The following is a 72089-nucleotide window of genomic DNA, read 5'->3' as shown; positions in this document are numbered from 1 at the left end:
TAGTATCGTATCGTATTGTACTCACCAAGATTCTGTCCGACGCCTGTGTACTTGAACAACCGGAAGGTGCACCACATGACTCACAAATGCAGCATTCACACAATAGATTCATTCATTCATTCATTTTCTACCGCTTATTCGAACTTCTCGGGTTACGGGGAGCCTGTGCCTATCTCAGGCGTCATCGGGCATCGAGGCAGGATACATCCTGGACGGAGTGCCAACCCATCACAGGGCACACACACACTCTCCTTCACTCACACACTACGGACAATTTTCCAGAGATGCCAATCAACCTACCATGCATGTCTTTGGACCGGGGGAGGAAACTGGAGTACCCGGAGGAAACCCCCGAGGCACGGGGACAACGTGCAAGCTCCACACACACAAGGCGGAGGCGGGAATCGAACCCCCAACCCTGGAGGTGTGAGGCGAACGTGCTAACCACTAAGCCACCGTGCCCTCAGCATTCACACAATAAATGTTTCAGAGTTTTCAGTGAAGGCATCAATTCTTCAAGTGTATTGTATCCTACACGATCAGCCATCTTGAAATTTGACATGATTTTTGCCGGCTATCAGTCATGCTAACTCATCTGTTTTGTTTTTATTTGTCAGCTCAAAACGTTGTCCAAATGAGGGACATTTCCTTTGTATCGTAGGTCAAAATCGGACAAGTTCTTTAGCCCTTTGAATAAGTCGCAAACAGGCGGAGGAGGCGGCTTGTATCGTCGATCGTTGTAGATTGTTAAGACTCAACCTGCTTTGCCCTGTTTATTTCAGCTTGTATATGAATATTTATACTTTTGTAATATTATCAGTAATTATAATATCAAGGGAATGCAACATCATTGATGAGACGTAGAGGCTGTAAATGGGTGTAGAAAAAGTTGAATTGCACTCATTTATTGTGTTTCATTAAAATCTCACACACACACCAATCACACACACACACACACACACACGAATACAGTTTCTGCCAGACCCAGCTGGTAAAGAGCTGAAATGTCTTCATTGTTTACTGAATAGTTTCAGCCGAGATCGTTTAATGTGGTTTTCATGGATAATTCATTTGTAGTGCTTTCTTGTTTTTCTCATATTTCTTTTGCAGATATCATGAAACTGTAACCGTCAGCAAATAGCTGGACTATTTAAGAAGCCAACACTTTAGGATGGGAAGAGCTTTGCAATGCGCTGCATCATACCGTCCAAAAGTGGCTTATTTCCTACAGCAGCACACCCAGGTGTTTTATCCCGTACTTATTTCCACTTTCTGACAGCGTTTCTCATGCCTAGTGGTCTGCATAATGACTGCATTATCACTGATTCCATAAACGTGACTCATTTGCAAGGTTTGTTTCCCGCTGATGACATTGACAAATTCAGTTCTCTACATGGAATTCCGATGCCTCACGGATAGAGCGGAAATCCAGATCATATTCCAGGGAAAAGTCATTTTCTGTGTAATGTCAGTGGTTGACCTTCAGAATATCAGCTTTTTTTTTGTGGCCAGGTGATGCTCCACAGGGTCAGATTTTACTTTGAGTTTATCTTACAGTAGCTTCTTGAGCTATCTTCTCCAGTTTACCTCAGAGAATATCAGCACACGCACAGGTCATAGTTAAGCGACCTCACATATATCAGTGTTTACTTTGTTTGATAAAGCTACTACAAAGAGGGACGAGTGCAAACAGAAAGGAAAGAATCAATCCTACACAAGAAGTGATGTGCGAATAGCGGGTTTTGGGTCTAGTCGGTTTTGTCGTGTGCAATTTTTCCCATTATTAATTATTTTAAATAATAATAATAATATTAATAAAAATTGCCTGCCAAAACTATTGGAACAAGGCCTTTTTTTTTTTTTTTTGGGTTGAAAAATACATACAGTACGCTTTAAAATGACTGGAACAGGAAGCACCACTTCCAAAACTATTGGAACTACAACGCTGAGTTTTTGTTGATACCCTCATAATGTGGTTTGAGATCAAAAGATAAATAAGATGATAAATCTTTAGTTTTTATTTCCTGATATTTACAGCTAGATGTGTACAACACCTTAGAACAGCTCGTACTACAGCTTCGGTCAGTTGCTGTTTGTTTTTGGGAGGGTCTTTATTTTTCAGTCTAGTCTTTAGGTGGTCAGTTGAGTTAAATTCTGGTGAATGCCAGTCTCAGAAAATACTTGTTTTTTCCCATGATGGAGTCTGTGGTTGTGTTGACAGCATGTTTTATGTCCTTGTTTTGCCACATGATGAAGTTCCTCCCAATCAGTTTGGATGCATTTCTCTAAAATGTAAATTGACAGACTGAATGTTTTTGTAGGCTCCTGAATTCATTCTGTTGGTCAATATATCATCAATAAAGATTAGTGAGCATGTTCCAGAAGCAGCCATGCAAGCCCAAAGTCATGACACTACAGTACCACCACTGTGCTTGACAGATGAGCTCATATGTACTGTATCATGATCAGATCCTTTCTTTCCCTACACTTTGGCCTTGCTGCCACTTTGGTAGAGGTTAATCTTGGTTTCAGAACTTTTCTAAGTAGCCTTCGTATTCCAGTAGGTCTTCTTACTGCTGATTACAGTATAGTGGGTTGCATCTTGTGCTATGGCGTCTATACAGTATGTCTACACTTGAAGTCTTCTTCAGATGGTTGATCTTGGTCACTATCAGGGCAAACCTGGGACGAATAGCACACCTGTTAGTCACATGTTCCTATATCCGAATGATTTTGAGCATCTATATGTAAATATCAGGAAATGAAAGCTGAAATTCTGATCTATTGAATCATGTTTTTCTTTTGATCGCACACCCTAATGTTTTCAGTGCATAGGAAAAGAAAAAGAACTGATATTGCTATTCATTTACGTTCCTGAAAAAGATTCCAGTTAACCATCTGTCTTCACTGTGCAAAACTGCCTCTAAAGACATATTTGCTTTGACGAGCATGTAGACAATTTTGTATATAAACAAGCATCAAAAGTAAATGTAATGTCTTGCACATACAGGGGGTGTTCAGCCTGGTCCACTACACGCTGATGGAGAAATCAAGTGGAGTAGAAACCCTGCTAGCACAAGCTGCCTGCTGCAGAGCCACACTGCGCCCGGTCTGTTCCACAGCGGATTGCTGGCTCGGCCAGGAACCTGGTTAGAAATATGATTTTTTTTTTTTTTGGCAAAATCTGGTGTGTACATGACGATCTGGATACTCAGTGTCTTAATGTCTGTGTAAAGCTATATTCAAGAGGGATCAAGTCTTTGAGTCTGTTATTGATTCAGATATTTAGAGAAAATCTCCATAATACATAATACTCAGCGTTGTATTATTACACAAGTTCCATGTAAAAGGGCCTTAGCTAGCTTCAAAACCTTGATGAACCTTCTTATAAACTGCCAGTGCTTTATTTGATTGGTCAGAAAGTTCTAATTCAAATTACAGAAATGTTATGAATATGCTAGTTCGAGATCCTTATGGCGGGGGCACGGTGGCTTAGTGGTTAGCACGTTTGCCTCACATCTCCAGGGTTGGGGGTTCGATTCCCGCCTCCGCCTTGTGTGTGAGGAGTTTGCATGTTCTCCCCGTGCCTCGGGGGTTTCATCCGGGTACTCCGGTTTCCTCCCCTGGTCCAAGGACATACATGGTAGGTTGATTGGCATCTCTGGAAAATTGTCCGTAGTGTGTGATTGTGTGAGTGAATGAGAGTGTGTGTGCCCTGCGATGGGTTGGCACTCCGTCCAGTGTGTATCCTGCCTCGATGCCCGATGACGCCTGAGATAGGCACAGGCTCCCCGTGACTTGAAAAAAAAATGTAAAAATTAAAGAGGCTGGTATGGGAAGATCTGTTCATTGTTATTGTAGGATTCCACAATACTAAATGTGAAGATAAATTATTCCTCAATTATGCAGATTTGTTCAGATTACCATCATAACCCCATAACTTGTTTCCTGTTTGACATGGATAGAATATGATTTTCAATCTTGATATCATCCATATCCCACTGAAAATTTGATTTGCAGGATAAAATATCATGAGCGAAAGACTCTGGCTCAACTAAAGCCTATATGAATTCCTGGCCACTTCTTAATTACATTGTGCAGTACAACATGAAAAGGTGTCACATGCCCACAGAAGCGGATCTGCCCTAATGAAGGAAAACAGATGGGTACGACCGAGAGCTACGAAACTGCCAAAAGAGCTGGGAGGCGTAGCGGAGAACGAAAGAGAGAGAAAGAGCTAGAGAGGAATATAGTGTGCTTGGCTGAAGGGGTCTCTAGTGATTAAGGAAAGACTGACAGGTTTCTCTGCCCAAGGCTTTTCTGCTTTATTGAGACACAGCCAGACTCGAGACAGAATCCAGGCCACCGCAAATTACACACACATAGCGTACTGCTGTGATGTTAACGATGTGACGTCTAAACACAATACAATGCAATACAATTATATCGCTGTTTTCTTGACCTGGCTTTATATCTTGTTTTATATTTATGGAATAAGTAAATATCTGCAAGCTAATATTTAATAAGCTTATATTTTTTGCAGGTCTACCGTAATATTGTATTCATGTGCAATACAAACAGAGAGAATGATGTACTGACGAGGAAGGGAAGGGGTGGTGGTGGTGAATGTGAAGGTAAGGGGCGAAGAAAGCTGAAACATGTCATGAACAGAATTAGCTTTAGCTGAGTGAGTGCAGGGATTAGGGTGCCTAGAGAAATGGACTCCTGTTTAGACTAGGATTTATTATTTAAACAGCGTGCTCTTCATTGGTTGCACACACAAACAAAGCTGGTATTGATTCTAGAGATTTGTCCACAGGCTTCGGTTACACGTTTTTGACTTACCCACCACAATCCTGGGATCTGCCTCAGTCTCTCTCAAAAAATATAGAAATGACACGTAGCAGGTGTAACCGAAGGTCATGATGCCTGCTGGATGGGAAGACGGGAAGAAAAAAAATAAGGTGATTTCCAAAGGAAGAGGAAAGGGTTGTAGGGGATGTAGGTGTAGGCAATCAGCTGTTTGTTGTGTTGTGTTTATGAACGAGTAATTGAGACAAGCTTGAGCTAATGTCAGTCTGTTTAAACTGATAGATGGTGAAGCCTCTAGGGCCTGAGTCGAAAACGAGGCTTTGCCAGTCAATATCCATGACAGGAAAGTACAGACTGAAAGACTGAAAGCTTCTTTATGATGCACTGGGTTGATAATAAAAAAACAATACACTATGCATTTCCACTATTTGGCCACATTTGTTTGTTGTGTGCTTTGGGGTTGCAGTTTCCGTTACTACTAAGGAACCTAAACATGTTCCAGCATGACAATGCCCTTGTGCACAAAGCAAGCTCCATGAAGACATCATTCACCAAGGTTGGAGTGGAAGAACTTCAGTAGCCTTCACAGAGACCTGAACACTTTTGGGATGAGCTGGAACACTGACTGCTTTCCAGACCTCCTCACTGGACATCGCAAGCTGACCTCACTAATGTAGCTGAATGAACACAAAGCCCTTCAGCCACGCTCCAGAATTTTTCGGAAAGCCTTCCCAGAAGCGTGGAGCTTATTATAACAGCGATCTGATACGGGATGTCCAAAGAGCACCACATAGGTCCGTATACAGTAGTTTTGACCATATTGTGTATATAAGGGTAGGTACTTTATTGTCATTGTATACAATAGAACAATAGAAATTTAGTTGGCAACTCTCACACAACAACAAGGGCATTTAAACCTAAACCAATAATTAAGAATAAATAGAGTACACTGTATATACATTTCATGTAAGTGTATGTTCATGACTTGCTGATCTGAATGAATTATTGAGCTGTGTATGTTGCACATAGTATATATAATAGATATATAATAATGTGAATGTATTTAAGGATGTATTTTTAAGGATTTCGATACCAAAATGAACTCAAGTCTAACTAGTGCTGAAGTAAATGCATGATTCTCAGATTTTTACCTACTTTTTTTGCAAAATATCAGTTTAAATGAGGAGCAGTACTTAGTTCAGCACAATAGTCTGACAGTTTGATGTAACCGTAACATGTCATACTGACATTTACATTTGGGGCTGTAAACACACACACACACACACACACACACACACACACACACACACACACACACACACACACACACACAGAGAGAGAGAGAGAGAGAGAGAGAGAGAGAGAGAACAGAATATGCTATGATAAAAACTAATAACGATCTTCTCCTTTGAGAGAGTCTATTGAATGAGCAAATTTGAAAACACAAAATGTCAACGCTCAATATAAAAAAATTGCAAAGTTAAATACTAAAATTAGCTGCTGAATAATAAGAGTGGAAGAAGTTTTGCTAAATTATACAGAATTTACCAAAGTTAAGTGGGAGATTATGATTAGTGCTATTCATGCAGCGGTTTATCGTCAGTATCGTAAACTCCCGTTAGATTTATTCCGCTACTTTCTGTCTTGTTTATGTAGTGTTTTTTTCAACCCGCTGTTTTCTGCTGTTACGCCGCATTACAGTTGACAACGAAGATTGAAATATTCTGTTTGCTTCATCTCAATTTTGTTGGCTTAAAGGCAAACGTTTTAAAGGTCGCGTGTCTAGACGCTAAAGAAACTTTGCTGCTTCTGTTTCCAAAAAAATCCGGAGGTGTGAATTACACGGCTGTGATTTGCGTAATAAAATGGCGAGGTCGGGAAGTTGGCGGCACGGAACCCGTCTGTGAATCAACTGATGCCGGTTCTGGTAGAAATACTGGCATAGTGTTATTTACTGATTCTCACAGTACACAGTAGTTGAGAAATTCCCATTTATTTATAGACCTACTCCTGGTTTTGCAGAGTCATTGTAGCATCCATAATGCATACTTACGCTAGCTTCTTGGCAAGTCCAAATACGCCTCTTGGCCAGGGTAAGACTGATTTTTGGTGAAGTTATACTGAAATCTTTACAGAGTCATTTAAGGCGAGCTTTAGACTCACCCAGAGGCATTTTTTTTTTTTAGCAGGAATAATGGAAATGCGAAAGCGAGCATTACTCAGAATGGTGCTGATAACTTTTGTGCCCTTTGGGCTGCAGCAATCAAGCAGCAAGTCACAATAAATCCCATTTTGTGTTTAATTTGTTCAGCTCATTAACTATTGAGCAAGTGGTAGATTTGTGTGATTTCCAGTAAAATGACTTTCTGGAGCCTGTGAAATGCCTGGAAGCAGATGAAATACCACATGCTCTCATACATGCAGTGTCTAATAATCTACTAGTGTGTTTTCCTAATGATTACTTGAGATGTTCTACAATTTAACATCAAATCTGTGCAGCGTTAAGTGTATTCTCCATAGCTAAGAATTAAGATTTGCCCAGATAAGTGTTTTTTGTTTTTTTTTTAGTTTATGAATTTATTTTTCTGGTTTAAAAGGTTTTTGTGTCCAGGTCAATTCGCTAATGATACCAACAATGAAGCATGGACCCTCTAAATAAATAACAAGATAGACATTATGTGTCACAAAGCAGCATTTGTCTTGGGTAAAATGGTAGGACACGAGTGTGTAAACCTAATTTGTGATTACTGGAAATAAACAACAAACATGATATGAACTCAAAGCAAAAATTCTTCGTATGTTTTTACAATAGCGCTTAATCCTGAGTTATCACCGTTTTTGTTATAGCTTCACACTTTGATATGGTAATTTGGAATTTGGAAGCGGAGCACTGAAACGTGTACAGTGTGAAAGGATGCTGTGTTAGAATGTTACGTTTTGGATGCTTAGCAACAGACACGAAAGATGCTTAGCAATAGAAACATCTAACAAAAACAGCTCGGTAGCGTTGGAAGGCAAAACACAGAACATCACTGAAGTGCACTCTGTAGTAAGGGGAAAATATTTCCATCCATCCATCCACCCATCCATTTTCTACCGCTTACCCGGGGCCGGGTTGCGGGGGCAGCAGTCTAAGCAGGGACGACCCAGACTGCCCTTTCCCCAGACACTTCCTCCAGCTCTTCTGGGGGAATACCGTGGCATTCCCAGGCCAGCCGAGAGACATAGTCCCTCCAGCGTGTCCTAGGTCTTCCCCGGGGCCTCCTCCCGGTTGGACATGCCTGGAACACCTCCCCAGGGAGGTGTCCAGGAGGCATCCGGAACAGATGCCCGAGCCACCTCAGCTGACTCCTATCAGGAAAATATTTGACACTGGAAAATGAACAGAAGCCTGGTCATCTACAGGGCAAACTTAAAAAAGGACAAAGAACCTTAGAAAGATAACGATACCTTCAGGAGGTCATGCACTGTATGAATTTGATCATGGCTGTTGATGCTACAAATATGTAGGTGTAGGTAATAATTCAATTCGATTCAATTCAAGTTTATTTGTATAGCGCTTTTTACAATAGACATTGTCTCAAAGCAGCTTTCCAGAATGTAAACATAGAGCAGAAGGTAAACATAAGGAATAATAAAAGAAATAATGAATAATAAAAGAAAAAGAATTAACAGAATAAAAAATTCAAGATTATTATTAGATAATATATAGTTCACAATGTGTATGTATTTATCCCCAATCAGCAAGTCTGAGGTGACTCAGGCAGCAGTGGCAAGGAAAAACTCCCTTAAATTGGTAAAGGAAGAAACCTTGAGAGGAACCGGACTCAAGGGGGAACCCATCCTCATATGGGTGACACTGGGGGTGTGATTGTAATATACAGTCAGATAAATGTTGTATTGGTGTAAGGATCATGGACTTCAGATCTCCTTAGTATCACAGAGTCTAACTGGAGATGTCTCAGGATTGGAGATGTCTCAGGATCAGTAATAGGCTATATATCTGACTGATTGTGAAAATAATTATAGTGCTCAATATTGATAACAGCACATTCATCAGATCTCTATGGAAATGTAAGGAAATGGAAATGTTTGGCATCTGTAGTAATAGAGGCTACACTACAAATCACACTTTTCCTATACTGCGAGACACAACACTACCAATACTGAGAAAATGTGGAGGAAGGAATAACGGTTGAACCTTTTCCCCTGCTGTGTCTTCCAACTTTTCCACTATACACTATGTATGTGGCAAATAAGGTGAAAAAAAGGAAATACTAAAGTGAAGCTTAAAGGGTAGTTTTTCTTTCAGAAGTGATGAATTAGGTGGTTTTAGGTGGTGACGAATCATTGTAAGGTCTTATCTCTATCTCAGTGTGTTTTACCTTTCCAGATATCAATTACCTCTTGTACAAGATCACGCTTACGGCAATGACCGCAGTTAACCCTTCCTTAACCATTAACCAGAGAATCAGAGAATAAGAAATTCTGTCTTCTTTCTTATGGGTTGGATTTAGAGTCGGAAGTTAATTATATGTCATCATTTAAAACACAGCTTTTCTGTTCTGAAGCATAGCGTATTAATCGGCTTTGGCCTTCAATGTATATTTAGCGACTATCTGTTATTTCTATTTCTTGTTTCTGTTTGAAAGCATAAAACATTTTACCACACAATGTGATGCAGATACAAAGTGTGTGATTTAAGTTTAAAGTTACATCAATACGTTATGTGAGGAAGGTTTTCAGTATTCAGACTCAAGCGTTTGAATGAGTACACGGTTCACATGAAAAATGTGAAAGCTGTCATGAGGACAGGAAAGCCATATGGCAGTAGCGTACTTGAGACTACTTGTAGGAGGTGGTGTGAGATCGTCTGTACCCGTGAAACATCGAACACCACCCGTATTCGGTTCCACGCTTGTTCAGGAAGTAAATCAACCTGTGCAGGTCTTTAAGCTGAGGAGAACATCATTTGTTTTCGCAACACACATGTACTATACCATGAGTAGCAAAGGAAGGTTGGGACCAAAAGGAAAAGAAATGGTGCCTGTGGTAGCCTAGTGGTTAAGGTGTTAGGCTACCAGTCGGAAGGTTGTGCGTTCGAGCCCAGGTCCACCAAGCTGCCACTGTTGGACCCCTGAGTAAGGCCCTTAACCCTCAATTGCTCAGCTGTATTAAAAAAAAATGAGATAATGTAAGTCGCTCTGGATAAGGGCATCTGCCAAATGATGTAAATGTAAATGATGAGTGATGTTGTGTTTTTCATGATGATGTAAGATGCGCTGGGGTTCGACGGCGTGAGGGTTGAGTGAGGCTGAAACCAGATCAGTGATACAGGGGACACTCAGGAACAGTCACACTCAGTTTCAGGCCATAACAAGTTTGCTCAGTGTGAAAACAACCAAAAAAGTTTAAGAACAGTTTCTCATGTAACTGACACATACCCCTGTCACCCCTGTATAAGAATATGTCTGCTTAACAATCCAATCAAATCAGTCATTCAGATACGAGTTCACTCCCTCTTTCAGTTACACTCCGCTATCGCTTCTGGTCCACCAGTCTCGGCCTCTCCTAAAGCACCCGGAAGCTTTTTTTTGTGTCCAGATTGTGTGGTTTGTCACTCAACAGAGTGAGAGATAACAAGATATCCTTCCAAGTCCTTCCAAGTGTTGACCTCCTGACTTCACCCTGGTGGCGGATGGAGGGATTTTGACAGCTTGGCTGAGCTCTGAGTAGAATTCTGCAAGTCAGAAATGGAGGATGAGAGCAACGGCAGAATAAAATGTCCCTCTCTGGCATCGTGTACGATTAATCCATACAGTGTGTGTGTGTCCATTCACTTCTAGAATATCTACATCAGGGCCTTTTTAAATGCTTACTTCTAATTGGTCAGAAGGTGTTGATTAATGTTCTATACTAGCTGTAGGTGCAAGCTAATTCATGTTAATTTATACTGTAGGGACCTGACATAGACAGAATACAAAAAATATGTTTTTGGAAGAAGTCTCCATAGTGAGGACTTTGTCTGAGGTTAAAAATTCATTTCAGTTTTTAGACAGTTTATATGTGACTGTTTTTTTGACAGAGGGCTTTGCAACTTCATTCATTCATTCATTTTCTACCGCTTATTCGAACTACTCGGGTCACGGGGAGCCTGTGCCTATCTCAGGCGTCATCGGGCATCGAGGCAGTATACACCCTGGACGGAGTGCCAACCCATCGCAGGGCACACACACACTCACACACACTCACACAATACGGACAATTTTCCAGAGATGCCAACCAACCTACCATGCATGTCTTTGGACCGGGGGAGGAAACCGGAGTACCCGGAGGAAACCCCCGAGGCACGGGGAGAACATGCAAACTCCACACACACAAGGCGGAGGCGGGAATCGAACCCCCAACCCTGGAGGTGTGAGGCGAACGTGCTACCCACTAAGCCAACGCTTTGCAATTTCTCAGACTGAATTTTTTGACAATCTTTTTTGGTTCTGTATTCAAGTCAGGGAACACCTTACTACAGATGACAAAGGTGTGAAAAAACGCCCCAACATTTGCTTGTGAATTTCATACAGACCATCTTACACAGCGTCACAGTATAAGAAAAGAAAAGAGATGAATTCAAGGAGTTTAGGTTTGACAGATGAAGTTAAAGTGTGAGAATTCTGATCTCCGTTGAAGTTTCCAAAGCCCTTTAAAGTGCAGCCTCATTAGAGTGTCTAAAAGCCCAGAGACCTTGTTCAGAGCAGACATGTTTCCAGTCTGTCTGGTTGGCGGATCTAGCGATGCTGTGGAAGAAAAAAAAGTTGGCTGGTGGAGAAAATTGTGTTGTATGTCAGCTCCTTAAATATCAAGCGTGTCATGTGAGCAGAGGGTGGAAACAGCCCAGCCACGTTTGCCCTTTTCATGAAGTCTGCACCACAACTGCTAGATCGCAACAAGAGAGTTGCTAGGTGAGGCCTCTATAAACAGACCAGGGCTGTGGGATCTAAGGTGCAGCAGAATTCTCATTTATTCTGCCCATTGTGAGTAATGTCCTATCACAGTTACACTAATCACGGCATTGACGCATCTAAAATATATGCCGACTTGGTAAATCCAACCAAAGTTGATACACAGCTGTGTGCTTTTAAGGTAGCTGTCTCTTCTATTGGAGTCGACAGTGAGTTTCATCAACTCGGCTGGTGCTGCTACTTAAGCCTTTGGCATCTCCACAGCAAAACTTATAAGCCCGGTCTTCCTCTTGGGTAAATTCTGCTGTCAGTGAGTTTTCAAGAGGCTGACAATCAAAGAAATAATAGAGTCGGATGTGGAGAAAATAAAGGATGGCATTGACATGTCACTTGAAATCCTGAATTTTCATGTCACAATGCTGTGTGGCTTCTTTCGATTTTTAAGAACTCTTTATTTTCCGAGTCCACGGGGAGACAAACTGCCTCAACTGCCTTGTATGAGAAGTATGTCCTGAGTAGCTTGCTCTTTAATGGGAGAGCACAAGTCCTAATGGGACAAGCATCCTTATTGCATACATATTGAAAACACATGGTTCAAGATCGAGAGTGTCTGGTCTTATTCGGAAAAGGACCAGGATGGGTGCAGGTTTTCATTCCAAACAACATAAGCCAAGCCTGAGTCTGTTCAAAGCCTAGATCAACTGATTAAACAGGTGGAATCAGGTGTGGCTCCTGCTTGATTGGAATGTAAACCTGCATCCACATTGGCCTCTTTCCAGGGAAGCTTAGGGCCTTTTTACACCTGGTGACTTTGTGTGTTGTCTCTGATCCGATAGCTATCTGATTTGTTAAAACTGTTCCATTTACATCAGGCCACATAAATGCGTCTCGGCGAATCGGATATCGATCCGATCTTTCTACTCCCGCCCAAAATGCAAATATATTTTACCTCGTTTCCGGGGTAATTGAAATGGAACACGCTTTGGTGTATGCGGTTGCTACAAAAAACAGCATTTACTGTTTGCTGCATTTTCGCTGGCAGCAGCAGTGCATTTTAAGACCAAACAAGACGCCTGGGTGAAAGATCGGAGCAGCGCTGGTGGGAAAACATATTTGTTTCTGGGGCGATGCACGACTCGTGAGTCACCTGCGAGTGACGTATTTCTGTTTGGGAGGAGTATAGCGCTGACGTATGTGACTTGAACAACCACATGCATTTACACCTGTCCAGTTTCATCTGAAATGCGTCCCAGACCACCCCCTGAAGGGGTTTGAACGATCGGATTCACATCCGTCTCGAAACCTTTTCTGAGGGCATTTAGACCTGGTCTTTTTACCATCGGGTACTGTAGCTATCGGATCACAGAAAACGCATGAAGTGACCAGGTGTAAAAAGCCCCTTAGACACCCCTGATCTAGAGGGAGGCCAATAAGTAGAACTTTGAATTGGAATAGCTGTTCTAGCAAAGGAAATACATTTCTTTAATCCAGTAAATCCAGAAAACCAAAGACATTTACCAGGAAATAGTGACAAAAAAGGTAAAACAAGACAAGGACATACACAGAGAATCAACTTTGTTGTGGGTTAGTTTCAACAAGGCCCTGGAGGAAAACCATCCAAAAAAGGTATCACAGTTATAATGTTTCAGTGATGGAAAAGTAGTCGACCATGCATAGCCAAAAGCTCTCTGGTTGATTAAGTGGCACTGGAGGTGGAATTCTCTAAAATGATAGCATAGTGAGAGACCACACTTGGGAAATCCAACGCCAGGCCAAGCATCTAAGCAATCCATCTTACATTGATGGGTCAGTAATAACAGTGCATGGTTCTGTTTAGGATATCAAACCAAACCAGTGCCACTGGTTCACCAGAGGACAGTGGGTGGGCAGTACAATAAGATGACACTTGCATGCATGAGTAGGTTCAAGCAAACAGAAAAAGTTGCATTTATTAAATAGAAGCATACACATTCTTTCCCCAAACTTCCAACACTGCTGGATTTTGTCATACTGTAGTAAACACCCAACTGCAGAGGTCATTTGGAGCATTGAGCCTAACAAAGACTTTCTTGCAAGTTCACTCTTCAATTCCCTCAGCGTCTCCATCCTCCGACATCACTGATCAGTCTATTAATTTTTTATTTTTTTTTAACAGCCTCTCCTTACTGATGCCTGGCGAGGCATGTGAAAGTACAGAACTTTGATATTCTGTTGCTCTGACTAAAGGCAGAATTATTATTTTGTTTTACTCAATATCAGCAGAGAAAATCAGGACAGAAAGAACATATAACATATAAAAAAAAACAAATAATGCATAACAGCAGGGTGATGCGATGTGGTGAAAATATGGCTGTAGATTCAATCACCACATCAGATAACATTGTAAAGCTTAGAGAGGAAATGTCTAACAGGAAAGAAAAGGAGAGGTTACAAAGTAATCTGCATACAAATGACTCGCACCGTTTTCACTACACGCAAGCTACGAAGTCAATTTCAAGTTCCACTTGTGCCTCTCTATATCTTATTATCTGCATGCCTCTAGGCAAAAATATTAATAACTAATATGTTTTATGTTTATTTATGCAATCAACCAATCATGTGTCAGAAGTGTTAGGTTACATGTCAATCAACAGAATTTATCTGTTACAGTATGTGTTATCTAAGTTAATGCTTGTTACTGCCGGACAAGTTGGTTTGAATTTTAGATACTGCTGATCTACTGAGATTTTCACATTCAGAAGTCTTGAAATGGTGCAAAACACAAAAAACATCAATTGTACATATCGACCATTGGTTTTCATACCAATCGGGCAGGAACCAAACCCGATTCCACCTGATTAATCAATCGATCTTGGATTTCAGTAGACTCATGTGTTGCTTCTGCTTGGCTGGAATGAAAACCCGCGCCCACACCGACCCGTTCTGGATAAGATCGTAAACCCCTGAAATATGGTCATAATATGGATTCAAACATCGGCCCAAGTTGTCTCTCAGGCCCTCTAGCTTTGGGCTACATTGTTTAATTCAAATGCTGTAATAGAGGAAAACCCCAGCCAATTAATTTCTCATATGTACAGTCATTTACTGTAGCTGTAGATCTGTGAGTGGAAGGATAGATGAGAATGGACAGACGGGCAGAATCCACTCTTTAAGTCAAGTCATGTCAAGTCACTTTTATTGTCACATCACCACAGAACATGTACCTTGGTGAGTGAAATTCTTAGGAGCAAACTCCAGAAATTGCAGAACAGTTATACAGATAAGGAATTACAGATAAGGATAATGAGTTGCCATGTGAAAATGTGCAATTTGCTCCTACATACTGTATAGTAAGTGCAGTATGTGTGTACAATATGTACAATTAACAAACATAATGAACATCTAGTCAGTACACACAGTGTACTATTGGGCATCTTTACAGTAGCACTACACATTATATGCATACTTATATATGTATATGTGTAAATATACAGTATGTAAAAATGACTCTGGTGAACAGAAAAGCGTCTCAGAACAAACAACACACCAAACTTTAAGGCATATGAGCTACAAAAGAACACTAAATTAAGTTCTGATGCTACACTAGTCATGGCTGGAGGAAACCCACACAAACCGGGGGAACGATGCACAAATTTGTTCAAACCTGAGCTCAAGATTGGTACCTTTTATATGACCTGGCTTCTGCGAATTATTATTAATCTGCAACTAAGAGACATCCTGTGATTATTTATGCGATTGAATGACATTGCGTTGGTGTGAGAAGCACTTTGAAGAAATTCTTGAATACACACACACACAAAAAAAAGTCTAAGAATTTTTAATGCAGTTTATAGATTTGCTAGAGGAATCAATGTTGCTTACCATTAAATATAAAGTAGGATGCAGACAAAGTGTACTGATATATCAAATAATGATAATATTCAAATACACAGTATATCAAGGTCAAAGAAATTTTCTTGCTCTACATCCAGAACAGATGCCAATAGAAGAACCAAGTGAAAAACATTCTTTGGCATTCTTCTTAAAAGAAGTTATTTTTGCGATTTTATTCAAGGACGTTTGAACATAAGGTAATACAAGCACTTGGGTATAAACATTTTGAGAATGATGAACATTTTGAGGGATCCAGTGATGAATGATCAATGTTCATTATCATTTTTGTTGTTCTAGAAACACTACATTAGCTGTATTTTTAAGGAAAGTCTCTCACAGCATGTTCAGATTAAAGTCTGTTTTCTTTCTTTTGGCTGCTATATTACTGTAGATGTATATGTACAGGCTTTACGCTGGATGCTCTTCCTGGTGCAACCCTCCCATTTTTATCCAAGCTCAGGACTGACAATGAGAGTAAACGCTCAGTGGCTGGGTTAGAGCGCTGCTTGGAAATCGAACCCGAGATCCTGCCGCTAGACCACCGTGCTCAGATTAGAGTCAAGGTACCTACAGTATATTGTTTTGACACAACTAGTAAAATATAATTACAAAGGATTCAGTAAGGCCATAATCAAGGCGCCAAGTTGTCTGTTTGCGCACGTGATAGCAGGAAGCAACGTCATACGCACATGACGACAAGGAGGTTACTGTGGTGCATAAAGCGAGTTACCCCTCCCACTTCTGCTAGTTTTACTGAGACGTCTTGTCCCGTGCGAATTGGCCAATTAATATTACAGACGTCCTGAGGTAAAATTGCATTACTCCACGTCCCCACGTAAAACTAATCCCGTCCGAATAGTGCTTAAGGGTGTATTCTGGCCATGTGCCCAGTGTTTTCAAGATAGGGTTGGAGTCCACCAGGACATTGATCAGTCAGAATGGTACAGTAATTGAAGAACAAATGAATGGACAAATATTTGCTCTACGGGTTAGAAAAGTACAACATTGAGATCACTTTCCTATCATGGATTTACATGGCATCCTTTGGTCCTGGTGAACCCACTCAGCTTTGTTCCCCACTCACCTGGAAATTCCGAGTTTCCTGAACCACCTGATGCAGATCTATGAAGGTCTTGATAAGATATTTCAGGCATGTTTGAGGCACCAGGCTCCAGAACTCAGAGAAACTCTGTTCTGCAGACTTTTTTTGTAGATGTACTGGGATTTTTAAAAGAAAGAAAGAGAATGTGGGTGTGTTACAGTGTGTGTGGTTGACATAATGCGCTCTGTCTGTCTTACAATAACTGAGATCTTATTCAGACCAGAATCATAGTGTGCAGCTGCAGTGCAGGACCAAATAAAGGAAATCTCTCTATCATAATAATAATAATAATAATACATTTTATTTAAAGGTGCCTTTCTAACACTCAAGGTCACCGTACAAAAGAAGAAGAAAAACAACAAAAAATATAGTTATAAAATACTTACATAGAAATAAAAATTGGACCAACATTACAAATCATGATCTAGAATATGCTAAACTAAACAGATGAGTTTTAAGCTGAGATTTAAATGATGAAAGAGAATCAATATAACGGAGCTCAGATGGAAGTGAGTTCCAGAGCTGAGGTGCAGAGTAACTGAAAGCTCTGTTCCCCATCGTTACAAGACGGACAGAGGGAACAATGAAATGAGTGGAAGAAGAAGACCTAAGAGTGCGAGTAGGTTTTGGAGTATGAAGAAGATCAAGAAGATATGAAGGTGCAAGATTGTGGATAGCTTTAAATGTTAGAAGAAGAATTTTATACTTGATACGAAAATGAATGGGAAGCCAGTGTAGCTGTTCCAGAACAGGTGTAATATGATAGATAGAGGGAGTACGAGTGATAATACGGGCAGAAGAATTTTGAACGAGTTGCAGCTTATGAAGGGTTTTGTGAGGAAGCCCAATAAGAAGAGAATTACAGTGGTCAAGCCGGGAGGTCACTAGACTGTGAATAAGAGTGGTGGTAGATTGAGTGGTGAGAAAGGAACGAAGCCTATTGATATTTCGAAGGTGAAAGTATGCAACCCGAGTAACATTATTTGCATGTGAGGTAAAAGAAAGGGTACTATCAAAGATGACACCAAGACTCTTAACCTGAGATGAGGGAGCTATAAGAGATTCATCAATGGAAATAAGAAAATTTGAAAATTTGTTAAGCACAGTTTTTGTGCCTATAATGAGAAATTCTGTTTTATTGCTATTTAGTTTAAGAAAATTTGCTGAAAACCATGATTTTATGTCAAAAATCTTACACACACACAGGTCAATAAAACTGTTTGACCGAAATGCAGTAGTCAGAACTGCATGTATTTCTACACAGTAGCGTTCACTTGGTCATGCTGACTCTGCAAAACATCTTTTAAAATCTGTCAGCGATGATACACTGAGCTACATGTCTAAGGACTAACTAATCTTATATACAGGGAACTTCATTTCGGTTCTAACTGCATTCCCCGAGCAGGTACGGCTCGGGGGTTATACAGATGTGAAAGAAAAGCAAGACAAAGGAAATGAGTAAATGCAGCTGTCAGTCAAGATCGACTTTCAAAGCAACAGTTTGTGTTTTTGGATGATTCATCACAGAAAACATAGCAGACACATCTAGATTGTCTCGACCAGGATGGAATCGTTCGGAAAGAAAAGTTTTGCATGGTGTTAAATGAATTGGCAAAAGTGTAAATGAGTTTCCCCAAGATAGATGATAGAACATTCACAACAACAGGTTGCTTCGGGCTCAGATATTTATTACCAGGTGCATAAGAAATATAATCAAATTTTGCAATGCATGAAATTGGAAAAGAAAAAAAAAAAAAAGGAAGAATTTTATTTTGTATTATTACTATTTTGCTCATTTGGTGGAACTGGTTTCATGCTACCTTACTGTTTTAAACGGTAACACGTTTCATAAAATGACTTATACCTTATTACGGTATATCTCGTGTTAGATCATTCATCCGTCAAACAGCACAATCTGCGATTGCCTTTACACTTAATATTTATACAGTACTTAGATTTTAATTAAAGGCAAAAACACTAAAGTGGTATTCGAATCAATACTGTGTCAGTCAGAGATTTGCATGATATATATGTGAAGGATTAATATATTTCGGATATACTGTATATAAGCAAATAGAATTGATAACATTTGGTTTTCCTCTTGGTATTAGTGGTTAGCACGTTTGTCTCACACCTCTAGGGTTGGGGGTTCGATTCCCGCCTCCACCTTGTGTGTGTGGAGTTTGCATGTTCTCCCCGTGCCTCGGGGGTTTCCTCCGGGTACTCCGGTTTCCTCCCAGACATGTATGGTAGGTTGATTGGCATCTCTGGAAAATTGTCCGTAGCATGTGAGTGTGTGAGTGAATGAGAGTGTGTGTGTGTGTGATGGGTTGGCACTCCGTCCAGGGTGTATCCTGCCTCGATGCCCGATGACGCCCGAGATAGACACAGGCTCCCCGTGACCCGAGAAGTTCAGATAAGTGGTAGAAAATGAGTGAGTGATAGTGAGTGGTTTTCCTCACACATTATAAATGAACAAATTGGGCTATTTTATTATCGCATACAGAGTACAGGATCTAAATAGATTTAAATCAGTGTTGTGTTTATTTAGATGAATATTTGCAGTTGCTTATGTTCCGGTGTGTGACCACTGAACTAGGTTTGACTTCTTTACTGTCACTTTCTGAAAGGTTATTTGACTTTATTTTTCTGACAGTCAGTCTCTTATCATTACTTTCTTTTGTGGTACCATCAAACAGCATTAGTCTTCTAAGGCTTCGCTCTCTCTGTGAGTGTGTGTGTGTGTGTGTGTATAGATATATGTGCCCCTAGAAGGACAGAGAAATAGGAGAATTCCAAGGGTGCACCAAGCAAAATCCTCCTCTGGTCTCTGGAAAAAATACTAGCAAACAATTTTAGATCAAATGTTTTCACTTAGATGCTGAAATATTGATTCTATACACACTACGGTCTGATAATGAGAATGTTCAAAACCAAAAAAAATCTTCCCTTAATTCCATTGGGACAAAAAATGTAACGCTGTACAGACTCAGAACTGGGCATTATTACCGCAGAAAGTGTTGCTTCATCAGCTAGATCTTGTGTACTATCTTTGATACCAACTTTAAGTTCCTTCATAGTTGAGGCTTAACAGCTGTGTCTATAGCCCTATTCGGACAGGACTAGTTTTACAGGGGGTCGTTAGAGAAATTTCAGTTTCACAGACGTACTTTGACGATTTTAATCCCGCCCGAATCTGCCATGTCTGTCTTTTTCTCACACGACCTGTGTAAAGATTCCAGAGCAAATGACCTACTGTTTTTCAGCAAAATCGGAGCTCCTCTGAGAAATCTAATCCCGTCTGAATGCGAATGTCTGTGATTGCAGAAAATGTTTTTTCCAAAACGCGTTTTCTTGTCTGTTTTGGTCAACGGGAACTACCGTATTAACCCTAGCGCACCGGTATTCTGGGCATGTGGTCTTGTGCGACGCCCACATGTAAAACACAGATACTCCTACCTCCGTAATAAACACAGAGATGTTAGTCCCGTCCGAATCCATACATGAAATGACAGACGTCGGGTGAAAAAAATTCTAACTTAAACGTCGTTTGGAAAACTAGTCCCGTCCGAATAGGGCTTATGCTATACGGTTCTGAAAGGATGCGGGTTAATGTGGTAAATTAGCAACTACTATACTCTGTTCATGCATCTATTTGCTTCTATAACATGATGCAAGTAGAGACTAGAAAATTTAATACCACTTTATTTAGTCAGTCCAATATACTGTCTTGAACCAGTCTTTGAAGAATGTCTATATAAGAAAAAGTCTATATAAACTTCAGACTAGTGATGAATATGTTAAGCTAGAAACTGGACAAAACAAAAAACGTCTTCAGAAACAAGAGAAGTCTATAGATGATCTATAAAAGATCCACAACCAGAAGCTGTACGGTTAAAGGTGGGGTCTCTGTTGTTTGAAAGCCAATGTTGACATATAAAATCACCAAAACAAACACGCCCCTAACCCAAATGGGTCCCACGCCTGTATCGATAGCTCCGCCCAAACATACATATGTAACCCAACTATCATAGCTGAAGGGAAGAACAATACGATTGCAGATAAACAAACAAGCAAAAATGACACACAAGCATAATCATGCAAAGGATGATTTGTGGTAGCCTAGTGGTTAAGGTGTTGTGCTACCAATCGGAAGGTTGTGAGTTCAATTGCTCGGTTGTATAAAAATGAGATAAGATGTAAATCGCTCTGGATAAGGGCATCTGCTAAATGCTGTGAATGTAAATATTAGTTCTGTGTAACAAAGCAAAACCAACGTTACTCACCTATCGAGAAGGAAAAAAGCACCTCGGCGTCTTAAGTAAAGTCGGCCACATCGTAAGGCTTTCTTTCTTTGTTTTTATCCTCCATTGTCAATGTGAAAACCACTTTCTGCTAATGTCACACATGCGCACTGAACACTCTCTCCGCCGATATCGACAAGACACGCCCCTGTCTGCTGATTGCCTACATGTTTGTTTTGATTTTTGTTTTGTTTGTCGTCCCGACTCGGTTTTCTGAAGCATTTCTCAAACAACGGAGACCCTACCTTTAACCAGACCAGGTGCTTTATACGGTTAAGGAAATTGTAATGGACATAATGAACTAAATGCAGTAGGAGTGTCTAATACTTTGTTCTGACAAGACATACTAAGACCCCAAAGGTTACTCTGATGAAACACTAGAGATCAGGGGACTGAGCAGAAGGGACTGGGAGGCTCAACAGATCAACAGATTAAAGACTAAGGATCTCAGATTGGGGTGACAGGTCATCTTTCAGCAAACAAGTAAAACAGCAAGGAAGTAGCTTCGGGACAAGCATATAAATGTTCTTGAGCATCCCAGAACATGGACTTGAACGTCTCTGGAGACAGAGAGACCTGAATAGAGAAGTACATTGACCTTACTGTTTAGGTATCAGCCCCATGAAGAATTGTGCTCTAATTAATAAATAGTGGCTTTTACAAAGTACCAAATAAAGACTCGGAATAGTCGTTGTTTCCTGTCGTTAATGGAAATATTTTCAGAATGCACTGAAACGAGCATTATGCCAACAAAATCTTTATCATTTGGCACTATATCCCAGTTTTTTTTTGGTCAACACCAAAACCGATATATCGAGTTCTTGGCAGCAGGAACCTGTTGAAATGAGCTTTTCTAAATATTTAGAGAAGTGTGTGTCACTTATCACGAAGAATTCACTGTACGTAGGTGTTCCATATCTCTGAGTAACACCTTAATTGTTCCTGTTATAATCCTTCTAAAAATAATTTTAGCATATTGAGCTGTAAAAGTGAGTTGTAGCCTCCTTGATGTCTCTCAATAATAAGATGCAGCTTTAAAAAGTAGTGTATGAAAAAAACGGACTTTTAATAAATGCCAGTTAAACACAGTGAGTGTGCACTGTGAGGTGAGGGCTTTCCTGTTGCTTGATGCAAATTGAGACTGAAGGAGCAGCAGCATTACAGCGTGAACACTGCTAATGCATGGAGAGGCGCCAGTACTCGCTGCCAACATCCCTCAACCCTCCCGTTTGGCTTATTAATAAAGACACTTGGAAATCCGTGTCCCAGGCTGTACCGCACCTGGCAGGACGGTGGAAAAAAAGGAAAGAAGCAAATGTCATCCTATATCATTCTAAATACTAAATGACCTCAGTCAGGCCACGTAAACACAACCATACATATCTAATGTCTAATATATCTAAAGTAATGCATGGTTGACATATAAACAATAAAATGTAGAGAAAGAAAATAACACAGTCAAAGATCGGTCCAGAATTTCGTACAAAGTCACCTTCAGAACAGAAGCGGTTAGTTGTTATTTTTAAAGTTGATTAAAGGTGCCTTTCTACAGCTGATTGTGCTTCTGGATGATTTCTCAATACAACCTCAATGCAAATGTAAAAAATTCACCCTTTTTCATGTTGAGTTTTGAACCATTGGATACTGCAGGCCTCTGAATGCTCTAAAAATGTTTTTTTTGTTTTGTTTTGTTGTTTTTTTTACAAAATTTACCTTTTGTAGTGATCTCAGAAGATTATTATTTTTTTCTTTAAATACGAGCACTTTTTTTTAAGTAGATCTTGTGTTTTTCCCCCTTACCGTTATATAGTGCCTTCCAGAAGGAATAGGGTTAGGACTAGGGATAGTAACTACAAAAATATTTCTATCTAACAGTATCAAATTATTGGCACAGTAAAGAGAATTTTTCTTTGGGTGTAAATATGAGGTCATACACATGAAAATCAGATTTTTTTTGTCCATTACTAATAAAAGAAAACACAAAAGTGAACTGGGGGGCACGGCGGCTTAGTGGTTAGCACGTTTGCCTCACACCTCCAGGGTTGGGGTTCGATTCCCGCCTCCGCCTCCGCCTCGAGGGTTTCCTCCGAGTACTCCGGTTTCCTCCCCGGTCCAAAGACATGCATGGTAGGTTGATTGGCATCTCTGGAAAATTGTCCGTAGTGTGTGAGTGAATGAGAGTGTGTGTGTGCCCTGTGATGGGTCGGCACTCCGTCCAGGATGTATCCTGCCTCGATGCCCGATGACGCCTGAGATAGGCACAGGCTCCCTGTGACCTGAGAAGTTCGGATAAGAGATAGAAAATGAATGAATGAATGAATGAACAAAGAGGACTCAAGGGCAAACATACTTGTCTAAAAAGTTGAGCACATGTGTGTCTCTAACTTTCTTCAAGTTCCTTATGTTCTCATGGGGTGACGAATGAGGGACAGAGGAGATGAACGTTAGCATCGATCATAGTCTTAGGAAGCGACTCTGAATCTGCTTACTACCGCTAAGCCATGGTTTTCCGTATATAGAATTAAATCTGGTCTTCAGATTGCAAATGGTGTAAATAAGAACTAACACGATTTACCTTACGTATGTTATGTGGACGTATGTGAACGAGGCGTTTGTGTGAGGCGCGCCGTATCACTTTAGCAGCCTGAAATTCACACTGCTGCAGTGAGCGATTATTGTTGTCCTAAATCACCATGAGAGAGAGCAAAGCAATATGGGTCTTCCATTAATCATGGCCACTAAGTTACAGTGAGCCTTCATTAAACCAAACACACACACACAGTGTGGTCTATAGACTCTTGCTCACAGACCACTGGCAAGCAGAAAGTCCTTACAAATCAATAGGCCTTGTTGTTCTAGACTGGAATAATTAACTCTGGTGAACCCAGTATTTCTGCGTTCTCAAAAGCTTAGATTAGGTTTTTTTTTTGTTTGTTTATTTAGTTTTATATATATATATATATATATATATATATATATATATATATATATATATATATATATATATATTTGTTACTACAGTAGGTAGCTGAATGAGCTTTTGACTCTCGATTATGGGTATTTTTTCAAAATATGTTTAAAATTTTAATGATCATGGCACAAGTTCAGAAATAAGGTATCAGATATGGCAACCTTCCATATTTTTGGTATTTTCTTCAATTTTAGCATCTGTCTAGTGAATATTGTGGCCGAGAGGTAAACAGGGTTGGTGTCGGAATAGATGCATTAATAAAAGTTGTGGTCAGGTGTTTTGCTGAGATATCTAATCTAATTTAACTGCAATATAACCGTCAATAAATACTTTTTTATCAGTTGAATAACGGTTTAAGTGCTTGCTCCAGGTTGCAAAGGACATTACCTGTCTCTGCCCCAATTTACGACAAAATGCTTAGGTGTTACGTATAAGTGGGCGGCGATGCTTTGACAGTCACCACCTCCAGAAAAAAACCATCTATACACCTCGCCTCTAAACCATTATTAATTTAATTATTATTATTCGATTCGGATTTTACTTTCCAGTTATATCAAATTAATTTTTCCCTCATATACTGTACAAAGATTAAACAAAAAAAGTTCATTTCAAATGACTCTACAGTATACGCTACTACACATAAATTAGAATGGCCTACTCTTGTTGAACAGTGTTGTTGTCTAGACAATTTGAGAGTAAAACACACGTCAGCAGACGGTAGCGCTGCTTTTTTGGACTGAAGTAGTAGTGAAAATCCCATTGTGTATGTCCTATGTATTTCGACAGCCAAACCTCCTGTTGCACGGCTCTACTCACATAGGAACATGCGCTTTTATTTCTGATCACAGACACAACAACATGATCCAAATGGGAAACTCTGTCTTATGTTCGTCCAAAAACAGCAATAAGCCTGCCTTAACTGGCACACCGAGCTTGTACAGACATTAATATAGCACTCATAAAGATTACTGCAAGAATCTCGGCAATAACAGACTTTCGATGCCAGTCAGAACTGTAGAAATGCGATAAACAATAAAATTAAACCTATATAAATCTGTCCCACAGTTTTAACCATATAACAATTTAACAGTCCAAATTATTTTATATGAATATGAATATTTAATATGCTTCTAACTAAATATTTAATGAAGTTTTATGAATTTTAATATAAATGGACTCACTTTATATTAAATAAATGTGTGATTATTTAAGAGCTTATTTCATTATATGCCCACACATGCTCGATACTGATAAAATATAAATATAAAGGTGTGTGACACAGGGACACAAGGTGTGTAATAAGGATAAATGTGATGCATGAAGTAATGATTCTTACGTAAATTGTATTGACAAAGAAAGTCATATGTTACTATAAATGTTAATGAATTCATTATGAGCACTACAGACAACCCGTTTCGTTCAAAAACGTATATATATTGATTTATATATACATATAAATATATATATATATATATATATATATATTATATGTATATATAAATCAATATATATATATATATTGATTTATAATTAAAAAATGACAATAAATAATCAAACAAGCAAATAAATATCTAATGAGTAACAGTATTTATTTATTGTCTTTACTGTGGTGAAGACGTGTAACGGTTGTACATTGTAATGTGCACCAAAAAATGTATCAAGCAGTAGAAAGTGTAAGATTTTGTATTAAATTTGGAAAGAAAGAAATCGACAAACAAAACCTTCAGTCGCAAATGTAGCCTTGCTAATTAACCCCTTCCACCTATCGGGGTGAGCCAGGACAGAAATTATGAATCCATCTCCAGCATCTTCGACACCACCACATTGAACACTGGAGCCCCTCAGGGCTCTGTGCTCAGCCCACTGCTGTTCACTTTCCTGACTGTTTAGAAATGCACAGTTTGAATCGAATCATCTCTCCTGTCTTTTGTCTCGCACTCGAATCGAGTCTTTTGTCTTGAGCTGTTTGCACTACAGTAGGTTGCACGGATGCACTTTATGTGGCTAGGACGAACTTAGGGAGTTCTTAGCTCTGTTTTGTTCTATGGAGCTCTGTTTTGTTATGTAGTGCCATGGTCCTGGAGAAACATCTCATTTCACTATGTACTGCATCAGCTATATATGGTCGAAATGACCATAAAAGCTTCTTGACTTGAATTAAAATACACGTTGTAGTTTTTGAGAGTGCTAACTTTTAAATTGAGCATGTGATTTTTCAAGTAAAAGGCTTAAAAACAGACCTACTGTAGAGTTGAAGAGGGTAAACATTTCTCACACTCCATGAAACAACATAGCTCGTCTAGGGTTTTGTTTAGTTAATTCTTTTTTCTCTGAAATTTGATATAATTGCATGAAAACTCCCAATTTTGTCTAGTGATGATGTGTGACAGATCTGGAAATTTAAGCAGAGAATAAACGCATACTTATGTGTTTTTTAACATGCTGTTTTTAAAACCAGCCACGTCCTAGTTTCTCTAATCAAACCAGAGAGTGTAAATAATATAATAATGGTGCGTTCACACGAGTCACTATTCACTGTACGGTGAAGTCGCCAGTAGGCATTCTGACCACGGGTTGCCAGAGTAATCAGGTTTATCAGCAGGGTGGTGCAGTTAGCATTCTATATCAGTCTTCTTGCTGCTAAAATGAACCATTCTATAGGGAGATTTTGTGTTTGGGTATACAATTTACCAGTGTGTATGGTATATAATGTACATCATATCATACAGGTTGCCCCATTGCTACGAATCTCACACGGTGCTCTTTTGCCCATATTCACTCCCAATGCTAGTCGCTATAGTAATGCTACAGCCAAAGGTGCTTCATATTTAGATGAAATCTAGACACCAACGATCAATGCCAATCATGTTACTGGAATTTCATTGAAAATTATTGCTCTCTAGTCGTTTTGTCACTGCGAGCAACAATACAGTATGTAGCATAATGTCTGTTGCTATTCTCTACTCGGATGATCTACCTTTAGCTAAACACTTTGCATACGTACATTCGTTTGGATAAATTGCAAGAGATGGTTGCAGAAGACAAGCTTGTTTCTGTTTAACTGCTTAATCGTTTAAAACTTAATTGATTTTTAATAATAAGTATTAAAAACTCAAGTATCATTCTTTCCTATATAGTAACTAGCATGATTGTAGAGCCTGCACATTATCGTTACTCATTTTTTAAACCTGAAAACTCCTTGTTTGTTGTTTACAGCATCCGCTCATTAACCTAGCTAAGAAAACAACGTCATTTGTATGCTAATCATCGTCTCCTGACACGCTGTACATCTTATATTTGATTAGATCCACACTCAGGAAGCAATGTTAATAAGATGGCAAACACGATTCGCTTCAATTCCCTCTCCATCTTTTGTTGCTCTGGTGTCTCCTCCTTCCCGCCTGTGTTCCTTTCTTCTTTCCCGTTCCCTCTTGGATATATTCTTTGATGAGAGTCTTTGTCAGATGCTCGAGGTACAGCCTCTATAGAGTAAGGGGTCGCTCTTGGCAACATGAAGACCTTTCTCTTTAAGATGTTGAAGGCTAGATTTGTGTTTCGCTGATGAACAACACGTGCCACTCATCTAAAATTGTGCTGCGTTGTAAGAAAACAGCCGGAATTGAATTATCGTGTTGTTCAAGCCTGTCATTACACCAGGATAAAGGTCAAGACGTCATTGTTCAGAAATTCATAATCAGGCTTTGTCATGTGAAGTGAAGTATTCTTTGTACTGGAATTTTTTTATTTTTTTCCGAAAATGTACATTAAACATATGCAAATGAGGCTTTGTCTAATTAAATATGCGTATCTAATTCAAACTTGTTTGATGGGGTTAGAAGTTTTTATTTTACTGCGAAGTTGCTTTAAAGGTTTTTGAAATATCATTCGCTTATTGTTTAAACACACACTGTGATAAAAATGAGTTATTTAATGGTCGTCGCTACAGTATATGTTGTAACGTATAAAACTGTGATAATAGTCTTGATAATAATCATTTTTGACAGCTTACTTTGTAATATCTGTCTCAATATGGCATCATTTCAGAAAGGCAAGTCGTCCATATGTTAGGTGCTTTTTTTTCTGTCTAAATATACAAGAAGTGATTTTGTATTAAAAATGCATAATGTGGTTACAAGTGTGTTTGTAATGTGTTTTCACTCCAGTCCATGTGGTTTATAAAGTAGACGGAAATCGACTCGTGTATCATTAAGACTCATAAATTGGCAGATATATCAGGAAACAAGCTTTTCAGAGATGATTGAATAAAGTGTAAGCTTCACCCATGTGGCACAATTATATAATGCGGTGGACACAAATACTGAAATACTGTCAGGAATGTGTATCTCTTGTGCTTTAGGTGTAAGAAGACAGCACAGGAAGTCCTAATTTGCCTTCTTGTCATCCTACGTATCAGTTGTTTGGGGTTTGGACAGAATGGTGTGACAAACAAAAAACATCCAGTGAGCAGCGTTTCTACGAACGGACGAGAACTGCCACGTTCAGGTTTGAGCTGATAGGAAAGCTGCAGATAAAAACTCAATACCGGTGTGGTGAGTAGACAAGTGTCTCAGCTATAAAAGCAGATAAACACCTCAGGATCCATTTCTAGTAAACCAAGAACAGGAGTCAGGTTCTACAGATGGTACGAGCTCTGTGAAACCGTACTGAACCCTGAACGGGGTGTCATTTAAATTATTATCTATCATTAGGTTTCTTTTCATCAAAAATGAAAGCATCTGTTGGCAGAAGGTCCTTGAAGTCAACAACAAGGTTTCAAGGTCCTTGAAATCAACAACACAACCCCAAGCACAATTCCATGAGAAAAGTCAAAGATACTGTATAAACCTTCAATACAGTATATCCACATTCCCATTAGCAACCATTCTTTCTCCACATCTAGTTAAATACTTAAATGGTAAAGGATTTCTTTCCATAAGGTTTCCTCTGCTTTCATGCCTCAGAGACTCATACGAGATGAAAATCAAGCAATCACAGCAGCGAAACTGTTCCAGTTCCGACTGAAACCCAGACGCTGAGAACTTTATTAATCGCCACTTCAGCTGCATGACGAAGTGTCCGTTTCAAATCCCTCATGCGCTTCTGTGCCTCTAGACTGGCAAATTTTTTTGTTTCTCGGTCATCGATCGAGTCATTTGGACCCGACACGATTGTTCTTTGATGCTAGAATTTCAATTGAAGTTTTAAAACTGTGAGACATTTCTTCAGAAACTTCTGTATAAAGCGGCTTGCCACATATAAAGCTACATCTGTAAACATACTATGCCATGCTGCAAATGAAGTGAGCTTTTGTAAATAACAAATACATTATTTTTATCCATGTTCAGCATTCTGAGAGAAAAACAAACATGGAGTCACCGGGTTCACTGATGAGTGAGTCACAGTAATAAGATGTGAGGAGATACCAACGAGACAGAGATAATTTAGCCATTGTTATTGAACTTCATCAGGCTTATGCATCTTTAACAAGCATATAATTAACCCCACATGGCTGCCGGTAATGCTGTAGTGTATTATTAAACGGGAAATGTTGGGTTTACACAGTTCAGTACCCACACATGTTCAATAAAGGGATGCCAGGTAAATAACGCTATGTCGTATAGGTAGTGGATGATATTCTCGACAATAATATAACGATGGAATCCTGTCCCGGTTTAACGGATAGGAAAAATGGCATCAAAACCAAGGTTATCAAACATAAAACATGATTGATTTTCAAAAAAAAATGCTAGTTAGATACATTGAGGGGAAAATATACTTCTGGTGTATACATTCTAATGTTTATATCTATGTCTTTAGTTTGCAAGAAGACAAACAATCACGGTGAAGGTGAATGAGCTTTCTAAAGTTCTCAATAACAACATTATTAAACAACATTCGTGTCGAACAAGATACAGAGCCATAGCAAAGGGCACATCGCTGTCTCTGTACAATTAGTTTTTCATAATGGGAAGTTTATCAGAGCTACAATTAGGTAAGAGTGAAGCAAGCAGTCGCAGGACAACCTGAAAGCTTCAGATATGACCTTAGGTAGAATCCCTGTGTTCACATAGCCACCAATTTATGCAAGACAAACTTATCCCTGAGGCATTCAATTCTCCTCATCCCTAGGAAATGGCCTCAATGAGCAACACTTTACTGTGTGTACAGTTGATGGAGAGGAGATACATGAGTCCATCTTTTCCCATCAGGTGGTTTGGATCAATGTAAGATTGACTGTGTTCATTTTGCCATCGGGGATATGCACCAAATATTCCGTGCCAAACCTTTCCCAGATCTGGGACAACACTTCTTGGTTGCTGAAGCCATTCTCGCAGGAATATGCAGTACGTCTGCTGCACCATGGTAGTCTATATGCCCTCTCATAGTGGAGAGATCCATACAAATAAACCGAACGAATGAAAACATCTCAGAAAAGATTGAAGGAATTAGCTGAGCAGTGCCTTAAATAGAGACCTGCTAGTCTTCTAGACGGCAAGGCATGAGGAGTGTTGTTGTGTTGTCTGATCTGTTCTAACATAGAAGGCTCATCAGGGACAGAGACCCAAAAGGCCTCACATGGCCACAGGCAAAGTAAGCAGGGCAGTGTAACTCTGTTGTAACGGTAGAAAAAGTATGATACGGATTAGGAGATGTCTTGGATACTTTAACAAACCTGCAGAAACACACACACATACAAAACATATTTATATGATGAGTACAGGAATAGCTGATTAGAGGACATTAGGATTAGGACCCTGTAATTTAGGCATTAACTCTCTTCCACGAAGAAGAATAGGCAAAATCTTCTTCTTCTTCCACTTTCGGCTTTTCCAATTAGGGGTCGTCACAGCGAATCACCTGTTTCCACATAACTCTATCCTAAGCATCCTCTACTCTCGCACCGATTACCTTCACATTCTCATTTAACACATCCACATATCTCATCTTTGTCTTTCTACTTGACCTCTTACCTGGCAGCGTCTCCCTCCTCTCTACATGTCCAAACCATCTCAATCTAGCCTCTCTGAACTTGTCCCCCAAAACAGCCGACCCGAGCCGTCCCTCTGACGTACTCGTTCCTAATCCTGTCCGTCCTCTTCACACCTAAAGAGAACCTCAACATCCTCATTTCTGCTACCTCCATCTCTGCCTCGTGTCTTTTCCTCACCGCTACAGTCTCTAACCCAGGGGTCGGCAACCTTAAACACTCAAAGAGCCATTTGGAGCCGTTTCCCACAGAAAAAAAAAACACAGGGAGCAACAAAACCCATTTGACATCTAAAATGAAGATAACACCGCATATATCATTTTTTACCTTTATGGAAAGTATAGAAAAAACTGTAGTGTGTTGCATTTATGAAATCAATGAACTGCTACAGAGTAAACGAAATTTTATTTCTGCAGGCAAACAAAAATATTTTGAACAGTTTGAACTAACCTTAAGAAAAAAGATGGTGGGTTGAAGGTTACTTTCAAATAAAGTGTTCAATGTCTAATTGAGTCCGCTTCGTATTCATGACCAGGGCTCTTAAGTTTTTGAAGACAGGCGACAGGCAAGCGTGACATCTCCAACCCCCCGCAACCCCAATTTTTTTTAATGGATGTTGTGTTACATCTTTCCCAGATAGTGCTATTTTCTGATTGGCTATTGTGTAGCCTCTTTTTTTGATTGGCTGATAAGTGTCAGGCTCGACTAAGAACTGAGACGTGCTTGATTCCTGCCCGGTTAGAGACAGCGGTGCGGACTGATACATTTTAGGCGCTGCGGCTTATTAAATATATGATAAATAGTCAAAAAGTTTTTCTGCGTGAGAAATACGATGTGTGGCGGGAGAGCGTGACAAAAGACCCAAATGAATTTAGAATTTTTTTTTTTTTTAAAAACTAACTAACTAAAATAAAATAAATTTAAAATTAAATATTTATTTTCCAAATCTACAGGGAGCCGCAGCAGACGGATGAAAGAGCCACTTGCGGCTCCGGAGCCGCGGGTTGCCGACCCCTGCTCTAACCCATACAGCAGAGCTGGACTCACTACTGTCTTCTACACCTTTACTTCGATTCTTGCTAACACTCTTCTGCCACACAACACTCCTGACACTTTTCTCCACCACCCACTGGCAAAATATAATAGTTAAAACAACACAAACCAAACTGCATACTTAATTTTGACACACAAGAAGGCATCATTAACTGTAGTACATTAACAAGCGTAAAGCTGAGCGTAATTTTAAAAAAGGGTTTGTTTTTTTTCCTCTTTTAGTGTCTCAGGAACGTCCTTACATTCTGATTGCATCATCTGAGTAACCAAGTCGTCGTGCGTGCTAATACATTTTTATTTTACGGTTTATTTTTTTCACACTCCATCCTGTTCTTTAGTCAACATGCAAAACCACAATATTTCGAGTAAACACAAAGTTTTAGATAATTCACTTTGGAAACCTGACTGTCTTTCCAATGCTCGGGGATATGAACTATAGACGGGGTTCTAGACAACATTTTCATTTCCCCTACTTACTCTTAGTTTGCAAATTTTGAGATATATTAAAAATAGACATATATTTTATTTTATTTAATAATTTTAGTTTTTAGGATTATTTCACTTTTGGTGGAAAACTAGGCCATTTATGTGGGTGATGGGAGAAAAAAAAAAGAAATGTTCATATGCTTTAGTTGAGCGTACACATTTGTCTTAGTCAGTGTGTCCCTGCAAATTATTAATGTACAGTACATTGAACATGAGGGAGGTTGATGACGGTCGAGGGCGGATGACATCCTGGGTCTGGGTCATTATATTTATGGTGAAAGCCTGTATCTGTCCTCCTTAGTTGCTTCCTAATTGAAAGAGAAGAGAATCTAAAGACCTAGTGCTTCTTTTCTCAGCCACCATTTTCCCACAAACTTTATATTAATCAGAAATCCCGCCTAGCCGAGATAAGAAACGTTGAACTCCGAGGTCCAGAATGCAGTGCAAGTGTGTGATGTAATTGCACCTTGGCTAATTAGCAATGTAAATGCATTGTATTAGCATAAGGAACCAAATCTGTTTAATCTGTTTAAGCAGATTGTTCCCATGCTTCCTTAAAGTTTTCCCTTATATGTCAAAACAGGCACGTGAGTGTGTGTGATTGCACCAGAGGTGGGAAGTAACGGAGTAAAAATACTTCGTTACTGTACTTAAGTACATTTTTCTGGTATCAGTACTTTACTCCACTATTTATTTTTCGGACAACTTTTTACTTTTACTCATTACATTTTTACACAAATATCTGTACTTTTTACTTCTTACATTTTCAAAACGGACTCGTTACTTTTAGTATTATTCCTTCTCATTGAGCGCTGTTTCCAGCCTATCATCCAATCATTATGCGGCTTTTTCACCACGTGACTGGTGTACTGTATTATTTACTGGCTATCAGACATAGACTAAGGATAGCGGAGCTAACAATGAGCAGCACACATACAAAAGTAATGGCTAATGTTCATTCAGAGGGAGTCACCAATGTTATAATAACTAATAACGAGGACATTCCTGAACACACATGGCCATATATGAGGGAGATGTTTGTAATAATCGGCGTCAAAAAGGATTCCTGGCGAATGCGTTGCGAATTGTGTCAACCAGGGGCGGTTCTAGCCCTTTTTTAGGGTGGCTTCAGCCCCCTGTCTGTAATCTCAGCAAGTATAATTTTTACCAAATAAACAATAAAAATGACATTAAAATGCAGGACATTTCGTCGATGGGAAAGAAAATTATTTATCAGTTTGATCCAAGAGCTGGAGGCGTTTATCTATAACGTTAATCGGCGGAAAGACGCAAAGACGGCGACCAAAAGCAGTGAAATTTCACTATTCTTATTACCAGAGTTGTCATATAATATATAATATAGAACTCTTCTTGTTTTAAATTCTCACTGAGGGCTAAACCCCCTAAAGATGAAATCCTAGAACCGCCCCTGGTGTCAACCCAAAACACACTTAAGTGCTTATTAATTTAATTAACATTAATTTTGTCATTTGTAAAACATCACAATAATTTTGAGTTGTTTTCAAGGACAGAGCTGGAATCTCCCTACAGTTTGGGTGATACACTGGGTATACATTACATTTCCAAAAGTATTGGGTCACCTGACCTTTCCTGCTATATGTGGTTGTTTTCTGATCTCATCCCTACTGAACACCTTTGGGGTGAATGTGAACGCTGACTCCACCCTACATCACCTACATCAGTGCCTGCCTTTCGTAAGGCTCTTGTGGCCGGAGTACCTGGAGGAAACCCCTGAGGCACGGGGAGAACATGCAAACTCCACACACACAAGGCGGGGGTGGGAATCAAACCCCCAACCCTGGAGGTGTGAGGCGAACGTGCTAACCACTAAGCCACCATGCCCCCTTATACATATACATAAATATACACAAATGCCTCTAGGTCAAGAGAGTTGTTACTTGTTATATATAGAGTGGAACTAACCACTCAGGACAGAAATAAATGTTTAATTCTCTATTCCATGATACTGTGTAACATTCCACACAATTTGAACCATGACATATTACATTATTAGCACCGATGAATTTTTAAATTCCTAGCACCCTGTTAACCGCTGCATGAAACAAATGCAAACATTCGTACAGTATGTACTGTAGCACACGGCTGAATAATAAATCGTACTAGTTTTCGATATTAAACCATCCGATTTGGTCTCGTCTGGTTGAGTCATCTAACACGACGTGCGGTCTCTTGACGGCTGTTGCGCCAGCGGTGGACTCAGGCTGTAGCCTAACGTTTAGCTGAGGCGGGAGACCCAACCTGTTTTGATCTGCTAACTTTACACACTCTTTTTCATCTCGCCGGATTCGTATGTCAGGCATCATATCGTTTAACTGATGAGAGTTAAGATGACAGTTTCTCCAGACCCCAATCTCTGCTCATCAGCCTGCCCGACCTCCAGTCCATTGGGCTACTAATTAATGACCGACGGCATAAATAATGCATCACAGATCGGACCGCGGCAGTTTAAGACGTTAGCAGGGGACCGGTGCACTGGTGGGGATTGCTCATGGACATGAAGTGTGGGCGATTATTCACTAAGCTGCCAATACTTTTAGGATTTAACAAAGAATGCTGCGCGTTAATCCATCATTTACAGTTCTGCATATTGAAAGACTGACCTCATGAATATTTATGGAGCAGATAATATAGGAATTGGCCTTTGACACCTCGTGTTTCTGTGTAATGAAGATTATGGCCCTGCCTCTGTCCTGCGATTGGTCTGTTTCTGATCGTTCTGTGTGACAGTCTGATTAGTTTTGTCATCGCAAGCCACCGTTGGTTCTGTCCATTATTGCAAAGTCTTCCCTTGCGTTCATGTCATTAATTCTGATTTTCCCGAGTTTCATGTTTCCTGGTTTTGACCAGCGATATCCAAGAGTGTCTGAAGAGAGGAGGGTACAAGACTTTATAAAATTAGGCCTTGTAAGAATAAACCTTAACGTATTCACATTACAGTACGTAGGTGGTTTTTGTGTTTGTATTAAAAGTGACAGAGGAAATGAATCCCGGCTCCGAGCAGTCTGGTTATGACTAATAAAAGCAGATCCCAATACAGTCTAAAGATAGGAGCGTCTCGGAGACACACGTCACTACGGAGTACTGCTACATTATTAACTCGTTAACTAATCACCACTAATCGAATATGGAGTGTTCGGAGGGGGAAAATAAACACACGCAGCGCTAAGAGGCGTAAGCAAGCAGGACTTATGTTTAACACAACTGGCCTGAATAGAATAGAATAGAATCTTTTTGAAGAATGGTGTTGATCCCTCAAGTGCAATCCTGAAGACTTGAAGAATCTTTTCCAGGGTGATGTCTAGTCTCTTAGTAAGACGTTCTACTGTATATTGTGTTTTGATTGATCTCTAGGTAAGTATTTAAGAGATTTTTCACCACTTTACCATTCTAAAAAATATTCTGGAATGTTGCATTGATTTGGGCCACGGTGGCACGTTCGCCTCACACCTCCAGGGTTGGGGGTTCGATTCCCACCTCCGCCTTGTGTGCGTGGAGTTTGCATGTTCTCGTCGTGCCTCGGGGGTTTCCTCCGGGTACTCCGGTTTCCTCCCCCGGTCCAAAGACATGCATGGTAGGTTGATTGGCATCTCTGGAAAATTGTCCGTAGTGTGTGAGTGTGTGAGTGAATGAGAGTGTGTGTTTGTGCGCCCTGTGATGGGTTGGCACTCGATGCCCGATGACGCCTGAGGCTCCCCGTAACCCGAGAAGTTTGGATAAGCGGTAGAAAATGAATGAATGAATGAATGAATGAATTTTGCATTGATTGATTTTTCATCTGCGATTCAAGTATCTGGAAAACACGGACATGACACTTGACACACTTTATGTACAGTATATAATTCCTTTCACTTACTTTACTCACCTTTACCTTTAACTTAAGGTCAACTTTACCTCAGAATCATATCGTTTTTTCTCTCATTGCCTCAGTAGATACATAACGCAGTGTCACCGACTAAATGCAGTGTAAATGCAGTGTCAACCGACTCTGAATGCACCTTGAGCATGTCTAGAATCTCTTTATATATCTTGCTAGAGGCCACAATGCATCATACTGTATACCGGCTGCATGGAACGTGACACTTACTGTAGTTTACACTGAAGAATAAAGATTAGAGAATTCTCAGTTTTCATCTCAGTTAAACGTGTATTTTGTGCTCCCTCAGTTTATGTCCGGATTGAATTTAGTCCTCTTTCCATGCAAGAACATAGTTTCAGGCTTTGTTATAAAGATCTGTACGAAGTAAAGTGTGACGCTTTCCTTCGTTCATTTATTACTTCCTATCTATGTTTTGTCTAAGGCTTTGCATAGAATCAGCTATTTTTTTTCTCAGCAGAAGTCTTGCTTTCTGTTCTAATTTCTTTCACAGGTTTGACAGGTCTATAATGTGTTGTGGTAAGCTTTTAAGCCCCACTTTATCTCCTCATATATCTTTTGCTCATATCCTCTCCTCACAGGGCTCTGGAGCTCTCCATTTTAGCCTACTTTCTTTTCTTTAATTTTCCCCCCGTCCTCCCATGCGACAGATTCGTGTCGTCTGTGTCATCTCTGTGCCAAATGAACTTCCTGTTTTGAAACTGATCTTGAATGTTAACCCCTAGATCCACTATTTCCAGTCATTAAAAAAAAGAGGCTATTGCTTTTTTCTGATGTCAAAAAAAAAACACACCATATCCTACTGTACATCTTTGACATCTAGTCACAGTTGTCTGGCTCGTGCTGACACACGGACAGCTGAGCAAGCGTACAGGACAGTACCCAGCATGTACACTGTATGCAATTGCACTTACGTGTTCTCAAACAAGTAGCCAGGCTGTGTGTGGAAATTTCTTCTTTTCATAAACCATTGACCAGGAAGTTCAGAGGCTAATATCATTTATTCATTCATTCATTCATTTACTACCGCTTATCCGAACTTCTCGGGTCACAGGGAGCCTGTGCCTATCTCAGGCGTCATCGGGCATCGAGGCAGGATACACCCTGGACGGAGTGCCAACCCATCACAGGGCACACACACACTCATTCACTCACACACTCACACACTCACACACTACGGACAATTTTCCAGAGATGCCAATCAACCTACCATGTATGTCTTTGGACCGGGGGAGGAAACCGGAGTACCCGGAGGAAACCCCCGAGGCACGGGGAGAACATGTAAACTCCACACACACAAGACGGAGACGGGAATCGAACCCCCAACCCTGGAGGTGTGAGGCAACTGTGCTAACCACTAAGCCACCGTGCCCCCAGAGGCTAATATGTACAGAAGGCTAATTTTCTTTAGATCCTAAACCTCAGATGTATCACATGAGTTTATGATTGGTTTGATAAACTGATTTTTTTTAAGAACACTTATACAGTTATTATTCTTGTTTATAGTTCTAAAGAACGTAGCTGTTCCAATTTCCCAAAATATATCCAAACTAGTAGTTTAGTAATAACTAAAGACCTAAGTTGAGTATGAGCGTGGTCTTCATCTGAGCTTCTAGAAGACGTCAAAACCTTCCTTTGTCACGTGTACGCAAGAGTGCAGTGAAAATCTTTTCTTCACAAATCCCAGCTTGCTAGAAAGCCAGGGTCAGTCATGATACAGCACCTCTGGACCACAGAGGGATAAGGACCGTAACCAAGTGGCAATATGGTGGTGCTGGGATGTAATCCTGACCTTCTGCTCAGTAACCTGAGCTTTAAGCGTACCACCATTGTGACTAGCGTTTTATTGAAACACTCCTAAGCAACAATTAGAATTTGATTCTCACTCTTTTTGATACACAATTCTTAATTATTCTCCGATATTGTGTTGATTGATCTTTCATCAGGGTTTCAACCGTCTGGATCATGTCAATCGTTTAGATTACGTTATTGCCTTTGCTTCACATCTGCAACCATCAGAATCATGTTTCTAAGTGCCTCAGTAGATCCTTTCATTCTGTGGTAAAGTATTGGAACATATAACAGGGCTCTCAAGCTTTGAAGACAGGCAAACATGACATCCCCCCCACAAACAAACAAACAAACAAACAAACAAACAAATAAATAATTAAAAAAATTAAAATAATGGGGGAGCAAGGATCACTGACCGCAATTTAACCAAATACAAAGTATTTGTTTAGTTTCCATTTATCAATTTGTGTTTGTGTGTGTGTGTGTGTGTGAGAGAGAGAGAGAGAGAGAGAGAGAGAGAGAGAGAGAGAGAGAGAGAGAGATTATGACTGGTGGTGTTTATTGTAAGTGTTTGTTGCCTTTTTGGACTCCTTCATCATTTGTAATGTTGCTCCCATTTAAAACAGTTCGGCTCAAGCCCAGACATTTTTAGGGTCATGATTGAGGACAATGTCCCGTCCAGAGACGAGCTGTTTCGTGTTGAGGTTTTGTTCAAACCGATCGTCAAAAATTTTTTTTCATTGGCTGTTGCGTTAAATCTTACCCAGATAGTGCTATTTTCTGATTGGCTATTGTGTAGCCTCTTTTTTCGATAAGTGTTTAGCCTCTGATAAGTGTCAGGGTCGACTAAGAGCTCCAGGGGACGGATACATTTTGGGCGCTGCGGCGTATTAAATATATGATAATTTTCTGCATGAGAAATACAATGTGTGGCAGGAGAACATGACAAAAGACCCAAATGCGTGACTGTCGCTCTCTAGGCGTGACACTTGACAGCCCTGATATAAGAAATAAAGTCCAAATAAAGTCACGCTATGTTCCAAGCTCCGCTGTCCAAAGTTTGAAAGTAAAAGCCACCTCGCTCGCACCATATTCCTGACGGACCTCGCAGTCCCGATTCACACCTTTATTTTCAACCAGATGCCCTTTCACCTGTCTGTTGTGTCAATCGGCAGTAGGCACGTCTTTACACGCATGTTAAGCACTCAGCAATGTTCACTACAGTAGTTTCATATTGGCTGGAAGATCTTGGCAGGGTTACCTTCCCCATCTGCTACACTTTCGATGGCACTAGTCGTGCCCGGGTGCTGCATCGGGGTCATTTTAATTGCGCTGAAGGTGCCTCATTACTTGGCTTGAAAATGGTCGTGCAACTAAAGCTAAATAGGCTCAGTTAATGGCAAGCTGCAGATTTGAGCCCCTCTCGTAGAATTTCGCCAGTATGAATATATTTTCCAGCAAAATTCATTATTTATTAAATAACGAATAAAACCGCCGCCAAAAGAAAACGGCGGCCCTTGTTGACTCTACTCTACTGTATAAGCCAGGTCTTTGTTGTATATTTTTTAAAGAACAAAATCAATCTAATGTGTCATGTGTTTTTTCGAAATCTTTAAGTACTTAAGTTCTGCAATGCACAATTGTCACCATAACTCTTATTAATGTTATAAATCAAAATAGTTTAGCCCCTAATGCACCGCTTTGAGGAGAGCGAGGACAGTCTACCAGTATGGACACTCGCCAAGGCCCTCATTAAGGGATAACTTCTACATTTATTCCCCTAAAGCCAAGTGATTTTATCACTGCCAAAGAAAATCAATTGAAATGCCATGATTTTTAAACTTGCACGATAAATGGAAAATATTAAGACGTAAGGTCTGTCCTACTGATAAGCGGCAAAGCGTATTTAACGCCTAGTAATTATGTTAGAAGATTATCATGTGGATGAAAATCATTTCTTAGCATGACTCACTGTACCTCATGTCAGATCTGACAGGAAAACTACAGAAAATCATTGCCGTGGTGAGCAGAAAAGCATCTCTGGCCACACGTGACACCGAACCGTGAAGCGGTTTGGCTACGACAGCAAAAGACCACATTGCTTCAGTTATTCAGCCAAGGACAGAAATCTAGCGCTGGGACAGTTGAAGATCGGGGCACCAGAGGCATACGGGGCATATGCGACGCTGCGGGAGGCATGTGAGGCACCGGGGACGTTATGGAAGGCATGTGGGGCACCGGGGACTCAATGGGAAGCATGTGGTGTATCGGAAATGCTGCCGGAATCATTTGGGGCACCACAAATGCTGCCAGAGGCATGTGGGGCACCAGAGATGTCCCTAAAGGCATATGGGGCATTGGAGACACAGCTGAGACACGTGTGGCTTCAAAGACTCTGATGTGGAACATAGGGCATCAGAGACTGTTATGTTATGTCTATTCAACTATTGGTGGTGTTGGTTTTAAACTCCTACATTAAAAGAATATTATCAAAATAATATTTTGATATATAAATAATTATTTAATATATATTTGAAATATATAAGCTAAATAAATAAGTAAAATTGAGGCAGATCATTTATTAAAATGCAAGATTCTACACAAAATGTAACATTTTAAACAGATCTCATGTCTTAACAGGTAGTTAAAAAAAAAAAAAAAAAAAAAAAAGGTGGTGTTTAGTACTGTATATGGCATCATTCATCCAGGCCCATATGTGGCGCTCTTTCTCTGTTTGCTGACGTTTTCAGCTCATTGTCTTTCATGTTGCTTTTTAAGACCTTTCAAGCCCCAGATTTTTACACCTTAAAAATGAATCAATCCAGAATTTTGTGGAAAGTTGAGAGCTCGATGCAGATTTACGTGTTCGCTGCCTTGGATTACACAATCCCACATTTTACATTTAGTTATGTACTAAATACAAAGTTTGTGCTGAGAGTGAGTGAGTGAGTGATTGTGTACACGTGGTTAGGTTAGAAATAGAGAAATTAGAAATAGAGAAATGTTGGTATAGTATAATGTAGACAAACAATGCATGTATCCGAGGTTTAAGGCTTTATGTGTGAGTGTTAGGGTTATAGTTATATAACATATGGGCTGATTTGATTACAGACAACATGGCGTGAACATGTGGTACATACTCTGACATGGATTGATTTTAAATTGTGAGTTGACGTGCACTAATATATGTTCACAACAACCCTTTTTCTTTTGCTTGGAGGGTCGAGTCAATCAGCACTTAATTGGAGGTGAATCAGCTTCAGCTGTGTGGACGTAGGAGGGCCAGAAAATCACCTTGACCTTCCTTTGCAGGTAATTCGATGTCAACTGATATTTTGGTCAAGTTTCACTTCATTCAATAAAAACTATGCTCCTGAATCCTCTTCCAGTGCAACGGTTAGTACAAAGTTTTCTATATTGTGTTATACAGTGACCTTTTCTGTTTTTATGAAAATGGTCAAATTGAATTGCTTTATATATATATATATATCTCGCATGAAATTAATTGTTTGTCCAATCTGTAAGCATCTCCCTGTAAATGCTGGATGCATTACCTTTTGGTTTAATTTATGTAGTAAAATTTTGTTTCTGATTTATAAAAATTGGAATTTTATTGCAGCTAGAGCTTTTTTTTTTTAATCTACTTTCTCATAGAGAGATGTCATTGCCAAGGATTTATATATGTACACACTTACCAATACACACGTGTGTGTGTGTGTGTGTGTGTGTGTGTGTGAATTTTAAATATGATACAAAAGACAGATAATAGTCAGAGTTGGTGTGAAAGCTGTTTGTTATGTCAAAGGACGTATCCCTCACATCCACACTAGCTACTAAATCCCAAATCCCAAGCATTGTGTTACTTGCTAGAGATTCCCAATATCCCAGACCCCAGGGCCGGCAACTATAATTGCAGACATTAAACTCGTTCTCCTCTCAGCATCGCGGTCATCAGCGGCTCCGTCTAGACTTGTTTTTTTTTTATTCTTTGCCCTGTCGTCTCGTGCTAATTATTCTCCAGAAAGAGCAGAGAAACAGGAATCGGTGTTTTTCGCTTGCTTTGTCATAATGAACAAACAAACATCTGACTGGTTGCTGGAGAGGAATATTTATAGAAAGATGGACGAGTGTAAGGTTTAGTGTGTGTGAGAGAGTGACGTGACATACGGTTAAGTACGGTGACCCATACTCAGAATTTGTTCTCTGCATTTGGGGGCAGTTGGGGGGTTTGGTGCCTTGCTTAACCATTAGGCCACGACTGCCCCCCCCCCATTAGGCTACGACTGCCCCCCCATTAGGCCACGACTGCGTGCCCCCCCCCCAATCAGGCCACGACTGCGTGCCCCCCCCCCAATCAGGCCACGACTGCGTGCCCCCCCCAATCAGGCCACGACTGCCCCCCCCCCCCGTCAGGCCACGGCTGCGTCCCCCCCCCGTCAGGCCACGACTGCGTGCCCCCCCCCCAATCAGGCCACGACTGCGTGCCCCCCCCCAATCAGGCCACGGCTGCGTGCCCCCCCCAATCAGGCCACGGCTGCGTGTCCCCCCCCATCAGGCCACGACTGCCCCCCCAGTGCTGTGACAGTAAAGAATTAGTCCGTGATCTAAAGAGTGTAAAAGAAAGTATATCAAATGTATAATTTAGGACCCTGATTCTCTCTCTCTATGGATTCTGGTTTTATCTGTTGGGAAATTGTGCACTTTTACATCTGATGACTCTTTCATGCAGATCTTGTTTGTATGTATCAGTAACACTGTGCAGTAGCACTGTAACACTGTCACCCTGCAGGACTTTTAATGTCATGTGTGTATTTTGCTTTGCCTTTCTGAGCTTAATGTACACTGTTCTATCTATTGGCCTTTCGGGTCTTTATTTATCTATTTATTTATTTATTTTTTAATCCTCACACTTCCCCTTAACTCCCATTATTAACGACAAATCAGACAGTCCTCGATTGCAAACCTTCAGATCTGTAATAATTCTTTTTAATACGCTTTGACGCTTCTTGACCTGCCTAACGAGCCTCAATTAGCTCTGAAACTGGAATTGAAAGTGTCCAAACTTTTGCATTAGTATTTTCGACCCGTTTTTTTTTTTTTTTTTTTTAATTTACATTTAAATAAACGAACACTATCTTTATTTTTTGAAAAAACAAATTTGCTTATGCAATAGGCTTTCATTTGAAAAATGTGTAACTCGTAATTTGTCTGGTGGGTGTCAATACTTTTGCATACAGCTGTATATACATAATGTACTGAATGTCTTCATAGATTATTATAACTGTCACCTTAATAGAAATTGTTAGTAAGATGAGTAGTAGGCATTGTTGGGTTTTCCTCTCCCTTTCTGGTGGGGGAGGGGGGTGGTGTGGGGGGGGACAAAGCATCTTTGCTTAGAAACACAAGTAGACTGAATGAGTGAGCTCCTTATTAAGCCCTAAATTAAAAACAGAAGGTTTGTTAACCCGGTGTTTAAAATCGCAGACATCTTCGTAACCCCAATTCACTTGTCTTTAATTTTCTCAGCATTAGAGCCATCGTTAAAGCCCTGACAGTAGAAGAGGCCGATGAGGATTCGGAACAATGATGAGTTCAGTGGTGGCCAATTTAGCCAAGGTCAGCGTTCATCTCGGCCCATTTTGTTTTTGATTGGGCTGAAATTGTAATCCATTCCCTAATGTCAACCTCAATATTCATCAGTTTTGCTGCGGAGAGCAAATCTTAAAAGCTTTTTATGACCGCTCTGATGACGTTTAGATTATTTACTGTACTGCATTGGCTTCTTGAATAAATGTTCTTTTTTTTTTTTTTATTTTCACGCCTAAGGGGGCCGGTCGGCCTTAATTAATCCTCTCAAATGTTTAGTTCCCCACTCGTGATATTCGCTGTATCCCATGTAAGTATTAGCCTCGATGTTGTTTAAACAAACAGATCTTGATCATCTTCAACTGAATAATAATAAAAAAAAACCCTGTTTATAGCTGCTGAAATGTAAGTGATAACAGGAACTAACATAATTAATACACATTCGATAATATTACACGGGATAAAATAAACAGGGTAATTAAATTGCAGGTAAAATCTGACATGGTACTAATTAAATAAAGAAGTTGACTTGGTATAAGTGGGAAAGCCATTAAGACCCCCCCCCCCCCAAATAACTTTTGAGCACAAAGGTAAATCCTATGACATTTTAATTCTTATAGTCCATTTCAACAGACTCGACAGTCTGAGAATGATTTACATAGACCAGTATTCCTATAAATCTATATACACTAATGAAATATATATATATATATATATGTATATGTAATTTATTTAGGTCTACATGAATGATAATTATATCTAAAAAAACTCTTGATCTCTCTACGTACAGTATTTAATTTTAGGTATGACCAATTCGCTGTATTGACCACCTTTGACTGACTCATGGGGTTTTTACTGGAGAGTGAAGAAGCACCGAAATGTCGATGTCGATGTTGTAAAACACTTTCTTACAGTAAAACTTTTTTTTTTTCATCTGCTCGAAGACCAGGTAAACGTTTAGAGTTTTATTCATTAGTTTCAAAGATTGAATTATTATTTTTTTTTTATCTTGTATTACAGCAGTGATGAATTCTGAAATCTGATTGGTCGGAAGGTGTTGAATTCTCGCTTAAAAGCAATTTAATAGTTTTTATTTTACGATCGTTGCGTATTAATCTGCTTTTTAGGGGTGGTAACGCATCCCAATAACAATAAAACAACTAAAAAGAAAGGACTAAGTGACACTTTATACGTATGCATCCTAACCCAATTAAGGGAAGTAGAACTCGGCTCCTGTACCACGCTGGACACTTAACCGTTCCGTCTAACATCCGTCTCGTCTGTGCAGCCAGCCATGTCCTCTTCCTACTCAAATGCCATTTTCAATCTGCACTCTATATTGACTCTATACCTGTTTGCAATTAGCCTTTCGTTTGTTTCCCGTCACCCTAAAAGCTCCTTCTTCAGGCTTTAACCACAGCTGACGGCTAGACGAACTCCTAGTGCTCTTTCTGAAAGAACTAACAAGTAACTATTGAAAAAGTCAATGGCATCAGATAGGGAAAGTGTTTCATTGCTAAAGTTAAAAGAAGTCTTTCTTTTTCAATCCAGGGTTCGCATTCCACATGCCTCATAAACAGACTCGGTTCTGTTTCCTAAGGTACTCGGGTCCAGAATAGTAGCTGCTACAATCAATTTTCCAGTTGCCAAGTGAGGAATAAACCAACTTTTGGGTTGTTAAGGGGGGAAAAATTACAGTTCACACCTTGACGTTATTAGAAAATATTCAACCACATGGCCTGAAGTGTTTAATTCCGCCTGCTTAAACCCCAGCAATTAAATTATTTTTTTTAATTCCGAATGATAAACCGTACTTGGTACATTTAACATAGTTACATTTAATGTTATGAAAATTCATTCCCTCATTTCCTTTTCCTGTTGCTAAAGAATCCAGAACACACACAATCTGTTGACCGGAAGGTTGAAAGCGTCGTCATAATTGCTCTTCTAGTAAAGTACTGTCGTTATACAAAAGACGTAACGGCTTAAACCGTCGACACAAGCCTTGCTGTTCTAAACGACTCTTCTCCTTCTGACCAATCAGAATCCGTTATTCAACACTGAATAGATGAAGTACAGGAAGTCAATCAGTTCCACACAACTAACGCTACTAATTAAATACAGCAGAGGTCCCGATATTAAATGACACTCCCTTTCGAAAGAGAAGGTTGTTTTCTCTGCATAATCTTTTCGTCATCTCGTATCCAAAAGTGGTTAAAGTTAGGATTTGAGGGGAGGAGCAAGTGCTCATAGCTCTTCCGTATGTCTTAATTTGTCTGAAATCCAGCTAAATCCTGCTTGCCTGTCAAAACCTCTATGAATTTTGCATGAGATCAGATTGCTCCACAGGACGAGACTCGGTCAAATGAGTTTCCGAGGACCTCCCACCAAGGAGAACGTCGCTTCCAAATTCACCTCGCCTCCTCCCTGAGAACTCCCTGCTTTCCGCCGTGCGGGTTAGTTCCGCTGATTATCAGACGCGACAAAGACGTATTACCTACAGGCCTCGATCCATTTTTTCCCCCTTATAACAGTAACCTCTGGAGAGAGAGCTCTCTCTATAAATAACATTCCTTCTGATTTAAGGGTTGCTGTCAGGTGTAGGCGCTTGTTCCAGGTCACTGCTTTTCCTCACAGCTGGTGTGATCCTTCACAGCTGGCTTTATAGGTCCCCAAGGTGAGTGTCAGGACAGTGAGGGATGCTGGTATCGGTAGCCGTATTGGCAAAAGGACGTGAGCATGGTGAAGGTTTGTGTGTAGATGTGGATGGAGATGTCATGCTAACTGTGTTGTATTGCACTGCAGTTGACCAGCCATAGCGGTAAGCCAACCAAACCGTCACGGATATTTCCCGACCTAGACGGAGTTCCTGAGCTCCCTAGTATAGCTATTTGAACAATGGACATTGTCACAAAACGGCTTTACGCGAATCTATACATTTCAAATCGATCGCTAATGAGCGAGCCTTAGGTGAAGGTGATGTAGAAAAACTCCCCGAGAGGACATGAGGAAGAAATCTCGAGAGGAACCAGAACTCGTCATTGTCTTGGTGATACTAAAGAGATTATTTCCCTTCTATAACTGTGTGGTCAAAGAGTGCAAGCAGGAACTGGATCTACTTCTAACATGAAGTACCTTTGTTGGAACCGTTCGCTGATGAAGGCATAAATCCACAGTATCTCCAGGCTGTCCATGTGGAGCTATCATCAACAGCAGCGATGATGAGATCAGGTTGGATCAGGCAGGTCCAGAGAGCATGTTGTCATGATGGTAAAATACATCAGGTGTTCCAGAGCAGTCAAAGTTCGTATTTAGCTCCCAAACTTTGGAATAGCCTACCAGACCGAGTCCGGTTTAACTTTTTCTACCCATCCCGAGGCATCCGGATATTGTCTGAAATCTTCATGAAGCAGAACACAACCGGAGCTGCTTCATTCAACGAGAAGATGCCAACACCATGTGGTCTTTGAGGACAACAACCTAATGATCCATACGCAATTGTCAAACTGTATCTGACTGCAGAAAGGACATTATTCACAATAACACTCTCCGGTGTTTATAACAGTTTATAATCGCACCCTCCAGTGTCACCCAAATGAGGATGAGGTTCCCTTTTGAGTCTGGTTCCTCTCAAGGAGTTTTTCCTCATCGGAGTCACCTCAGACTTGTTCGTTAGGGATAAATACAAACACATTTAAATATAATCTGATATTCATCTCGTGCTTTTGTATAATACGTCTTTGTATGATTAAGGTTGGCATCTCTGGAAAATTGTCCGTTGTGTGTGTGTGAGTGAATGAGAGTGTGTGTGTGCCCTGCGATGGGTTGGCACTCCGTCCAGGGTGTATCCTGCCTCGATGCCCGATGACGCCTGAGATAGGCACAGGCTCCCCGTGACCCGAGAAGTTTGGATAAGCGGTAGAAAATGAATGAATGAATGAATGAATGAATGATTAAGGTTTGGTGCTTAATATCTTGGGCTCTGTAAAGATGCTCTAAAACAGTGTCTATTGGTGAAAATGCTATACAGAGATATCACTAGTACAAAAGAGTACGAGATCAGTGAAGTGTCGTTTAAAAGGGAAGCTGTCTCGGGGTCATCCCAGCTAGTAGGATGACGAGTGAGGCACAAAAACATAGTCCCTGAGAATATTCAGGAAAATGAAAGGAATGTCATGATGCTTATTAAAGCTGTTTGGATTTTTATCCCCCCATTTCCAACTTTCCACTGATGTGGATTTTTCCCTTCCACAAAACGGTTTCTGTAAAGCTGCTTCATGACCATGTCTAGAACAAAAAAAATATTTTAATAATAATAAAAAAGAAGCTTAATGTCATCGGATCAATATTTTTGGCTGGTTGACTTGCGTGCTAATAAACACATTCTTTGTTGGACTATTTCTCCCATCTATTTTACCCCGAGTGCACATGCATTTCCAGATGTCGGCTGTTTGCCTGCACAGCTGGAGCTTCTCGGCGAGGTACCAATAGATGAGTGAAAGATTACTTGGCCCGTTACACAACAGAACAGACGCGCAAGAACAGCAGACACCGAATTTCAGCGACTGAGACGTACAGAAGAAAGGTCAGATGGCAGACAGTGTCGTATAGGAAAGACACACACAAAAAAAAAAAGGGACAGATGGAGATCTTGTTAAGAGAGGGGGGAAAAAAAAAGTGAGTATCGATGCAAGGTGTGAGAAGGAATGGAACAAATCCAGTGTGAGCTCACAGGCATATCAGGAGAGTGCAGTGCTGTTGGGATGAGTGACAGCAGGCTTTTCACTCTTTCACCCTCCTCGGAATCGAGGCTGCCCTGCAATCCTCACAGAGAGCTCAGTGTCATCTTTAATTCATATCACTGAGAAATGTCTTTCTCTCACACACACACACACACTCATGCAATCCTCATTGTCTACTGATCTGATCTGCTCTCTGTCGGTTCTTTCAGAATTATTCACACACTTTTGATGCGTCACGTGCAGCAGGCGCTGGAGGACCGGAGTGACGGGCTTTGAGCGCGTTAGCAGTTGGAAATTCTATTCGGTGTTGATTCGTTTCCTGTAGTGGCTTCTCTGAGGGTAGTAACGAGCACAAGGCGGGTTTTTAGTAATGCACCCGTACTCATAATCTCAGTGTTTGCGATCAGAGGAACAAACACAAACAAACAAACAAATAAATAAATAAATCATTCCTGCAGGTTGTGATGTCGCAACACTTCAAGTAAATAAAGCTCTGTGATAGAAAGTATTGACGTAGCGGGTCAGTCTTCTCTCTTTAGTGTAGCAGGGGGTAGTTTTGGGGCCGAATGTAGACTTTTAGAAAAAGTGTCCTTCTCCTCAGCCTATCCCTATCTCACTCTTTTATTATTTTATTTATTTATTTTTATTTTATTCTTTTTGTTTACACACACTTCCTCACTTAACCCGAGTCGATTATATTTTGTTATTCGTGATTCATGTACACCTTTTTGTTTGGTCTGAAATATTCTGTAGTAAGCGTTCTATTCTCGCTATTTCACCAGTGTGAGAGAAAAATAAATAAATAATAATAAAAAAAAAAGAGAGTTTTGAATCGCAAATTTGAAATAAGCTGCAAAATCAAGCATTTTTGCTAGCAACAATAGGCAAAAAAAACATCTGGGACCGAACGTTATTACTTCCTTAATCCATTTCACATCAATCAAAGCATGTACCCCTGCCACCGAGCGTATTTTTTGGAGTTAAATATTTGAATATATTACACGAGGAACCGTACGTAAGAAGACGCAACAGCAGTGAAATAATTCCTGGCCTACTTCAGTGTTGTTTTTAATGCTTTATTTATTTAGTTTTTAACTCTTGTTCCTTCTTTGTCCGTTTCTCTTTTTTTTTATATACATTTATATATGAAACAAACTCTCTCACACACACACACACACACACACACACAGACTAACATCCCCTTTCATCCTTCGATTTCCTGCTCATTCAAGTACTATTGCTGTTTTTATAAGGTCCGTCTTTACTAGTGCAATCCATGTCCAAAACGATATGGCGGCTTTTTCTTTCTTTTTTTCTTTTCTTTATTTATTTTTAAACACCTTTTTGGAAATGTCACCAAAAGTCAAAGAATTGGCACCCTTTTGCAGAAGCATCACAAAGACGGCCCTGTGAGATGCAGCGCCGACAGTTTAACAGCTTGAGAACGTTCTTAGTTAATGAATAGCATTAAAATGAATCCTACAAATTCCAGAAATTTTGACTGTTTTTTCCTTCTGTTTTTTTTTAATGGAAAAATGAAACGACAATTTAATGACAGCTCCTGAATTCAGAGGGTTTTTTTTTTTTTTTTATCAATTTAATGCTACATTATTATGTTACTTGCATAATTACAGACACATTAAATTGAGGGTAAGATCTCTGACCTTTTTTTCTTTTTTTTTTTTTTTTTCAGCTGCGCCTTTTATATTTTACCCTCTTATCTTTTGACCTCAAACTTCATTGCAATTCTTTCTTTTCTGTCCTTCCCCTTCTTAAATCTCCTCCCAAACGAGAGCGGACAAGTATGAAATATGCATCAAACGCCCTGTTCCTTACTGAGCACGCTCTGAACAGGGTGTTGGCCACATCAGCTTCTTTACATCAGGATGAATTCGGTGACTGTCACTGTGTTTGACTCCAGGCAAAGAAGTCATGAAAAAAAAAAATATATATTGCGGAACACATAAAAGAGCTTCACAAGCTCCATCTAAGGTCACATGGTCCTCAGAAGTAGGAATGCCATGTCAAGCAATTATCAATCCAAAACGTACCGATAGCTGTTGATGACCTGTAATAAAGAACAAACTCCATTCTTTCTTTGCAACATGGAGAACATGGTCCACTGACTGGTGACAGGGGAGGATACACTGTATACAATGCACATGTTGTACTCAAATCATACTTGTAAAACTGTATTCCTTTAGCAGAGGGTCTAAATGTTTCTGAAGCAACGGCATAAACAGACGCATGCTTACAGTTTGGCTTGGAGAATTTTTCGATGGATGGATATGTGGGTTGTAGTCATTTAATAATTGATTTGATGGATGGAGAAGTGCATGCACAGATGGGTTTGTGGCTTGTGTTTGCTTAATAATCGATGCATGGCTAAGTGGATGTACGGGTTTGCGGGTTATATTAATTTAATAATTTTTGGATGGGTGGATGAGTGCCTGGATGGCTGGCTGGCTGGCTGGCTGCCTGGAACAGATGGATGGGTGGATGAGTGCATGCATGGATGGATGGATGGGTGGATAGCTGGCTGGATCAGATGGCTGGCTGGCTGCCTGGACCGGGTGGGTGGATGGATGGATGGGTGGATGAGTGCATGCATGGGTGGATGAGTGCGTGCATGCATGCTTGCCTGGGTTTGGAGGTTGTATGTGTCTAAGTGATGGATGGATGGATTTGTCGGGTGTATTAATTTATTAACTGATCCGATAAATGCATGGAGCGATGAGTGAATAGATGGGTGGGTAGAAGTAGCTGATCCTCATCAGCCAGGACCCAGTCAGTCACTTAGCCTGTGCTGAGTAGATCAGTGATTTTAGTAAAACATTCAGCTTCGGGTTGATTTTGTATAACATCAAGCATACAAGTGCTTCTCAGTTGTCTAACAATCTTCATTCCTCACGACTGCGATGTAAATCGTGTAAACTGTTCAGGCGCAAGTGATACCTGGGGAAAGTATAAAACTAGGTCTCAACATGAAACGAGTGATGGGTTCTGATGCAACTGCTAAGCACAAGTCAAGGAGTGACTGTAGGATTTGCAACTAGAGGCCTTTCTCTGCTGTTTAGTATTTTTAGACAAGCCGCGAACGGAGGTGCTGATGGGAAGGACGTGTCAGACAGGGAACCCGAAGGCGGGGTGTCGCATGTACTGCTGGTGACTTTCTGCTGTGATATTAACCAGAAGAAAAAGAATTTCGGTTCGGCGTGTTCTTTAATAATTAGCCCCGGCTGACCCGGGCTGTGCAGTAATTGAGTGATCGATCTGGCAACCGTTGTTTGTGTAATAGAGGCAAAGAGTGGGAGTAAACAATTCCAGCACAAAGCAAATAACCGCTAACCCCACACTCATTCGTCCAGCCGTAGGTCAATGCGATAGAGACGCTGGCAACGCTGCGAGCTATAATCATCATTCACAAGCATGATGTGCGATTACACATCCATTCCTTCCCTCAGTCACAGTCTGGGCAGTGGGCCCTTTTTTTTTCTACTCACCATGATTCAGCAGGTCTCGGTTACTTGCATTTCTTTTTTTTAATACAACGATTTTTACATTCGTACTATTAATACCTTTTATTGCGTCTTTGCGGTATCGACTCCAGACGTGCTAGAGGACGGAGTAGGATAGTCGATGGGGGGAAGCCCTCGCTAGCACACGCTTCACTTCCCTCGTATCGATCCAGCCCCGTTCTGTCCCATCAATATCCCCTGGCGTGGAATATAGCCGTCTGCCTCCGTGACATGCTTGTTAACAGAACAGGACGAAGAACAATTCCTTTGTGTGCCAATTAAATTCCGAGCGTAGCCTTTATTGCGTTATCTTGACTACGCGACTAATCAAGTTAAAAACACGAGGAAGGACGGAAGAGCGTCTTGTTTTCTTTGCTCATCTGCAGATGCCCTCGTTCGGGTAATTGCTACGCGCTCGCACCAACAGTCCGCCTAACCGATACGATGTTAAATTTTTCTCTCCCAAGCGCCCTGCCCCGAGGAGCGACGAGGGACGAAAAGTAAAGTCCAAGAAAGAAGGCGGAGACGGCGTTCGACTGAAGAATCCCTTAATCAGTCTACGGGGAGTGAGAGGAAATGACACCGGAGGTGCGCTCAATTTTTACACCACGAAGGGCCTCTAGGCTTCGACTGGCGTGGAGGCAAATTCTTGTCCTTTCTACCCAATTCTTCAAATCTCAGACAAACTTTTTTTCTTTCATTTTCCTTGTTTTTTGGTGCTTTCAATAACCTAGATTGTTTGATGGATGTTTTAATTGTTGCTTTGCACTGAAAAGGTTTTAATTTCAGTAAAGATGACTTTTTTGTAAGCCTTATATCATTAGGATTGAAGTATGAAATGAGTTCAGCTTGGTGACATCTACTGTAATGCTTTTTTTTTTTTAAAGCAGATGTCGATTAGACAAGTCGATGAAAGCAGATAAACGTTCAGTGCCGTCGATACGATGTGTTAAAGCAGGGCTCTTTTTTTTTTTTTTTGGTAACTTCAAATGGTCCTATTATTATTTCAATTGTTAAACAGCTTTGTTCAGATTGCTCAACGTTTTCAGTTGCCATAGCGTCCAACATCGATTTCCATCATAGGCTCCTGTGACCTGAGGAAAGTGTGAATCGTGATTAAGGTAAAGTTCCTTTGATAAAATTCTCCCTGCTTTCTTATTACCCGGCATGTAACAGCTTTAGGGAACCGTGTCCTTACGGAGACGCAATCTGGTTTCGGGTAGCCTACGGAAACGCAAAGGAAGTATTGAGATTTTGCCTCACTACACACACACATACGGATTTATTTAGGTTTACTCTACATCTGAGAGAGATTTAGAGTATAGCAATATAAGACTTGACAAACGCAAGGGAATAAAATGTAACCTTTGCAAGTCCTGTGAGAGCGATACAATGAAATCTCGGTTAAATCTGATCATCTAGTTGGATACAATCTTTTTATCCTAGTAACTCAGAAATCTAGATTATGGCCTATTGTTAGTCAGATTTTTTTGTTCTCTTACACAAGTACATCTCTATTTAGTAATTATCTTGTACTGTTAATTAGCTAATGCAAAAAAGGTGCAAATAGTGTTGGGAGTCATTGAAACCCCAACGTTAACTGGTCCAGTGTTAAACGAATGAATCGATGCTGTAAGGGTTCAAGCATCTTGTTCACAGCCACCCGAAATTCAATTTTAGTTGTGTAGCACTTTTAACAACAGACATCGGATGGACGTTGGAGTGGCTTCTGTCATATTTATAAATTTATCCCAAATGACCAGGCCAGAGGTGACGGTGGTGAGGAAAAAGCGAACCGGACTCGTAAGGGAAGCCGTCCTCATAATTATTAAATATTTTTCTTCTATGACTGTGGAATTTCTTGCCCGAGTCTACAGTAAGTAGGTTATGAAGGTGTGTCTAAAAGAGAGCACCAGAAGGTGAAAATGGGCATGAAATGAACTCGAACCTAAACAATTTTAGCAGATACAAGCTTCCTTTAACAGCAATTTTAATAGCAAGTCATCTAGGCTGACTTTCAAGATCAGGCCAATGTTTTGCCCCTTAGAAAGCTTTGCCTCTGTGAATGACTCTATACCTAGAGCTCTGCGATGGACTGGTAAACCCAGCTATGGTGTCTCAGGCCTGGTATTCCTGAAACCAGATCTACCCCGAACAACACCAGGAGAAAATCCCGTCCTAAAACGAACGCGTGTCTGTTATTGTGACTGGTTTAAATCAGCTCTTACAGAAAGCTAGGTTATTCTCTCTCTTTCTAGCTCGTGTCTAAAATGCATATCGGCACGACTCGTGATGAAACGTGAGACAGCGGCTATCCGCCCCATCTCTTTTTCTAAAGATAACTGAAGAAAAGATGACAAGACATTGCGGTATACACCTGAAGCCCTTGAGAGCGAGGTATGTGGCGAATAATGGGAACAAGCAAAGATGTGAACGATCTCTGTGCACCGGGCCGACAGGGCCATTTACGGCTAGCCCGCCTGCTATTGCACCCTAAGAGTCGGCTCCGTTTTCAGACGGCCATTAGAGCGTGCTGCTACGAGACACATTTGGAGAGATGCAATTTCACAGATGCACTCGCTTTGCACCCCGGTTACTGACGGGCTCCTTGTCCTCTGAGTGGCTGTCATCAGCTCATATTAGACTGTTTATCTGGATGACACAGGCCCAGCACCTCCTGGAATACATTAATATTTGTGTGTGGTGCATCAATCATGAGTAGAATTCATAGCCAAGTGGGGTAAAAAAGAAAGAAAGAAAGGGTTATATGGGTTTCGGTGGGAACCCTGGGGCAAAACAATAAGCTGTAGAAATGATTAACTTTGGGGGGAAAATGAGCAACATTATTTATGATGGTCCTCTCAGCCAATTAGAGAAACTAAGGTAACTGATTAAAATACAATCTGACCATGTTCTGTTTGGAAAGGAGACACTAGCTTCAGATATTTACCCTTGTTGCTATAGAATTTAGAGAATCCGACGTTTCAGGTTAGGCCGTCCCCCGTCTGTATAAAACGGTGAAGGAGAATGGAAGTGTTTGTCTCGTCGTTGAGTGCTCGCTGAAGTGAAGTGTTTGGGCAGTTTCATTGCTGTCTGTGTTCCACTCAACTCCTTATAGCGCGCTCTACAGTTTCTTTTTGAGATGCATTTTAAAAATAATAAAGTTTTAAGTTGTTGTTTTTTTTTTCCACTTCGGATCGGTTTGGATGAAGATGGTGTGGCAGCACCGCTTGAATACTCGTAACACAGATTATCAGCTTGCTCTTGTGATGTATTCTTGAACGTATGCTAGCGTACGTCATCGTATCAGATGTCGGTATCGAAGCCACGTTACCTGCGAGTACGTCCATCGCACTGGTATGTGCTATCACACATGGGATGTGGTAGCCTAGTGGTTAAAGGTGTCGGGCTACCAATCGGAAGGTTGCGAGTTCGATTCCTACGTCCACCAAGCTGCCACTGCTGGGCCCCTTAGCGAGGCCCTTAACCCTCAATTGCTCAGTTGTATAAAAATGAGAGTGTTTGTTTAAAAGAATTCATCCCTTCTACTTGCTTACCTTTTGGTAACATTTCAGAATGTGGCTCTGCTGAATACGTTAAATTCTTTAATATTTTAATGCCTCAGAGCTCATCATTATTAATAATAATAATAATAATAATAAAAAAGCTTCTCTGAGAACTGTCGCTGTCATTTCACCATGTCACTCAGTGTCTATAAACATACCGCCGCTTTGTCTTTCAAATTCTCTCTTGCCAAAAAAAAAAAGGTCTAAATTATAGAGGACCTCCACATGTGCTCATGCAATTTGAAAGGATGGAAAATAACAGGCCGCGGGTTCGAGCTGAGCAAACTGCTGCATGCTTTTAATATTAATCACCCAGTGAGCTGTTTTTTTTTTTTAATATAATCCTGGCGTATTAAACATATAATTAAAGAGCTCTCAGGAAATCTCATCAGCAGTTAATGTTAAGTAAATGATCATACTTAACTGATTCACCTTTCAGTCATTGGGTTAGACCACAGAAAGCATTCTAATGTTTTATTAATTTTAATTTTTTCCCCCTGTTCATGACTCTTTGGCATAAACTCTGATTAGGTGGCAAGCAGAACGTGCACCGTCGTCGATGTGCAACAATGTCGAAACACTTTCGGTTGAATTTTATTTTCATTTTATCATCTTCCTTCAAATTGTTCATCGTTGAACAGACAGCTTCGTCGTGTCTGATGGACTGACCGGATCGTTACGTTTAATAGTAAACCGTGAGGTTCCTTATGGTAATCTCTTCAATTTTTTTAATTGTCTTCCAAATTATTAAAGCTACCATGGACATACAACAGTATTTAAAATGGGTAACATGTAGGTCAGTTATGGCTGTGTTTACATGATTCCTGAAGTCAAGGGTGGAAAGATGATTGTCAAGATTGGTTGGTCAGTTAGGGACTAATCAGGATGAGTGACATGGCTTTCAAATTATAAATAGGTCCATTTTGATTGGTTTAAAGTGGGGGCAAAATGGTTATGTGAGGTGCATCGTGGTGGATTCAAGGTTTAAAAGTCTGACTCCTAACCCTAAGGTTGTGAGTTCGAGTCTCTGGCCGGCCATGACTGAGGTGTCCTTGAGCAAGGGCGATGCAGGATAAATGGCTGCCCACTGCTCAGGGTGTGTGTTCATGGTGTGTGTGTGTGTGTTCACTGCTTTGTGTGCACTTTGGATGCAGAGATCAAATTCTGAGTATGGGTCACCGTACTTAGCCGTACGTCACGTCACATCAAATAAAAGTCCCAATGCTAAATACACAATGATGAGTGTAGGAACCCTATGAAATTTCTGGGTAAAAGTCTTCCAAGATGTTTTTTGTTTTTTTGTTTCCCTGATAGACAGCTTACTTGGTTTTCAACCTGCAGAAGTTTTAGATGACCAAAAGAAAAGGTGGAATAAACTAAAAAAAACAAACATCTTAGCTGAGTGGCGGAAGAGGCGTAGTTCATATTATAAAGAAGTATCGAGCGTTCCCTCTTTAGAAAAGGAAGCAGTTTTGCGTCCCTACATTACTCCTCGTGGCTTCTGACAGCTCGCGATTGCTTCCAAATAAAATGGCATCTATTAGTGTGCCTGAGAGTCATCAGCGAGCTTCACGCTCGGCATATCATCTCGGAACACTTAATTACGAACATCAGCCTCTTATTTCACGTTTGAAAATACTTATTGTGCTGGAAGTGCACCTGCAGTGAACGTGTTCGTTCAACAGACAGCTTATTCCTTAATGACCGGCTATCAAGCCGGAATTTTGGGTTTTGTCACTCTGAGACGATGAGTATATAACACCGTTTGTTTTGGCACATAATTAAACCGTTAGACTGGTGGAATAAATGGGCTGTGGAAAAACACTAAGTGCTGAAATACCTTTTTATCCACCTTCCAATTGCTTGACCATAAAATCTTTTACCTGGAAGAAAAAAAAAGCTTTTTCTTTGACTGGAAAAGAAAGAGATGCACGATTTAAGGTTCCAATGTAGTCGGTATTTCATTGTCTTGTACCATTGTTATATTTCAGAAGATGTGCTCATGTTCATCTCCCCAGTGTGCGTAGATAACATTAGGACTAAAGACGATACAAAAAGTACAGTCATTTACCGTTTTTGATTATGAAACAGACATTCTGCAAATCCATTGTCGTTGAAGTCACTTAGCCGCTTTTTACCACGTTGTCATGATCGGCATCCTTGCATCTGTTGGAGAAAGTTTAAAAAAAAAAAAAAGGCTTGTTCTTGATTTGTTAGTCCCAGCAGCTGTATTACGAAATCTTTCGGTTCCGGAATCGGATTCGTTTGGTTTGCTTGCTTGCTTGCTTGAATTACGTCTCCACCAAAGCTAGTCTGAGCAGGAAGCTTGCTAATCTTGCTAATTTAGGATTCCAATATGAAGCCTATTAAATCTAGTGCTGGTTAATTCAGCCCAGTAGTCTACGGAGACTCGGACCTTCGGAAGTTGTGGGATCTCTACATTAATGGGCAGTTCTTAGAGACGTGCTCTGGAGATAACTGTGTTTTAAATACCCCTGCCCTCTGGTATCGGCGACGTCGCCGCGCATCAGGAGAGCCAGGGAGTTGCCGGGAGATAATGATATCATTAGAATGAGGTGCATTAGCTCTCTAGTGTACTTGTTAAGGTCCTGTTCAGCGGTCAAAGGCAATAACCGGGCTGGGACACCGTGAGGGTCCCGAGCCACGGACGTGTACCCACGCCGGACCAAAGCAATTATTCATAACATTTAGCCTGGTTAGAATGTTACTTACCTGCTCACTTACCTGTAATTGATTGATTTTTTGCTAGATGAAAGAGAGAAATCCGTAAGAAGGACGTCCGGCATTGTAGTTGGGTCTGAGCTTCATTTTCAGTATAGTCACTGCCAGGTCACTCTGCAGTCATGTCACATACAGTTTCTGTTAAGCTTTAGATACGATATCAATTAATGGAATGGGTTTTTTTTTTATGGTTTAAAATTTTTAAAGGCAAATTATGTTTCCAGACAGAAATAATTTATTTATTATTATTAGTAGTAATTTATTATTTATGACAGCTAAAATACCTAAAATTAAATGGTCTCTTCTGTAGTGATTTTTATTGTTCACAAAGACCAGTCTGAGGTTAGGACATTTTAGCCTTTGTTAGCTATGCTGGGTTAAGTAGTTAGATGGAGGTGTACCGTATGTATGATTCTAAGCTCGACCAACCCGCAACTCTAGCTGGATTATAATGGTCATTCCCAAAATAAAAAAACAACAACTTGGGAATGTGAATGTTGAAAAAATGGGAATATTTGCTATCACGTAACCAACGGCACCTCGATATAAGTGGTTCGAAGCTTTTCAGAAATATCCATGACACCTATGCTACATGTATAACCATGACCTCTTAATGACTTTGCTTGCTTGCGTCTAATGGGGTAAATACCTTCCATCCGTCATCGTTCGATTCCGTATGACGCTCCTAATCTTGTAGCAACTTGGCCTGAAGGATTTCTTTACCTAGAGCGTCCCATGACCAGCATCCATAGCAGAACCACAGAACTTAACCCTGATATTGCCTCCAGGGGGCGTGTCATTTTCTCAGCTTTTAGCGCTGAACATACACAAATTTCCCTTTAAAGAAATTGGTCCTGTCTTGTGTTTAGTATGTCCTTATACTCTGGTCTATTTACTGTAGCGTCTCTTGCTCTCTCTCTCTCTCACTGCCCCCACCATCTCAATGACTGTCTCTCTCGTTTGCACTCACTCGCTGTCTCTCTCTCTCTCTCTCTCTCTCTCTCTCTCTCTCTCTCATTCATTACCCATTCACCTCTCGCTATTAGCCTTTTTATAAATTTTCCAACTTTTGTACAGTGCTCGTGGAAGCTTCTGAGAATCAGGAAGTTTTTAATAAGCGCTCGTCTCCAGAGACGCGGTGTAGCTAAGACTTTAATGAGAGATCCGAGGACCTGAGTTTGTTATGCCTCGTTTTATTGAGCCATCCTTTATCTTTACGTTTTGTTCAGAAATCCAGGAGTTTTTATTATTATTATTATTATTATTGGGGTGTTTTTTTTTTTTTTTTTTTAATGGTTTAAAATTTTTAAATGCAAATTAGGTTTCCAGGTAGAAAGATTTATTTTTTTTTTTACTGTAGATGCGTCACCTCCTTCAATAAATTTATGCCATATGTTCCTTTCATATTTCTCATGACGGCTAAAATACGTAAAATCATTAAGTTTAAATGGTCTTTATTTATTATTATTTACTATTGGGGTGTATTGATGGATACTTTAGGCTGCATGGTGGTGTTCTGCTGCCTTCTGTACTGCTTCCTGCAGGCAAAACTACCAAGAAGTAAGTGTGTGTGTGTGTGTGTATGTGTGTGTGTGTGTGTGTCCACTCCATGGTGTATTCCTTACTGGGGAGAAAAAAGGAAACCCAATTGACTGTCAACCTTTCTGTTTTTGACACTTTGCTTCTGCTTTTCTATTTGTCTGCCAAACAAGGGCACCGATCCAGTGAATTACGGTCATAACAGGATGCTCCAGCCGCTCTGACCCATCGTTTACACACTGAGAGAGAGCGAGATGGCAGGAAAAGGGCACAGAAACATGAGAAAGTAAACAAGGTGGCACTAGTCTAATCTGAATAAAATAGGGATGTAACTGAATATGAATACGTTTCACCTTTTTTTTTGTAAATGTCTGTCGGCCAATTTACTTTACTGCTGCTAACTGGATATATTCAGAATCCAAATGCCAGACCTGGGTGTTTTTTCTCTCTCACGCACTAAAGCCTACGAGGGTTTAAACGTGCGTTCGGGTGATTTAACAGTTTAAGTCAAACTTGTTGAAAATCTGGACAATCCTAGCTTGCAGATATTCCTCATATGTGCTTGCCAAGCCTCTTCTGGTCGGCCATTCAACAGAGGAGCTAATGAGCAAAGTTGCATAAAGGTTGTTGGGGGTGTGTGTGTGTGTGTGTGTGTGTGTAGGCATGCGTGCACCCTGCTGTTCAGAGCAGCGCAGATGCAACAGCACACTTTGGAAACGAGAGCAGTGTGTCCGTTTGGCAGGAAAAAAGGATCGGCATCTGGACAATCTTCTCTCTAGGGTCCATCATCTGGGCCTAACAAGACTCCGGCACGCAGGCGGTCCAGCAGCGACGGCGTCTCCCTTTGCAGATGGCGGACGAGAAGCTTTAAAAATAGCAAACGGGACAGGAAGCCCTAGCTTTTATTTATTTATTTTTTTGCGAGGCTTAGGAGTGCGTGACAAGCACCGGACAGCCTGAATTAAACCACGGGAGCAATACAGCTGTCATAATCCGATATCTCACAAATGCCCTGTACTCGAGAGAGTCCTCTGCAGTCCAACTGGCAGATTTAAAAAAGAAAAAGGAAAAAAAAAGCACACAGGTGGATACCAAGTCATTAAAGATCCTTTCTCTGGTGCTTTCTTCAGCGAGGAGAACATCTGCAGGCACATCTGTCCCACTCGCACTGCCGCCCATATAAAATGAAAACGCTCCCAATGCTACTCTAATAAAGCTAGTTTCCAAGGAAAAAAAACGGTTATGTCGCTTTCCGTACTCATTAAGCAATTCATCAAAGAGGAATAAAATTTGCGTTAAATCTCACCTGCTTAAGTATCGCCTTAAATTTAAAGTGCCGTAAAACAAAGCGGTTAAAAAGTAATTGGAGTGTTACGGCTTACCTGGGATCCCGCTTCCGCCTGCCAAACCGCACATCATTATCCAATGATAACATCACCGCGGCCGCCACGCAAGCTGCGCTCTAACCGGCCACATGCTCTTAGCTCCCAACTAAAACCTAAGCAGCTGACACTTGCTTAACGGGTTGCACAGTTTGACTGTTTTGATGATAATGAACATTGTAGTCAGAGAAGAAAAATGCAGTGGGAAATAGGCTCTTTTATTTTCTTTACTCTGAAATTAGCAATTAGCCCAAAGTGGTTGTGCTGTGGGGGCACGTTGGCTTAGTGGTTAGCACGTTCGGCTCACACGGGTTCGATTCCCGCCTCCGCCTTGTGTGTGTGGAGTTTGCATGTTCTCCCCGTGCCTCGGGGGTTTCCTCTGGGTAATCCAGTTTCCTCCCCCGGTCCAAAGACATGCATGGTAGGTTGATTGGCATCTCTGGAAAATTGTCCGTAGTGTGTGAGTGTGTGAGTGAATGAGTGTGTGTGTGTGTGCCCTGTGATGGGTTGGCACTCCGTCCAGGGTGTATCCTGCCTCGATGCCCGATGACGCCTGAGATAGGCACAGGCTCCCCGTGACCCGAGAAGTTCGGATAAGTGGTAGAAAATGAATGAATGAATGGTTGTGCTGTCATCTTGCATAAGTATTCAGCCCCACCCTTAAACCTAACCCTTCCACCCCAACCCCACCTTGGTTTTTTTTACCCTCAAACTGAGTTTTAGGGTAAAATGTTCATATTTATTCTGATTCATGAATAAAAGCTTTAGGGAAAGTGTTACTCCACCCAACCTTCCATCGTTCCCCGAGTGCCTTAAGTCTGCATGCTCTCCATGCAATTTGTCCTGCTAGATCCTCAAATCAGTAGAAGATAAACGAGCATCCTTTTCTGAGCAGGACGGCTCGGTAGCTCGTTCTCTCCTCAGACACGATGTCCTTTACTGCCTCATTACTCTCACCCCCCAGTTCAGCTCTCTTTGTATCGAAGGCTGATTGCGACACAATGATAAACCTCTTTTTATATATATATATATATATATATATATATATATATATAATTTCTTTCTCTCTCTCCCCCCATTTCTGCTCTGCAGTAACTTCCATTTTTATTTTGATTTGCCGTCGCTGTATTAGTGCGATATTCATTTGCATGGGGACTAAGGACGGGAACATCAAACATGGCAGCTGAGACCATTCCCTCATGAAGCATCTCTATTTATTTGTGCTAGTAATATGGGAGTCTCATAAAAGTGTTTGAAAGACCGACATATTTTAGTTTTGTAGGCCCTGTCAGATCTGCTCAGGAGCCGACGCCGAACCATCTAACGTCATCTCAACTGACTTTTAATACACGTGTACATAGAGAGAAAGAGAGAGAGAGAGAGAGAGAGGTTCACTGTCTGAAAGTTTTGAGAACGTGTTTAGCTCCGGTTTTAAAAATGATGAAGATTGTCGAGTCGGGTGGCAAAAAATAATAATTTAATATGCTTCGGTTTTTTCCGCTGCCTTGACAGCCCAGTGATAATTCAGTCAAAGCTGTTTGTTCAGAATTGGCTGGGAATTTATGCCTATGTCGTATGCCAGCTTAGATATGTCAAACGTCATCTTTCCCCAGGAAAGAAGTCCGACTCCGCAGTGACGGGCCGCCGATCACGGCAGAGAAATATAATGAAAATGAATTTTGGATCCTATTAGTTCCGTAAGTCAGAAGGATGCCAGTGAACGATCGCAACTGGGTAACGATACAGATTCCGCAATTAGAGTCGTAGCTGGCAAGCGGACTTGCATTTGGTCGGTCTTATTTTTATGTAGTCAAATACTCCGACCTCTGTTTTCTTGACGTCTCTGCACGTGCGGGCTTAAACACAATCAAACATCTATGACTATTTTGCAGCGCATTTAGCTAGAGTTGGCAGTCTAGCTTTCTATCGTTAGCACTGGAGATGTGCACCGCCCTGCAGAAAGCCTCAACGCAGTGACCTTTAGCAGCAATGCATTAGTGGAAAAGTGTACAATCTCACAGCCATTTCATGTTCTAAAAGAATCCTCGATCTAAACTTAGGGGCTGAAGCAGGAAAGTATGAAGTAGTTTTTATTTGGCTTTCATCGTCGACTTTGTAAAAGCAGCGAATGGAATGTGCATGAGTGGTTGAATGGCATGCTGTAGCTGTTGGATGGGGCAGTTATCCGTGCCATCCACCACCGGGGCAAGTGCATAGGCTGTATAGTAATGTGATTTCATTTGTCGAATAAAAATTTCAGCACCTCACTTAAACTCTACAGAGCTGCTTACTGTACGTATTGCGTACCATTTTAATCTGTCCTCCTCCTACATATGACCATTAACAAAAACCCTGCTGAGGGTTAACTTTGCTGGTTTAATATTGCCTTCATCCTCCCATTAAAATGACAGACAAAGCTTTGAAAACGGACAGGGGAATCCTTCCGAAGCTCCATCCTAGCTCTAATTCCTCCTTTATTGGAAGGCTTAACCCACTCTGGTCCAGGTCATTATCTGGCTTAAATTTCTGCAGCAGTTCTCAACCTAATCAAATAACGGATGGAGGAGGTGGAAAGAAGGAAGTTTGGTAAGACGGGTAGCTGCCTTCACTCTGTCATATTTAGAATCTTGGTTTCTCTGACGCTTTATCATCTATGCTGAGGGTGAGGGGGGAAAAATGACCGATATAACACGCATTGCTGTGACGTTATAATACTAATCTCCACTCGGTCGTCTTTGTGTTTAAAAACCCGACTGCTATACACGTACACCTTTTTATGAATAAACGTGTCACCCTTGATAAATAGCTGAGGAAATTCCTGGCATACTCAGTCCAGCGGAGAAGATTTAAAGAGTCGAGTTGGACGGACCTCTGAAGGGTGCCCAGATATCAGACTTTGTGCAGACTCACTTATGGAAGAGACTAAAAAAAAAACAGGACCGTTTGCTTGACTTCTCAGAGTACTCTTTCTAAATCTGCCGCATCAGCGCTACCTGTTAATACGGTTCATGGGGTAGGAGTCCCAGAGATACAGGAAGGTCTGTGTAGATTAAGCATACTGTTGGTGAACGCTTACAATGTGGAAGGCACCAAAAGGCAAGAGATATCAAGACCCGACAAGGACAATTCAGACCGAGGTAATCTAGTCACAGCCTGATATACCTGGAATCACAGAAGTGTTGTCCCTACTGTGCCACTTTGATATCATTCGAATGTTGGTGTTTTCTTGAGGGTCGACATGTGCCGTGTGTTGACGTTATGGGGTCGAGCCATGATCTTTTGGTCGACGCAGGTAATAAAGATGTTTTCTTGCAGCTGTGCCAAACATTTACAGTGTTCTGGTCAAGGTAATAGGAACAGGTTCTTCGTTTCTGTGCATCGGTTTTCAGTTACCATGAACACTCTTGATGAGTTTGCTTGCTTGCTTCTAATGGGGTAAATATCTTCCGTCATCATTCGATTCCGCATGACGCTCCTAATCTTGTAGCAACTTGGCCTGAAGGATTTCTTTACCTAGAGAGCAGTTTATGGATATTTATGGATGTTCTGAAGCCTAGAGGGTTAACCCAGAGCCTCAAGGTCCTTTGGCTCACTTTGGTAAGTGAGAGAAAGGACAGAGCTGAAGGGGACACGTTTGTGTATTCGGCCCTTTTCTTTGCTTTTGTTTTTTTTTCGATTCTATGCAATTAGATAGCAAATCCAAACTATACTGTTTGTACTGTGGGAAACGATCCTTAGTGTTCTGGAGGTCACTTGCCCAGAGTCTTCAGATTAGGATGGGAGTCCTTTGAGTTTCCTCTAAAGGTTTCTTTCCCAAAGTTTGCAAGATGCAGCTACTGGTTGACTGAATGTGTTAGACAATTTCAATGGTGTTAAGTCTTGCTGCTTTTTTCGACTACAGCTGCAGGTGCTTTTGATGGCTTCAGTGAAATTTGTTCCAAACTGACTGTTATTGGTCTAGCCATCGCTATTCTATGTTTTTCTTTGACTGTTATTCACATCTAAGCCAAGGTCTTCTGAAACGACAATGCGACTCGAAAGATGCACAAAAATGCTACAAGGACACAGCAAGGCTTTGCGGCACTGCTTGTGGGTGAGTTTTATCTTCATTTTTCTTTTTTAATCCTTATTGTTGGTGCGTAGACAGACTACACGTGGTTGACGGTTTCTAATACAGAGAAACACCTTATCTGGAGAAGGTTCAGGAAATGGGTTTCAGCATCTGTCTGGATTTTTTAGCTATGCTAAACAGCGACGCCGATATTAACTGTCATTCATACTCGCACTCATGCATACGCTTCCTCAGCTTCGTGTGCCGGCGTGATGGTTTTGACACTCCATAGCCTAGAGCTCATGATTAACTGTATGAGAAGAGGCAGGTGAGGTCATCCTCCATTGTTTTACTGCCCTGGGCCAGATCCAGTATAATTTCTACCTTCCCCCCCCCCCTCTAAAAAATATAGTCTTTCTTTTTTTTTCTTGTTGTCCTGTACAAGAAATTGGAAAATTTGCCACACATATTTAGAAAGACTCAATTTTTCCTTCACATTTCAGCTCAGGAGAAAAGAAAATGTCTGAACAATAGCAAATGGATATTTCATAAGCTTCTAATTGCATTGGCTTTGATATTACCAAGTGGGAAAATGTACGTTTACAGAAATATGACTCTTGTATATTAGGCATTTTCAATTACTTTGCTTCTTAAGCCCCTGATTTCAGAAGTATGATCACTGGAGATACTTGCATAAATAGACATTCATCATGTTATCATAAAATTGTTGCTGTTATTGGGGAATAAATAACATGGGCTGATATAGGGGAATAAATAGCATGGGCTGTTATAGGGGAATAAATAACCTTAACTCACCGATCTGTAAATTGGCGGGTACCAGAAATTTAATATTTACAGCAGTTGGGGAGACCAGGGACGGTTGTAACAGGGGACGGTTGTAACACCTTGAATTCCTCCAATCAGAAACAACCTAGAGTGATGACATGCTCAGTTAGTTTCCCTCCATTTTTGACATGAAGGGAGCCACATTTGAATCTTCCTGACGGAGTTATCTACAGAAGATTGTTTTTGAGGTAAAAAAAATACTTTTCTTTCTGATATACTTTTTTGGATGTTGTGTTAGGATCAAAAATCACTATTTTGTAAGCTAAAAATATAAATGGCTAACAAGTGTCAAACTAGCAGTCAAGCTAGCTCACATGAGACGACGTGCGTTACAACCGTCCCTGTACACATGGAGAGACTGTATTAAAATCAATTTTGCAACCTGTACATATTTCATAAAACCACTTAAATACATTTTTTCAGCAGCTGACAGATTGAAGTTTATAACATAACAAATTGGTTATTCCAGTAAAAATGGTTTTTGATGTATTGCTAAAAATTGCAAAAAGTGTTACAACCGTCCCTGGTCTCCCCTACTGTACAATATTTTTCATGCACATAGGCCCACTCATGACCCTCTGACTGACCCTCTGACTGACTGACTATGACTGACTGACTGACAGGGTCAAAATAATTCCATTCTAGCATAACCAAAGTCGATATACAGTACAAGATTACTGGATTCTCTCAATTCTTTGCCCTCATTAACTCCTTCTTCTTAGTGCTGTTTCAAAACGATCAAGGTTTTGGATGAAACACACCCATGTCCGCTTAGCATATCGTCTTACCCATACTTCAGACAGCAGTTTCCATTTCAGAATAATGAATTTCCGTCGTCATCCGTCGAGCTCCCCAGAATAATAAGAATGACGTTCACACCTCCAATGCGATTTGCATTGGGCATAATTTTACTGCGCTGTTGCTCCATGTCAGGGCTGAAGTAACGTCACTACGCGAGGCGTACGAATACGGCTCGGCCGGATTTTGATTGACGAGCAAGTTTTATCTTGCGTAACTTAAGTCTGTGGCAGTAAAGGTGGCTAACTTTGGTGGGTGTTTCTCATTATTGAAACATTAGGTTTTTTTGCCTTTAAAACACTCACTTAAATCTGTCTTGTGGTCAATTGGACATATTGTGCGTGTAGTAATGTTTTTTGTCAAAAAAGCACATTTTCTCAACTTATAAAAGAAAAAGCTAAAATATTACCACCAACCTGATGAAAAGGCTATGCATAAATGTAGATGTAAATGCTAATACAGCATTTTGGGTTTAATAACATGTAATGTAACAAAATACATGTTGCATAACAAAAAATTGTGCCCAAGTTACCTGTAAAGTTAAGGAGTTGGTAACTGAATGCTTCTTTCTGAAGAAAAAAATAAATAAATAAAAATCAGGCTTGTGTTCCTTCTTATGAAGAAATGTGTATTTGATTGTGTGCAACTCAGGATATGAAAAAGTTGATAGCATCGATCCATTATTAGTTTGTTTGCTGCCTTTGTCACATCCCGTCCTAACTCGCTTTCCAAGTATATTCATTTGTGCTTATGGATAGAGAGAACTTTTTTTTTTTTCTTCTGAATGTGCTTACAGACAAAGTTCGCTTTGTGTACATCTTTCTATTCCTTTGCATTCTGTTTTTTTAAAGAATGAGTTTTAAGCATTTCTGACTGCTGACCGGGACGTCGGGGCTGGTGGATCAGCATCCATCGAAAGGACGGCGAGATAATTTAATGACAAAAGTGAAGAAGCGAGCAGAGATCAATGGTGGGTGGGGGTGGGTATGGGGCGGGCAGTGGATGTGGGATGGTGGGGGTGGAGTCACTTCAGCATTTACTCCAGTCTAATTAGAGAGGGAGCTGCTATGAGCTGTTGACATTTGGAGTGTGTGTAATGAGTTTCGGGGCCAGGTTCATACCGGCTCAAACGTAATTACTGTGTGTGTGTGTGTGTGTTGGTTATCGGGGTGTTTTGGTGTGCAAGTGAAAAGAGAGCTTTAAAAAATAAAATAGGACAAATATCCATAGCTTTTTTTTTTTAAAAATCCACTTGTTCCTAACTCTTTTTATGATTACAGGTCTGGCATGTACCATTTCTCTGTGACAAATACCAGCGTGCTACAAGTGACACAAACATGCTTTGCTGACCTTTCAAGTTTCAACATAAAGTTTTAGAATCGTGAGAAATGTCAGTCTGGGAGTGAAGGAGAGCACAAGAAATTGTTTGGAAGTAAAAAAACGCATGAACTGAGATTAAAACAAATAAGATGGCAATTAATCCCATTACGTACCACAGCCATGAGTGTAAATATCGACGCGCTCATACTCTACGAACCGGTGGCGTTTTGTCGATGCCCTACATGAGAACCCGAATGAGGTGCTTCGTTAAGTTGGTCTCTGTCCTCCACCATCCTCTGTAATCACTCCGCTAATGAGGTGATTGCTGGAATTTATAAAACTTAAGTTGACCCTGACGGAGTTCATTAAGACCGAGTCTAAATAACGTTGCTGTTTTATTAGAGCACTGCTTCCAATTTCTGCTTGTTCAAGTACCCTGACACTGCAAAATTTAGTAATCTCTGCTCCAACGTGCAAACGTCGACTCGTGCTGATGATAAACAAGCCAGGAGAGACCGTTAAAAGTCGAGTGTAGTAAAAACGTACGCAGGTTAGTTTTGGTTTTTGCGCTTGTTTAGGAGGTTGGGAGGATTTCACATTGCACGAGTAGAGTATGAGGCTGAAAATGTACGTGGTTTCATTCGCCGGGCTGAAATACAGGGACTGGAAAAAGGTAAAGGATTTTTATGCTGACAAATCGGTCAAGTGTCACCCAAAGGTCCTGTACATCGTCTCTGCTAAATCTATACAATAAAATCAAAGGTAAATAAATAAATAAATAAAATAAAGATGACCTGATACTTATTAGATTTTAGACATTCAAATGTTTGGTAATAGATAAAAACAAGTTAGGGTAGATTTTAAAAATGTAAATAAAAGAAACATTTGTTCTGTCTTTTGGCAGCTTGTATGAAAGGAAAAAAAATGCTGCAATAATGTTTCAGCCTGTCGTTTCTGCTTCTGTTAAGAATGCTTGGACTGAGGACCTCAACCGCATCAGGGATTCCTAAAGGCTTTCTAAGGCTGTTGACGTTGCAGGCCAAACGGACTGCAAATGCTACCGGCTAGAACACATCCTTGATTCTGTAGAGAAAGCTCAATCGTTTGCTGGCTGGTGCCACAGGGGTATGGGGTGGGTGGTGAGCTTGCGTAAGGTACTGTACCTCAACCCCCTTGACTTCTTTCTTTATTTTATTTGTCGAGTCAGTCCTGTGTAGGATGACTGCTTCAAATCACTCTGTGCAGAATGTCCAAACCAGCACTCGCCTCCTAGAGTGAGACAGTGTCTTTTTAGGTCAGTGGATGTTTTAGCCATTCTTGCGACTTTGCATACTTCGAGGATTGTGGCGTTTCGGGATTTGGAAATCGTGGTAGGTCGTGATTCTCCCTGGTACAGGCCGACAACCCTCTGCAACAGGATCTACATGCTTTTCCTTCTCTGCCGGAACCTTTTCCAACTACCAACTACAAGCTGCACTCGTGGCCTTAAGACGATCAGCAAGTCCTAAGTTTTCACTGGTGCTTTTAATACGTCTTGGCACTCTTAAATGCTGCAGTCATTTGACACCATCTACACCTTAAGGAATAATGTGGACAGTTGTAAGCATGTATGTAGTTAGTGTGGTCGGTCGTTTGACTCAGTAGAACGGGATTCCACACATCCACTAAATGAGTATCTAGCCCCACTGCTCTCAGGGCGCAGGTACAGGCCTCTAAGGTGCAGAAGGGCCCGCTTTGGAAGAAGCCTGATTCCCTCGGTCATTAAGTATCTTAACAATAGACATCGCCGAGTGTTATTCTGAATGTTTTTGACGTGTGTATTATGACTGTTTATGTTGTGTGTGTCGAACAAGTGCAGTGTTGTGGAAAAGAATTTCCCCTTTGGGGACAGTAAAGTAAAGTAAGTTCTTAGCCCAAGGTATGATGGCACTGCGGAAAACCATTCTACAGTACACGCTCCTTTCCCCTGGGTTCTCAAGTTTCCTCCCTGTTTCAAACCTCTTCCGTGATATGTTCTGGATCTGGAAACAAACACGTGGAAATTGTTTTTATTAAGCACTGGTTTAGCAAAGTAAAATGAACAGGTTTGTCGGACTTCTTTTCATGTTCCCGTCCGTCCGCCTGTGACTCATTTTGTCTCGGATTTATTTTGGTCCAGTTGCTAATGCTGTACACTAACTGGTGTTTTCAAAAGTGGCACTGAAGGATGCTTGCTAATGGATGTCTAGACAATGGCCTCTCTGTTTACATACAGTGTTGTCATGTATATAAATATCAACTGAAAATGTTCCCATCTGTTTGAAGAAATCCTGCGGATCTCATTTAATGGCTTCAGATTTGAGACCTTGTTTGTAACAGCGGTATTCTAAATAAATATTAATACTATGCGTTCACGAACGAACCGGTTAAAATTTTTTCCATCTTAAACCAGCGAAGGGATCACGCTGCTATAACTCTAATTTGTTTCAGCATTTTTCAGAAGAGTCTCCATTTATGCTTCAGTTAAATTTATTTCCCCTCAGTTCTGTCTTTATCTTTTGCTCTGATCTTCCTCAGAATCTGGCATCCTAAAGCCTTTGAATGCATGTCAAGACTTGAGGATGAAACATCAGCCATAATCAAGTCCATGATCATTTTCTTTATAATGTCTGTTAATGTCCAGGCCAAGTTGTGTGTCACAGTGCGTGGGTCGCGCTCTGTGTGTGTGTTTGGGTCGCGCTGTGTGCACGTGTGTGTTTGGGTTTCCTGTGTTCGTGTGTGTGGGTCGCTCTGTGTGTGTTCGTGTGTTTGGGTCGCTCTGTGTGTGTTCGTGTGTTTGGGTCGCTCTGTGGGGGTGTGGGTCGCTCTGTGGGGGTACGTGTGTGGTTGTGGGGGAGATCCCGGGGGAGTTCCGGTATCTTAAAATCCTTAAGCAGAGAACGCATGTCCAGATTTAGAGATGAAACGACAGCCATGACCGAGTCCAAGGTTTTATTCTTCTTTACAAGCCCTCCCTCTGTTTTAGACATACAGTAGTAGGTTACAGACATGCACAGACTGTCTATATAGTACAACAAACATTCCTGAAATATTCACAGATATAAAACGCACAACAAAAAGGTTCCTAAGACTTATTTGAGGCACTGGAAGTGGTGGCTGTCTGGGACGTGTAATATGCTGAAACAGGAACTTGCATAATTCTCCTTTGCATGACAACAGATGACTTTGGGACTTGTCTGGGCTTTAGGGGTCCTAAGTGTCGTCTCGCCTCGTTTCAGGGGGAAAAATAATTAGTTCACTCCGTCTGGTAAATGGAGAATCAGAAAGGGGTCAGCCCTTGTGAGCCCAATGACTGCGAGGGGAATAAACTTGTAAATAGTCACCACAATTTATTCTACACTTCCCTAAAGTCCTAAAAACTTCACGATAAAGGGAAGATAACGCACAGCATGCGTCTGTCTGGCAATAATCGATAGGTTGTGTGTGTATTTATTTATTTTTTAATACATGTTCTGCCGAGATGCAAAAATGGCAGAACGGTCTTTGTTGGAGATTTATACCAGTGGCCATTGACATCTGCTTTTATGTGAACTCGAAAGAGCACTTCCCACAAGAAAAAGGCGTCCTTGCCTTTTTTTTTTCCGGCAATCTTTACCATCTCTTTGACCATTTTTGCTTTCGTCTATTCCGTCCCCCTGAACTCCTTTCAGTGTGGAATATCTGTTTTATTACTTTTCTAGCTGTGGCATTTGGGGCGCTGAAGGGAGA

Source organism: Tachysurus fulvidraco, chromosome 4 (genome assembly GCF_022655615.1).
Source record: "Tachysurus fulvidraco isolate hzauxx_2018 chromosome 4, HZAU_PFXX_2.0, whole genome shotgun sequence".
Lineage (NCBI taxonomy): Eukaryota > Metazoa > Chordata > Actinopteri > Siluriformes > Bagridae > Tachysurus > Tachysurus fulvidraco.
The sequence above is the reverse complement of the archived record's forward strand: the minus strand, read 5'-3'. Positions refer to the sequence as shown.